The following is a 65,277-nucleotide window of genomic DNA, read 5'->3' as shown; positions in this document are numbered from 1 at the left end:
CTGACCAATCAGTTGGTCTCCCTAAAACATGGTGCATTCCTTTGAGCTATAACAAGTGTGTTTTTGTATGTTTGTGTGCATGTGTGTGGCGGGAGAAAAAGATCACTTGTCAGTTGATTTATGGGCTTCTGGGAAGCTGCACAGCGCAGCTGCTGTCATACCACAGATCAAAGGGGATTCCTAGGCAGGCTGGAAGGAGGAGGGGAAGGTAGAAAAGAGGATATGTAGGTTGCAGGATGAGGGGAGAGGCTGACACAGTGAGGAGAACTTAATGAAGCTGGCTGTAGTGGTGTCAACTGGTTTGAATCTCTAACTTCAGAAGATGCTTCTGCTCTGTGGGAGAGTGATGAGGCTACGCCCCTCAGACCTCAACGTCTTGAGCTGATCAGTTTGTGACTGTGACGTGCTCTTAGAGCCAGAAGTCAAAGAACCCACTGCAGCTCAGAATTAAACCAACGCTGAGAGGATTAGGGGGCTTCCAACAGGACCTCCCCTATAATCAACAAGACGTAAAAAACCATAATATTCTGGATTTGCACTTATGATTAATGAAAGTAAAGGAAAATTTGTATAATCATGAACAACATCCAGAGCAGCAACATCATAACGATGGTATCACGATACAGCGATTCAGTGATACTCGATACATTGCAAGACAATCATTTACGATACATCATGATATCTGTGTAAGTGAAGATGAAAAATACCCCTAAAAAGGTAAAAAGCAGGAATCCTCAATTCATTCACTGCATTGTGGTGTCAGTTTCACAAAATTTGACAACTGAGATGAAATAATTTACAACAAATGCCTCTTTAACACACACACACACACACACACACACACACACAGACTGCAACTTGTCTATGTCTATGTGTGCCATCACTGCAATGTAAAATAGCCACAAACTGCCAGTTACAACGGCCAGAAAGCAGAACAGTCCTGAAGTTAAAGCGTTTAATGAATGCAAAAATACTTATTTCTCTCTGGATACATGTCTATCACATATCAGCATTCAGACTTGCAGACTGCAGTCTCTGTCTCAGTCACCTTCCAGCTATAATTCAGATGACAGAGCAATGCCCAGTGTCTAGGTTTTTGTGTGTGTATGTGTGTGTGCGTCTCATTATCAGCAGACCACTGCTCCTCGTCATGAAGCCTGTCAGTGTGTTTGTGTGTGTGTGTGTGTGTGTGTGTGTGTCTGTGTGTGTGTCCGTGTGTGTGTCCGTGTGTGTGTGTGTATTGTCTTTATCGATTTCATTTGTGCCATGAGCATTGTAAAAGCTGAAGTGGGCCCAGACTTTCGACTTGATAGAATAGGGGACGTCTGTGATGTGTTTTCTCCTCTTGTCTGCCCTGACTGCCATATTCCCCCTGTGAGTTTCTTCTAATTCACCGCAACTTTATCCCCATTCATTTGACAGGCGCCACCACGATGAGTCATGAAGACGACTCCGGTAAGACAAATAAGCAGGAGAATCCATTTCGAGCGCCTGCATGTTTTAGTAAAAATATCGATATTTGGCGCCAGTGTATCGATAACGTCTTGATATTTTGTCCCACGCCTACTATCTAATGGTATTTCATTTTCAAAAACAAATTGATCATTATAAAATTTTAAAAACAGAACAAAGCTACAGATTTATTTATTTATCTATTAGGGCATGGAGAGAAAAACAGCAAATGAAGTAGGTGAATGATTTTTGACAGCAGAGGGTACTAAAACACCATGACCATTGTACCTAAACGGGCAAACATGAACGATGCAAAACCATTTACAAGAAATTCAATTGAAGTCAATTGACCTGCTGTAGCCCTTCCTGAACTGGGACCTTCCTCTAGGGAGTTAAACCGGGTGCTCACTTGAGCGTAATCAAACACATTGGGAGACAGCTGCAGAGGAGATTGTCATTTGATTTGGCATCTTTGCCTCAGACAGACGACTCATCGTGACCGGAATTTTGCTCTGAAGGCTGAAACTGCGCTCTGCTGCTACACCGAAGACTTGTATTGCCAGTGCAACTTCAGCCGGATTTTTGAAGTCGGGGAACATTTCTTCCAGGGAAGCGATCAGAAGTCAGTAAGACTCTCTGAATGTGGGATTTCCTGATCCTGCAAGCACTCACTTCAGCGGCAGGAAATCCCGCAGCATGTGTTCCTTCTCCACCAGGGTCGCGGCTACACCCCTCTGTAACCTGTAGTCGTCACAGATGTGCTCCAAGTACTTCAGTCCATTGCTCTTTAATGCACTGTCAGCACCTGCATAGCGAGACACTTTGCACAGAGGGGAATTTAAGTAAGGTCTGCTCCCCTGCCTGAGTGAGTGTGATGGGCCTGCCATCTGTCCTAATTTGTCAAAATGGCGGACGGCTTTCAGATTTTTGCGTCATTGTTTTTCAGTCAATGACGGAAAATATTCAGTTAACACAAACACAGTTGTTATCTGTGATTTAGAAAGTGTCACCGTGGCCAGCAGCTGTTTCTGGATTGCACTGGTATTGCTGTGGGAGTTGATAGTTTAACTTCACTGAACTTCATCGTAATTGGATGCTGTAGCTTGTGTAGCTGTTGAATTGTGTTGTGTTACACTAAAAAGATTTTTCTAATACTGTATTAATTTTTGCCAGGTGTAACTAATGAACTCAAAACTGAGTGTATATTCTATTTGTGTATCTATATTCCATTGTTATTTTCCTCCTAGAGCTGTATTATGTTTTCTGCCCCATCCGATTATTCTCATGATGACCATTAATCATCTAATCTAATTGACAGAGTGATGCTGCTCTACCCTGCTGCTGCTTCTGTAGCCCTTGTAATCCAATTGGTGCGTCAGCCGCTAATTCTGTGAAACAGCAGACGTCAATCCAGATGGCATTAAAAATCACCCGAGGACACCGGAGTTTACACATACACAGTAAATTATTTCAGCTGGGGCATTTAACAGAATAGAAATTATTTCTCTACACAGCTGAAATGCCGTTGATAGGGAGATAAAAAATAACCAGGTCTCTATTTTTTTTATACTAAAATGGCTGCAGAGAGAGTTTGTTTAAGCAAACATTAAAATCTGTTTTATTTCCCGCCTGTGCTGAGAGTTATAGAACAAAACAGTCAACTCAGACCCCAGTTTGATTCACTCCTGCGTCATGACTGACTCAAAGCGTTTGGAGCAAAATGCCAATAATGTCCTATTAAACACTAAACGTTTGTTTACAAGCAAATCCTGAGCTCTGTGAAAATCATTAAACGCTAAAATAAAAATGTCTTCATTAATCTATAAAAAACTCGTTTTCAAAGTGAATGTGGTGAATGTTGCGGTTCAGTTGCATTGTGCAATGTTAAGTGTAGAGATGGAATGAAAACAAATAAAGTTTATGGTAAATGTAAGGAGAGCCAACCTGAAGCAGATTTGCAGTGAAGCAATTTCAGTTTGACAAGTTAATTCAAGTTGTATGAATTTAGAGAGACAAGCAGGCAAAAGCAAAAAAAAAAAAAAAAGATAAAAAATGAGACAATCTGGAGGAAAATGGGAACCTGGAGTTCCCTGTAAATCAGTCAGTCTGAGCTGTCACACACACAGACGCTGCTTGTGGTCATAGCTAACATAAATCAGTGGACTGGTGTGTTGAGTGCTCGTAGCCAAAGACTGAAAAACCAGTACAGTGATCAATCGAGCTGAAGATTCATGTCGCTCTGCATCTAAATACATTTTGCTCATGAGGCACAATGCTGTCAGTTAATAGCATTTAGATGACATACAGAAGTGATTCATCCTTTAACAAAGGGGTTTAAGGATTCACGGATACTTACTAACAACACGAAAAACTTTTCACCATGTAGCGTGTGCACTGAAGTGATTATGACTAACAAAATAGTCAGTATAACATATTTCAGGCAAATATACCAACCAGCCACAGCTGCTGAGTAAATCGCTAAGATTATGATAAAGAACATTGTGTTCATTCATTGGCAGACTTTTTCCACAGTGATAATTAAAATTTAAAAAGCTGCTGGCCTGAGCTATGTATTTACTTACAGACTTGAAGAATTCCGCATTTTAGGTTGTTACAGCTTTGTTCATAGTGCACTGTTCTTAATGGTGTCGTTCAAGAACCACAGTTATCTTTGACTAAACCAAATTTAGTCACTTTATTTACTAATTAATTTGTAAATGGCGGCGTTCATAACAGGAGGACACTCCATGTTAAACAGAATAGCTTGTCCTAAAGATACATTTTAACCTGATGTTAGTGTATATTATTTTAAACAATAAATGAATATTTCTATTGCAATATATTGCAATAGCCATATATTTTTATCCTAACAAATCATCTGATGCTCTTTTAATCTTAAAACTAATCTTTGGAGCATAACCCATTCCTGCTACAAACAGGAGTAAATGGTGTGTCTAATCCTGGAAGACCATGACTCGTCACCGTGTTTTACAGGATTCGTATGAACAGTTTGACCACAAACTTTGGAAAGATGTGTCGATGTCAAACAGAGAGGAACAAGAGGTAGAACAAGTCAGAGGAAGTGATGATGTGGAGAAGATCAAAGATAGGGGTGAAATACCAAAGCCAGAAAAGTTTGAACAGAAAATGTGAGTGCATGACATGACAACTGATGATCCAGGAAAGAGGGATAAGCAAGAGAGGGATGAAGAGGAAGGGAGGAGGAGACGAAGGAGAGACAGGCGGGTACGAAGTGTCAGGAGGATTGTCGAGACAGAAGTGGGACTGTGGGATAACATGCGGTCAGCGAAAAGAGGATGAGTCAGAGGAGGAGGGGTTTGAGCAGAAGAGTGTTGGGGGGGTTAAGGAAAGGGTAACATACAAGTCAGTGTAAAATACTGAGAGGAGGTCGTTCCTGGCATTCATTCAGCCAGACGGGTGGGGTTTACTGCACGATACAGTAGATTACACACTTATTATGCAAACGATCACAGAGTATGTGAAGTATGTAAACTCTGTGACACTAACGTCTCAAATATTTCACTTTGATTGTCTGATTTTCTGATCTAGTCCACCCACTTGGACCTTTGAGGAAAGAAGAACAGATGCCATGTGACTCACATCTCTTTAAATTCCCTCCTTAACAAAACAAACAATTCGAGCAGTAAGAACAAGACATTGAAGGCAAATTTCTTATTAGATGGCATCGATTTAATTTAATAACCAGAGCAACATCAAATGAGTCTCAGTCATACAACGTGTGAGACAGCAGACAAATGTGGGAAACAGAAACTGTGCAGCTACAGAGACAGAGGCAGGACTGCAGGACAACTGTCGGTCAGGTCCAATTACCAGGAAAAAAAACTCCTTCAGGCAAATTACGCTGTGGGTAGACACTGCTCCTGACAGGTGTAGGTGTGTGTGTGTGTGTGTGTGTGTGTGTGTGTGTGTTGGGGGTGGGGGGGGGGGGTGGGGGGGGCATTTACAGGAGGAGAAACTGGGCTTTCATATATTGCTTGTGGTTTTAATTTATTGCCCATGTTCTTTCTGTCTGGCACCAAACTGCTAGCACAATTTCCTGCAACATATAAATGTACTCTGTTAAATTGTTAAATAAAGTGATTGTGATTCAGAGCACAGCACAGTGTGTATTTGTCCAACAGAGCAGAGGAGTTTATCAGTGCTGGAAACACAAAGCCCCGACCCAGTCCCTGACAAATTATGTTCATTTCCTTTTATGCTCACGTGAACCACCGAGTTTCACCTCCCTCTACATGACAGCACTCGATGTAAAAATGTAATCTGGTATGTTATTATGATATTTGTCTTATTGCTACTTTTGTCTGGCTAATTGCTAACCCTGGGGGCTTTACTAAATGGAGAAATGTTTTATAATTGCACGCGGCTATCAGTCCTGTATACAGTATACTTGAAGCAATGTTAAGATCTTACCACGGTGTCAACAACAAAGAGGTGTAGACAAGCTGTGGAAAAACAGAGACATACAGTAGACTCTAAGGGCAGAGATCAGGAGACTGATATAGGGGAAAATTGAGCAGTGAGGTTCCTTTAATTTGGGATTTTAAAGGAATACTTTTATATTTTGCGAAATATTTAATGGCTTTCTTTAGATGATGACTGCTATTACTTTTATTTATTTTATTTATCTGTGACCACTGGAATAGCTTAGTTTAGCTTAGCATCTCACCAAGACAGGAAGCAAGAGGAGCAACTACAACTAGTCTGGTTCTACCAGGGCCTTTAAAGCTCACTGATTAATGTTTAATCAGTTCAAAAACCAAAGTGTACGAATGACACATTGTGGTTTACAGGGTTTAACTCCTGAAGTCTTGTTGTCTTGCGAGTTTGCCAGACAACGAGAAGTGTTAACTAGTGAGCTAGGTGGATTTTGTTATGTTTTGACTCAGCGAAGCTAGTTGTTTGCCCCTGTTTCATTCTTTGTGCTAAACTAAGATAAGCTAAGCTAACCAGCTGGCGGGAAACATAAAGAAATAAGAGCAATAGCAATTTTCTCATCTAATTCTCTAACTTGCATCTGGCTCCAGCTATGAATTGACTGTACAGACATGAGAGCGGTATCAATCCTCTCATTTAAGTCTTGACAAGCCAGCAAAAATATCAAACTACTGTATTCCTTTAATTGAGAATACCACATGTTGTAAAAGTTGTAAATATGTTCAATAAATCCAAGAAAAATATTAAGGGCTTTTAATTTCCCTCCTAAATGAATTGTGTCCACACTTGACATGACTGTCCTCGGTGTCCTCTACAGTACTTACAGCCCTGATGAGAGTGTGTGGAGTGCAGCCACTTTACTATATTATAAGCACAGTGATAACTTACAACAACTTATGACAAGAAGGACATTCAACAGGACACGATATTCACACTAATAATTCACACCATCTCCCTCAGGCCCCTGTGCCCCACCACTCCACTGAACAGACATGCTAACCAACCAGTAGAAATCACCGGTGCAGCAACAGGGAAACGATCGCGTGCCTGCTTCAGACCATTTATACAGCAGCTGAGTTCACTGGAGGCCCTATCCAGGCCTGAGGCACTGCTGCTGGGAGCTTTATATCTTCTCCTGCTGTGAATGGAAAGCCTTTATAGCCCTATATTCAACTCAGTAACTCAGTGATTACTAAATAGACCATTAGAATGAAGCAGAACAACGACTGACAGTACTGGACGCCCCTGAAGATGCTTAATGAATATGAGTGAGGAGGTGAGTCGAGCTCCAAGCTGTGCGAGACAAAGAGTGGCAGCATTAACAGCAGCTTTAGTTTCAGCAAGGTTTATCTTTCTCAGCCTGGAGTAGCCCTCAGTCTGCTTTGACACACACACACTCACACACACACACACACACACACACACAATACAATGCACAATCACGTGTAAACACTACTCATGCACACGTAAATCCCCTGCCCCAGCGTGTTTTCCCCCTTTATCCCCCGTGTGTTTGTGTGTGTTGTTATTCACTCAAAAATGTATTTACTGTGAGTGCCCATCCTGTGACAATGGGCGAGAAAGATCAGCCGCAGCAACACGTCACCGCACAGGGCCACAATGGAAAACAAATCTGTGCCATTCAAAGATCCCACTCCTGTGACACTATCAGCCTTTCTGATGTGATAAGCTCCACTGAGCACAACTCAGGAAAAGTGTAGCGTGGCTGCTGCATGCTGGCCGCTGGTCCTGTGGACTCCATTGTAAACTGTCTAGAGGAAAAAAAACACGTGCACTGATTTCAGCATGTTGTCACTGGTAAAGCTGTTACAACATTTTGTTCTGACCCTCTAACCTGTTGTGCGATGGACAATCCCTCAGAACATTTAATCAACTGCTTAGTACAGATTTAGGTACTTATTCTCTTTCAATGAGCAAATTTAAGATTATTTTTGGAGCATTTTTGCCTTTACTAGACAATATGGTGTCACAGCTGGACTGGCAGCTGAATTTGAAGCGGGCATTTTGTGATTACATGGCCCACGTCTTAGACCTGTGATCCTTTTTTATACTTCTTAAGTGAAGTTTTAACCGCCGGTCTTTCCCTTGTCATGCAGCAGTTTTATAATGTGGTATTGTTACATTTTTTTCATGTAAAGGATTTGACTATTTCCATCCCCGCAGGCTCCTCACAACCCAGTCTGTTAGAAATTATGTTCATATACAACTAAACTGTAGGGAACATATTCACTGGTTGGATTTCGTTCAGAGGGAATGTTTTTTTTTTTTTTTCAAATGAACGAAGCCGCACATTCATTAATGGCTGCGAAGTTGCCAGGAGGTGGTTGGAGTGGATGACGGGCGTACAAAGTGCACAACTGTCATATCAGAGACTGAGGTTCACGTCCAGAGTCCCATCTGCAGTCAGGTTTAGAAAAAAAGGTCGTGGTTTTTGTTAAATGAAAATGAAACCAGACCACGACCTTTTACTTATCTTTACCAACCAAGTGTTGTGAGTGTCTCAACATAACCATAAAAAAGTGTAATAGTCCTGTAAACATTTTACTGACACATTGAGTTCTTGCCAAATACGTAAATTAACCGCATTTCCTCATTTCGTTAATAGAAAACGTAATGCGGTAGCAATGCAAAACATATTTGCTCTCGCACTTTAGTTGGATATAAAAGTGATTTTTTTAGGAGACAGGGTTGTCTCTCTCAAATTACAACTGACAGGGTTTTTGAAACAGAGACCAAGCAAATAAATTTAAATCATTCACCTATACAGATCATTCATAACCCGTCTTTCCTCTTAATCTATCTTCGTCTCTAACTGGCATCTAATTATATGATGGTGGTGTCATGGTTACTTGGATTTGTGATGCAAAGCTCTGTACACCAAATCTGAGCTTACAGTCCCTTGTGCTGAGGACTCCCACAGAAACCTGGTTCAGACATAAAAATTTTTTTAAAAAAGCAAGCGTTGGTGAAGGTACTGTATGTTACCAAGTAGGCACATCTCTCACAGACTTTTCATTGAATTAGCACCATGACACCGCTGGGTGACTTGGCAGTAAATTGAAGCTTAAAAGTTGTGCATTGTGAGTCAGGATTTAAGGGATTTAAAGAGTGACGGCGAAGTCACCAGAGTTAGGGGTTGTTAATAGTTCTGACAGCTATCCCTGCTCTCACTGACAGGCCTCCCTGCCTACAGGCTTTTTATTTATGTTTCTTACACAGTGTCAAATAAAATCAATCACTCACTTATCCGCTCTCCCTTCCTCCTCCCGCTCTCTCTCCTATATGAGCACACATACACAAATGCAAAGAAACCTGCAGGCCTGACTGCAAACACACACACACACACACACACACACACACACACACACACACACACACACAGGAAACAGAGGTGGGTGATGTCATTGGGTTTCTAGGCGACCTGTCATTGAACCCTGAGGCCTTGTTACAGTAGAGTTGGAAAGATGTGGTCACTCGGCTGTCAATAATAAATGAACTGTAACTAATGGTGTGTGTTGGTGTGTAAACAGGTTACATACAGTTAAGTGCACAACAAGAAGGGGTTGTGCATGCTGCAGGTGTGATTGCAAGTGTGTGTGTGTGTGTGTCTGTGTGTATGTGTGCGTTTTAAATGCTCGAGGTAATTAAAGCGAGAGGTTTATTGTGTAAAACAGTCCTCAGCACAGTGGGACAGTAAAATCTCTCAGAAAACGCTCACCTTACGTCGACACATCACTCCCTAGATTACTTAAATCTCTCTAATGGAAGTGTGTGTGTGCATGCAGCGGGAATTGATAACGTATGTGAGTTTCCATCACTCTGGTGGTGACTGTTCCACGCACTATGCTATGATGCTAAAGAAGCAGTCAATGGTCCGACTCAGTAAGAACGCTTTTGCTCTTAAAGAACCAATAAATAAAGTTTTTACTATCAAAAAGTATTAAAAAAAAATCGTAAAATACTTAATGGTTGCTGGGGTTATTGATCAATACCATTGACTCAATAACTATGATTACAGGGATGATGATATTCAAGTATTAACCTGATTAAAACAATACTCTGGCTAACTTCAATGTGCTCATAGATGCAGTAAATATTATAAAAGGGTATTTCAAACATTGTAATTCCAAATTTTTATTGTATCGTAAAAATTCAACTCATTTACAGTTAAGTGAGAAAACTGATACCACTCTCATGTCTGTAGCAGCTAGCTTGGCCCTGACTGTAGTTAACAGGAACTAAAGCTCACTAGGTAACATATGTCTCTTTTGTTTATTCTGCACAAAAATCAAAGCATACAACCATCAAATTGTGTTGTTTCCACTCGTTGCCTGACTACCTCATGGTGATGGCAAGTAAATTACTGCACTTGGCTGAGAAATACTGTAGCACATAACCTGCCTTACGAATCGCTGTATTGACACGTCAGTTTTTGTACGGCTAAACAAACGTTGCATATGTTATGTGCGGTGCTGGTAAGCAGATTTTCTTTCCTTTTGACAGAATCAGAGACAGAAGAAGAAGAAGGCTTCCAGTATTTGTGCTAAGCTAAGCTGAGCAGCTGCTGGCTTTAGCCTCATATTAACAGTGCAGACACATTTGATCCTCTCCTCTAACTCTCAGCAATAAAGTAAATAAGCAAATTTCCCAGAATGTTGAAATGCTCTCTTAAGACACATGGACATCCCACTGCTATACACACTCTGTCTCAGGATTTTTGTCAGACTTTTCACCACTAAGTACAAACACATTTTCTGTGTTTCCATTTGTGGAGTGCAGCCTCCAGGGGAACTATCTCCACACACACTCTGCTACCTGAATCTACTCTCATATTTGTCTTTACACAGAACAAAGAACAAAGATAAACTACAGATGCAACAAGAGTACTGGAGGTAAACTATGGCGGTGTGATGTCCTCTGATAGTGTCATTACTCGTTGAACATGTTCTCCACTGTGGCACATAGAAGTCTGAATGCTTTAGTTTAACATTCAACCCACAGAATTGATCGAAAGACTTTTATTCAAAATAAGGCCAAGAGTCAGATTGTTGTAGTCCATAGTGATAACTTCATCAGATGCTGTGCCATTAAAAACCTACTTCTGCTCTGACCTATTCATATTCTCAGCTGTCACACTGCCGTTTCAAACTTTAACTCTGTCATTGTGCCTTGTTGTGCATGTGCACATGCTGGGGTCACGAGGAGAGGTCAGGCCTGGGTATAGATTATTGATGAAGTGATCAGTCCCCTGCATGGAGGAGGGGTCTCTCTACCTTTACAATGCACTAAACCTTATTGGTGCATGACCACATGATAACCTGACGGACCAGAAGATTTGTTGCACAGAACCATCTGGGAAGGCTTCGTTGGAAACTGTCTGGAAAGGTGGAGGTGCTTTTCAAAAATACGTTGGAGGTGATGGATGAATATTAATATGGCGTAGAAGGAGAGCACTGAAGAGGACACAACATAATCATAAACCGCAGTCTGAGGAGCTTTGAAAGCTAGTTAGCATGTTGCCAGACAATTCTTGCCGTCTTTGTAAGGAGAATTTGTGCAAAAGAAACTCTTACGAATACCAAAACAGTCACTTCCCCACAGCTGCCAGCAGTTCCTCCCTCATCTTACACTGATTGGTCTGAATTACCATGGTTCGGTCACAAGCGAATAGCTTGGAGCCTGGCAAGATGGATTCTCGCTTGCAGAAAAACCAAGCTGCTTCGCATGGTTAACCACGCGTTTGAAGTAAAGCCGCTTCCTTCAACTTCTCAAATTTCTTGTCTACTAGTGTAGGGATGTCTGCCATGCATTTCATGTCTGTGCTCAACATACAGCACTGTATTTAGCAAAGACTACAACATGAACTCACACGAGGTTCATCCGGATGAAGGTCAGGATCCAACAGGATCCATCCTATTGTTAGAACGTCTGTGGCAATTGTGTCTGATTTTTATGTTTTTAATCTTTGCAAGCTATGTGTTATAGCTGTTGACCTGTCATTACTTGTATACATAGGCTGTTTTATGACATTACTCTTCTATATTTAACCACCAGGAGCCAGATTAGGACCAAACACAGGAGACCAGGAAATCTGGTCTTTGTTCTTCCTGCCGTCTCTGACAGTGATTACATAACGCTGCCCTCCCTTACATAAGTGTCATTAGTCAGCGGTAAATTTCAAACTGTTAAAATGCATTATAAAGCATTCAGCCTGTACTTCTGGTGGCCTAGATTTACTGTGGTAACATAAATACTTCTGTTTCTGGTGATACATGGCGATCTTGCACAGCAGGGTAGCATTAAGTCAGACACAGCCTTCATATATTTATAGACAGAATGTCTCATAAAGTGTAAAATGTGCTTTCATATGACCGGGAAGCAAACTTGCAAAGAACAATAAAAGCACAGGTCTGTAAAGAAAACTGTATCAGTTTGGAAAGACATGATTTTTGTACATGCTATAAGATAATATGAAGATTTAATAATCAAACAATAATGCCTAGACTTGAATTAAACTTATCAAACATACAAAAGGACAATACATTTATTAGACACTAAAATGATCATATTTCCAAGACAACAAATATCAAGCTTCTCCTTTTCCCTAAAAAGTCTCCTACAGATCTACTCTTCACCACGTGACTTCACACTGTGCTCTAAAGCACTATATTGTTGGTCACCGACAGTGTCGACTACATCGTCTTTCTGAAGACTGAGGAAACCAAATAACACCTCATGTCAGTAGCCACATATCAGCAACACTGCCGAGGCTTACAAACGACCAGCTGGTGCAGAGAACATTATGGCCAAAGCTGTGTGGCCGAGCCAATTTGCATTTGCATGTCAAATTATTTAATTCTGCTCCCTGAAGTGCAATAACTCTCTAAACTGGTAACAATTACACTGAAAGCCACGGCACTGTCAACCTGGCAGGACTGCAGGTATACAGACGACTCAAACTGATGGAATGTAAAGTGATTTGTGGAAAAGGCTTTTTTGTACTGCACCATCTTTCTTTTTTTTTTTTTTTTTATAAAAATCAAATATTAATGTTCAGATTTCTTTCCACAGCACACAAACTGAGCACTTAGGAGGATTTACCCAGTGAACAGGATGAACTCCGGGCATTTTTTATCAATTCAAAACAAAACAAATGTATATGTTAATGTGCACTATGCAAATCATTCATCTTCAAACTGAGCCATCTATAAAAAATGTCAAAAAAAAAAAAACAAACCATTTAGCACACATGCATTTAATGAATTCCCATCAGTATTATAAGTTGTAACAGCGTGTTCTAATTTTCAGAGGGGAAAAAAAAAGGAAAAGATTCAGTCACTGCAGCCCCAATAATCTGCTTTCTGCTCTCATTTTGCTCAGGTTTGGAAGTTCTTACACTCAATTCTCTGGCAAATAATCCCTTCCAGGGGGCTGTCGCTTTGTGAATTTGTGAATCTTTCTCACGCTGTCAGTCTCTTCCTCTGTATATCTTACTGAAATAAAAACTTTTATACTTGTACCGCTCCTCTCCTGCGCGGATCATGGATCATGCTCATATCATCAGTCCACTCGGTCAGTCTAGGAAATGATATGTTTTTCTGCTGCACTTCATGTGGTCTGCTCTGGAAAATCTTGACAACTGAGAGGAGACATTTTAAAATGTAAAACATGTTTATGTCTTTACTGGAGAATCAAGGCCCCATCTGATGGGACACAGTGCCGGGTGGGGAACAGAGCAGCCTGGATTCAGGCCTCTCGTGACTTGGAGTCCAGAAGACGCAGAGGGAAACAATATCAGAGGTTGAAAGTACGTCTGAGCATGCAAGTGAGAGACAGTGCTGTACCAGTAGCTTAAGACTCTCTCTTTATCCTTCACTAGAGCTTTACAGGGAGTTCATGCCTTAAGCGGAAATGGTACAAATAAAAAAAGAACATCTGCTTCCTCACTTCTCCCTTCAGTTTATGTCATTTTTCTTTTCTTCTTTCAAGCTGACCTCTTCTGATCCCTCGCTCAGCTGAACACACTGTCCTAAAAAAAATTCCCCTCAGAAAAAGGGAATAAAGTGCGAACGAAACCTTGCTGATTTTGTTTGAAGGAGGTTTAAGGATTTCTTAAAGTCTGTCTCAGTACAATACATCACCAAAGATGAAGGACAAAATCCACAGTACTTGCTCTGTGAAAAAAAACAACAACAGATTTTTAAAGTTCGGGCCATAATGTAAGGCCTCAGCAAAATGAAAAATGAAAATATTCCGATCAGAACAGATCAGAATAAAGTGGGGAAATATGTTTGTGTGGATAGTGCCGAACTCTGCTGCCATTCTCAATTTATCAGTCAAAAACAAGATGGACAATTTATTGTTTCCCACATTCAATTTAAATGGTGAGTGTGTTGAAATCTCTCTTTTGTTTCATTTCACGCATAATATAAATGTTTTGCAGTTTGAGGGAGAAGGAGGGAGAGGGAGAGAGACATAGACAGAGAGAGCGAGAGAGAGAGAGAGAGAGAGAGAGAGAGAGAGCGCACAGGTGATGAAAAAAAAACCAACGATGGAGAACAGATAAGCAGACACACACTCAAATAACAGATTAACACCTGATGCAGGAACAGTGGGGGGGGGGGGGGGGGGGGGGTGGACCAGTGACAGCATACAAAATTACATCTAACTGAATTACGACTCCTTATTTGTGTTAATCATCATAATTTATACGTATTTATTGTGCTATTGGCAATGACGAATACAAAAGCAATATATGCTGATATGTACTTAGAGCTAACAAAGCTCATTGAATGGAGCTAAATCGAACAGAGCTGAGTGATGGGGTGAACGAAAGGAAGGATGGAGGGGACATGGGGGAAAGGTAATGACAGAGATGGTGGAGGGGGGGTGATACAGGGGGGGGGCGCAGAAAGATGGACTGATGGTGGAAATGATGGAGAGGGAGGAGAAAACATCCGTGTTGGTGTAAAGCACAGGAAAAGAACAAAACATTCTCTTTGGTTGGAAATGACAGCGTATAAAGTCAAGATAACAAGTGTGTGTGTGTGTGTGAGTGCAAGAGAGACTACCTGCTCAGTCCTGCCACCATGCACCAATCCCTTGTTATATAGGTCAGCATATCCCTCCTTACAATGAATGTGTTGAGCGAGCCATTTTATAGAACTTAAGATCACTACATTTACATATGGTGGTACTAGAATTTTATCATTACTCGTCACGTGAAAAATATACTAGAGTAGATATACACACATTTCTTGAGGAAAATGATCCTTTAATACATCTCTGTTTACCACCGAGCTAGCTATCCATTAACTCCTGTCATACGTCCCGGCTTTTATAATCTGTAAATCCCACACTTTCGCTGACATGTTTGCTGAAAGAGCGAGGATGATGTTTCACAAGCAAATAACCAGCTGCTATATGAAATTTATACTGCATGCAATAATCATTTACAGGTTGGGAGGGGGGAATAAACAGGGAATGACAAAGGCAAAGAAAAATCTAATCATGGGGTGGGTGTGTTGACGGTGAAAACATGTCTGTGTGATTCATCATTTCTGCAGCTCTGTTGCTCACGTGTTGGATGGAACATGGTGGTGAAGAGACCTGATGCTATAAGACAAACATGCATATGCAGACTTCTGTTATTGCAGGACTAAGTCCTGATCCCAGATCTAATATTAACCCTTAAACCAATCCTCACCCGAAACCTGATAAAATGTCCTCACAGAAAGTATCTGTAACATAACCTAGAATGCATATAAATACACACACACTTGTATCACAGGAGATGGGCAGTATTGTGGTGCTTTATACCAATTCACCGCCAACATCCATCCCTCTGTCCTTCAACCAGACCTGGATTCTTTCATGTAACACACACACACACACACACACACACACACACACACACACACACACACACACACACACACACACACACACACACACACACACACACACACACACACACACACACAATGCATAGGCTATCTGACAGACACATATAGTCACATTACAACCCCACCAGGATTGAGATGTCAGCTGTTCCAACTCCAGAAGCAGATTTATGCAAATAAGTGGCAAAGACAGTGTGTTAATTCACTATCTATTGCAGACTGAGGTAACGCTATGGTGATTGAGCCTATGGCCCTATGATGAAAGCATTGCAATATTTATATATTGGCAGTCTTATGAACTGGGTGTCTGTGGAGACATTTACAGAAGAGCTGCTGCAAATGCAAACTGAACTTTTTTTTTTTACTGCTGCAGCTTCACATTAAAAGCATTTAGCTTTAAAGCTGACTTGTATTATGAGTTAGTCACAGGAAATGCAATGTGTTTGTCCGTGAGATTATCATTCATCATATATGGTCATTTTCAGCATTTTCTGACAGCGGATCAGTTTGAAATATCGCATGGAGTAATGGAACAAGAAGGAGCCGCCACTGTGAGCTTTTTAGATGAAAAGCTGTAGGTGACAGGCTGCACACCCCCAACTTCTTAGCCAGTTAACCAACTGCTTTCACTCCGTGCACTGCTGTCCGCAGACTCATGCTGTAAAATCAGATCACCAAGAGCATTTGCTGTTATGTCTGAAAGCATCTGTACATTTATTGGCACATAATAATGAGAAAACATGCACATTTTCACATTTACAATAGTAGCACCATCAACGCTGTCAACGCAGACACTGACTCTCACTCTCCAGCTGACGAGTGAGAAAGGAACAATTACTTGTATGACAACGCACATCTGTAGGTAAAGATGAGCCAAATATCGTTAAGATAAATAGTGCAGCCTCCACCTCCTTGTATCATTCAAATTCCCATTAATATCACTGACAAGAGTTGCATTGCTTAGCTGAAAGTAGTTAATGTGCTAACACACTGGCTTAGCTGTCTTGTAACACTTAGGTGTTTTGAACGACCCCCACTTTCGTTATGCTTAATTCATGAGGCACCATCACTGTGTCTGGATTAGACAGTAGCTGATGAATATGCATCAAGGCACATTTTACACTCTCTGTCTTTCTCTCTCTCTCTCACACACACACACACACACACACACACACACACACACACACACACACACAAACCAAGCACTACTCAATAACTCCAGGTATTAGAAACTCTGCTGACACTAACTGCCCTTTAAAGCGACTTTTCAAGACAGCATTTACCTGCCTTTTTTCGATTGGTGTCAGGTTGGTGTGCCTGTGAAAAACTATCATCACAGGAAATGAGACAGTTTGCATTTCTGGCAGCAACAGCCAGAGCAATTTATGTCTTTATTTTTGTGCAGTGGGTCAGACACCAATGGTGCACTCAGAATTCTTATTACCCGTCATCAAATTCTGTCATCAACACCAACTCCAACTCTCCTCTTTCGCTTCACTGTATCCCTGACGGCTTTTTATCTTTGCACTATCGACTAACTTGTATTCAATTTTTTGTAATGTCAGCTCAGCATCACATCTGCCTTCCCATAGCCTTAAACTGGATTCAGATATGATTCACCCGCAGGGAATGGGGGAGGTGAGCTGATGTAATGGGCACAAAACAATGCTTCATCATGTGGCAAAAAAAAGTTAGATCTGGTTTAGCTGTAACTGCAAAACAAAGTGATGTAATCCGGCAAGGCGCTGCGATGGCCAATCCCACACATGCGTGCATTCCTGGTGGATTACTGGTAATGTGAATGCTGTATTTCTGCCGTTTAGCTCAACATTCTCGCAATGAAAGGAAAAACAGTTGCCAGTTGTAAAATCAGTAATAAAGTTGTAAAATTCTACATGCACATTAATCCGTTCCATCAACTGGACTTCCTTGATCGTATTTCATTGTCTCACCAGTCCTACATAAACTACCACAATGCACAGTCCCCTGTTCTGTGTGTACAGCCTCACTCGAGACTGCAACTTGGGTGCAATCAACTGAAAAGGGCCCCCCCCTTGTGGCTGAAATGGTCACTTAACCGCTATATATTGTAGGTGTTCAGGCTGCCCTTTGGCTTTGCTTCTCAAATTTTTCCAACGATAACTCGTGAACATGCCGTTACAAATTCATACAGCTGCCACCGTCACATGAATTTGAGCAACTTTCCAAGGAGTGTAATCACAGCTTTAGTGTCCAACAGGCGTGATCAGAAAATATCATCAATAACAACATGGATCTGTTGTGCAAGGGCTGGTTATGTGTTAAGCACAGCTGGACAGACAACAAAAAAAGTGCTGCCCTCAGATTCAAGTCATAATGTAGGACAGTGTTTGACAAAAGACCTCTTGAAAGTGCAGAGCAGAAACACTGCAGCCCCAAAACTGTCTTGTAGGTTGCAGTGCAGGTTGCTCGCAAAGTGTGGCTCCAGTGACAACGTGAGTGGTTACGGTCAGAGAGAGGACACAGAAAGAGAGAGAGACGATCCTGTCAGCCGGGCCAAGAACGTTTAAGAGAGGCTTAGACAGCGGAGTGACCCTTTCTCCTCCTCCTCTTGTTACATCATGCTCACTTCACTCCCTTTCTTTCCTCTTTCCCCCTTTCCCAGACCTTCCCTCCTTCACCCACACCTGCCTCAGAGAGGGGACGCTGTTTTTTTTTATTTATTTTTTTTTATGTAGGAGTCACTGAAAGTCACTCTCCCTGAAGAGGATGATACCCTGGTCATATAAAGTGTGCAATGCATGTAGCATGAGGCTTTTACAGTCATCTAAAACCCCTTCAGATTTGCAGCTATGATGAGGAAGAAGAGACTGAGACCAAATGTGGTGTTTATGCTAATGGTGGTTGAATCCTGGCTACATGAGCCATATAACATCAGATTTGAGCAAGCATGCTGAAATCACTTCAGACAGGTCTGCTTCACCCCATAAAGATACAGGGTTGTGTAGAGCATCATTAAACTGGCCAGGACGGCCCCGGTAGTAAAGGTACAGGTAATACCTTCTCACCTTCCTCTTCTAATCAAACTGTGATGCAGTTTGTTAACTGTGAGTGCGAGATCTGATCTTCCTTCTGGAAACAACCTCTGTGTCGAAATGTGATAAAGTCAACTTTTCAGTGGATTTCCACAGAAAATGAACAATAGCTACTGTAAAGTGCATTAAACCTACATCAATTGATTTTTTTTTTTTTTTTAATTTTCTTAAATCAATTTGAGGTGAGAGCAACACCACTGAGATATAATCACCTCATTAAACTGTCATGGAGAGTGACAGCATGTGTTAGCAAACAATTGCTAATTTACAGATCCAGTGACTCCAAATGAATGAATTACCATTTATTTACCCATTTATATGAGTCGTGTTTGTGGCCACCTGACAAATACAGAGCGGGTCGAATATTCCCTCCCTTTAGCACATTTTTTGATTTCCACCCCTTTCCTGAAGAGCGTATCTCGCCTTTTAGGAGCTAAATATTTCACTAGGTTCACCGACTGGTTGCTAACTTTGTCCGCCTTACTGTTTAGCACTACTCAGGTATGAATTTATCAGAGCTTTCTCTTTGAAAACAGCTGCCTGCTGTGGCTAGAAGCAAGCTTGAGGAGAGTGGTGAACGTTAACCGAAAGAGTAAAGGTGAGAGAAACTGAAAGAAGTGTCTCACACCCAGTCATGTGAGAAAGTTGCCCTTTGACTATTTGGATGTAAAATGTCATCACTTCATCATTTCACCCTTTTAGACATTTGTGTTAAATTGTGTCACATGATTCACTGAATTATGGCCAAAAATGCCTTTTGCCCTTTGACCACCAAAATCTAGTCAGTTTGTCGTTATGTCTAATTGAATGTTTTTTCCAGATGTAATGAAATTCCCTCTGGAGGATCCTCATTGTCGAATTCAAAAGAACATGAGGTCACCGTGAACTATGACCTTTGCCCACAAAAATCTAAGAAGTTAAAATTTGAATCCAAGTGAATGCTTGTGCCAAATCTGAAGAAATTCCTTAAAAGTTAGTCATGAGATATCACATTCAAAGGCTAAAAACATGTTTTGTTAGGTCATAGTGACCTTGACCTTTGGCCTTTGACCACCAAAATCTAATCAGTTCATCCTTGAGGCCAAATGGACATGTGTACCAAATTTGAAGAAATTCTCTCCAGGTGTTACCGAGATATCGCTTTCAAGAGAATGGGACTGACGGACAGCGATGATGCCTCTGTCGCCGCACAGAGGCATAAAACATTTGCTGCTCACAGGTTCTTAAAATTCAAACATTTGCTTGTTTCACTGCATTTAATATAATCTTTAATTCAATCTGTCTTTGGGAGTGTTTGACAGACGAAATCAGCACAATGGAGACAGTGGGTTGGGCATTTGTCATCATGTTATTATGTCATTATGTTTCTCATGATAAGAAAGTCTGGATGTCATAAACAAAACCAAATTTAATCACTGAGACCAAATGTAATGCACCAACGGGAAATATGGTGAGTCATTAAACCAACAACAGTCATTATTAATGTTATGAATTGCCTTTTACCTGGAAAGCTGAGCAACGTGCCTGACAGTATTAGCATTTTTCCAGTTCTGCTTTGTTTTGCCTTCCTCTGGCAGGATTTAACTTTTCATTAATGTTTGGATTACTGGGTCATAACAACCCTCTGCTGGCTGCACAGCGAGACACCACATTACAATCGTGCTTATCCAAATCCAATCTTCTCATATTGTTGAATGCATAAAACTGCACACATACTGCCACAGCCAACACTGGGCAGTCCCTCACTTTAGCACTCCTTGCACACATTAAACACACCGAGCGGACGCATGCAAGTATCAGTGTAAGCACACAATTACAGCGCAGATAAAAGCCTAATCTGAAGCTGTAGTTGTGTGGGGTTGCTGTTTCTAACTGTGTCCATGATTATATTCCGTGTCATGATTACTGTTCAATATGGAGATGATGCCTCTAGGCTGCACACGTCAATACATCAGAGCGGCATCTTATCCGGTGACAGCGGCAATAGCGCAGCATCAGGGGGGTATCACAGCAGTCAAGTGGATGATAAAACTCAGCTTTGCAGCATCTGTTAGTACAGTGAATTATCTAGTGTACTACTCTAGCTGCAGGGGTAAATGAAGAAGTTATGCATATTTCTCTAACTAGGCCACAGGGGAGGTGGGGAGGGAACGAGTGGTAGAGGGGGGAGGGATGGGGGGCAATGTGATTGCCAAGACAGACAGAATTCCCACTTTGCCATGTGAGCTGAGGCTGAGTATGTGAAAGGGAGAAAGGGGGGGGCGGAGAGAAGAGAGGATGAAGGTAGAGAAAGAAAGCGGGAGATGAAAAAAACGAGCCACTGTGTAAGAGCAGGGCAGACCTAAAAGTCCTCACTGATATTTAGAGTAAAAACATCAATATTCACCCACAGTATAAAGCTGAACTGCAGGGTTGATTTGATTTCCCTGTCTCTCTCTGTCGGTGATACTGCAGGACTGGGAGGAGGACTTCTTCCTCTTTCATGTGTTCAGCTCTGTGGAATCCACAGATAACAGGCATACACAACGCACGTAAACACACACACTGAGAGACAAAAATACACACACATGCTGTGGTTGTTGTTTAAGCATGGCGGCGCACTCAGAGGTGAGTGTGTGAAAGTGTTACGAATGTTTTCAGGTTACTCTGTAGTTCAAACGCTCACGCAGAAGAGAAGAAGAAGAAGAGGAGGAGGAGGAGGAGGAGGGGATGGAGAGGAGTGGGGTGATTCTGTTGCTATGCAACCAGACTGTGCTGTTTGAGAGCATAACCATCCACTCTGCAATGAGTTAATGCATGAGTGCGCACACACTCACGCACACATGCATGCACCCACGCACATGCAGGAACTGTGGGAATCTGCACAGACAGACAAACACTCCCATGGCTGATTCCCACCAGATGCATTAAAATATTTGACATGTGTATCATCACATCATGTCAGAATCTTTCTCTCTCTCTAATCCATGTGCATGATCATGCATTCAGTGGCTGGTCTGCTGATTGAGAAGAGTCTGGCTCTCTAATGACCAAAGTGGTCAGAATAGTGCCCATTTCCTCAGTGTGATAGAACTCCCCTCCAGGGATAACAAAAAAATGATGTAAAGCATATTGTAAATTCAGGGAGTGTCACTCTGCTCTCAAGTGACCCAGCAGGACAAATCACACAAATGCATGAATAGTTCTTATTATTTCTTTCTATATTATCCTCACGTCCCAGGGTGTTTTTCAGACATAGCAATTCTTTGCATTTGCATGTTTCAAAGAGTGTCATTGTCAGTGGGGAGCTCATTTGAACATCCTTCACACACCAGCTCATAGATCCACACTGGCCCTGTGTGCTAAACATGACCATAGCAAACCTGCTTCCATAGCGACCAGCCACTATTTCTGCCCGTTTTACCATCAGGAAGTCAATAATTAATACGGTGTTATGAAATTATTTCATATCAGAGATCTAAATAACAATCGAATAATGTTAGTAGTAGGTCACTCACAGAGACACCCACGTCGCTACATGCCACAATTTCATACTTTTACTGGTACTTTACTTTAAAGGAAGATATTGAGACAAAAATCACGTTAATGTGTAAATTAACATCCAACATTTGTATCAGTTCAATAACGCCTGTTACTCAGAGCTAAAGCTGTTTCAGTGTGTTGTGAAAACTTTCTTTAAAAAGTAATATGTCATAAAAAAAGATATTCAAAAGCATAAGAATAATGAAGAGCAGAGTAAAAAAATATTTATTGGTCTTTTTAATTCTGGCAGGCAGGGCAGGTCCTTATGTGAATGGCAATGGAATTTTAAAACAATAGGTTCTGAACTGACAGCTGAGGCACGTTTTTCATTGTTAGTAATAATAAAAGCTCGGACTTACAGCTGCAGATGAAGAAACAAACTGTCTTACTCTACACTGTAGGTCATTTAATTTAATGACTAACGCACAAGGCATTAGGCTAACCATAAAAGGAAGGAATTAGCTATCACAACACCACTTCAAAGCGTACAAAAATCCTAATATTTTGTTTATTCTCATAACTCCATAAGCTCTTGTTTGATTATTTGTGCTGCTTGGAATGAGTCACATGGGAGACATCTGAAAGTCTAGTCGCCCCCCCCCCTCCCCTTTCTATTCTTCTTATCACAGCACTTTGTTAAACAACAACATTATGGACAGAGTTATGGATATATGTAGGACATTATCTATTGTAAACCCTGCCTGTCATCTGTGTCCTCAGAAATGCTCAAAGTGTGTCTAGGGGGTATTTGTGGACAATGGCAATGTAGGGACAGCAGATAAGTGAGTCATGATTTACATTTAATCTCTTCTCTAATTTGCTGAGCAGCATAGTCTGATGCCAGCTATCATGTGCAGCGTTATTGTTCCAGCGTAGGATCTGGCATTGTATTTCTTCACCAGCACTTGTTCTTGCTGTGTGCATCTGGTGATTATGATCAGTTCATATTTTTCCCTTCTTTCTTTCCCATCCTTCTCTGTTCATTAAATGTGCCATACACCCCAGTCCATCTTTTTCCCTCCAGCGCTTGGCCTGTACTTCCACCCCACCCCCCCCTTCAACCACCACAACCACCCTCACTCTCCTCAATCCCACCAACAACCCCTCCCCTCCAGTGTTGGTCTTCAAAGCAGCAGGCAGAAGTCTACAGCAGCTCCGCAGCTCTTGAAATATAGATTTTATTGCCTGTGGGACCCTGCCTGCTGCTCTGTACATTTCTAACACCAAAACACACATTGATACAGCTGTATGTGTTGCTGCGCACATGGATTCATTCACACACACACACACACACACACACACACAAAATTTCAGTTTCTCACAATATTACATACACAGACACTGAACATTTTTCATTCCTCCATATGTCCTTTTGTAATAAAGTTTGTACTCTTGCGCTAGTTTGATATTATGACCTGATCAGAGCGGAGTGCACTGCAGCCTTTACTAATAACTTTCTCACCTCCTCCACTTTTATCTATATGGTCTCTTACACTATCACAAGAACTGATAACTATATTTGCTCTCTATATGCTACATAAACAAGACTAAGAGTTTACAACCATGCTAGCAGCTTTGAGCTAAAGGCTAACATCAGCATGCTAACATGCTGGTGTTAGGCAGTGTAATGTTCCCACTCTCTTAGTTTAGCATGTTAGCATTCTAACATTTAAACAGCTATGATCGATGGGAATGTCATAAGCTTTGCAGGTATTTGGTCATTAGCTATTACTAGACAAATTAAAATTTTGACTTGATGACAGTTGATTGATCCAATATTTGTTGAGAAAATTCAATCTGGACCAATGTGGTGGACGGACTGACACATCAACATTCCCATCCCTCGAGCTAGAGTGGCTAAAACATTTTCAGGGTACTCTAAACTTACTTACAGCTTATCTTTTCTTACTATTTATAGTCCACTCACGGCAAAAAAAGTAAAATAGGCCAAAGTCAATATGTCTTGACTTGTCAACAAAATTGACCTTTTTTTGTTAATTAGTGGAGGATATTAATGCCTGTATAAGGACTGAACACAAAAATAAATCAATGGACAGCACAAAATCAAGCAAGCAAGATGGATGCGACTTCTCTAAGCAGTGGGAATTTTCCTCTGATTAACTGAAAAAAAATGCAGTGAATGGTTTTCAGCAGAAAGGATTTGGAGAATATCCTTACACTAAGTCCTAGTTTTTTGTTTTGTTTTGTTTTGTTTTGTTTTAGGGAGGGGAGTATATTCAAGTTCTCCACCTAGATTGTGGTCCGGGACATCTACTCACGTACACGCTAAAAACATTGTGTCAGCTCTCTAGAATTCTTCCCTCGCTTCAGTACATTACTTTTTTTTCTTCCTTCATCTGTTTGTCCCCCCCCCCCCGCGTCTTGTTCCTGTTACTCTAGAATCCATTTGACCCGAATTACAGTAAATACGAGCTAGATCGCGAAAACATCTTGAGCACTTCTCAGTCCATTGGTTCATAATGGAACAGATAATCTTACCACAGAGATGCTTTTTGGGAAAGTGGGCCTGCATAACTCCATTGTAACTGCGCTGTATTGGAAACAACTCCCGTGGGAGGTCTCTCCATCACTCTCCGTCTCTCGCATTTTCAGCCACTCACCCTTTCCCTCCAGTCTTTCTCGTTCACTCTCTCATTCCATCTCTCTCTTTCATTTCCCATCATCCTGTCTTTCATTATTGATTAGTTCAAAAACCTCTCAAATCCCAAAGAGTTGCCCTACCCATGCTGAGAGTGTGTGTGCATTTGTGTATGAGCGTTTGCTCTAGCCAAGTGGGACTTTGGGACCCACTTTGCTACATCGACATCAGCAGTTGCCGGGTGTGTTCATAACTACGGTGACCCTGTTGTCTGGGCGACGGCCATTATGTTGTCACGGAAGCACTCAGGCTGATGGAGAAGCCATATTAATGATGATGCTGTCCCCCCGCCCTCTTTCTCTCTCTTCTTCTCCTCACACACGCATACAGATATGCATACATTACTAATGGGCTTCCAGAATAAATGGCTTCTTCATTCCTCAGACGCCAGTCATAAATCGATGACACTTTTACCTGACCTCCTTTCTTTTACCCGTTTGCAGATGCGCGCTCAAAACACAATTGCACAGACGGAGACACGGCAGCTGTGTTTACCTGAGTCATTTCATCTATTGATTGAAAATTTTATTGAGGTCAGTTATTCTCTGTAAGCAAAAAGATGCAGACATCCGCCAGTTTAATAGACATGATCTGTGACAAACACACACACACACACACACACACACACACACACACACACACACACAGGAAGACATACTGTACACAAACAAGATGGAAATCATTATCAATCATATCATGATTTTCTCCCAGTCTGGGAAATGCTGCCAGTGTTGCATGCTAAAAAGCTAACCACCGCCAGTAAAGAGCAACAGTGTTTATATATTTAGGGTCAGCATACGTGTGTGTGTGTGTGTGTGTGTGTATGTGTGTATGTGTGTGTATTTGAGTGCGTGTGTATTTCCTTAGACAGCACTGGTCAGCTGGTCTTGGTAATGGATAATGAAAGTCAGACATGTCAGTGAAAGGAAATATTGCTGAGAGGTGGAGGAAGAATGATGGATGAATGATGGATGAATGGAGTCAGCTAGTCAGCAAGTAAAAAAAAAATCAAACTTCATTACTTTATTCGCCCAGAGCTGTCTCCAGATGTGGAAAGCAACCCTTTTGTAGCATCCAGTCTGCCCTGAAGAATCAGCACTGTTCAAAGGGTGTACTACTGTATAACCTCTTGTCCTGTAAAAGCAACAATGGCTGAAGCTCTTTGCAAGACCGGTAACACTGGCTTTGTAGCAATAGCAAAACTTACAAGTAGCTTCTTTACAGTTGGGTTAATTACCTTAAATGCACAGTATGTAACTTCTGCTGCTAGGTATCTCTAGTCTCAAAACAATAACAAAAGACAGCGTTTCGTGGTGTCATGAATTAGCATGGGATGATGAGAGTTGCCGTCTGAACCAACACTGCCGGCAGCTTCTCCTGGTTTGGATTTCTTCAGTGTCAGTCCTTCAGAAGGTTTTTACTGGGAGCTGAATTATCCACAGAGGTGTCCTCCTCACCTCCATAGAATAAAGTAGTTTCATGTTATAAATCAGTGATTCAACAATGCTGCTCGGCAGACACAGGACATCTCCGAGATATTTGCTTGTTTTTTCCAACCAAGGTGCAAAAAGTGTATCTTAAAGACTTAAGGCTTAAAACTGGATTAAAAGTCAATTTTGAGCTTTTGGTAGGCAACTACAGCGCCGACACATGCGCATAGGGGATATGACACCATTGACAGGCGACTAAAGGTAACACACCATTACCTTGCCACATTGGAACTTCAGAAAAATAGTTGTAATTATGACTTTGATTGACAATAATGACTGTAACTCTCCACCAGACACTGGTAGTTACGGTCAGTTCAACACGACACAAAAGTAGTCCAAACCAACTGTAAAACTTTTACCAGACATAAGAACATATGAGAACAAACCAGCATGAAAATCCTGCATGAAAATCCTGTCTTGAACTGAGAGCCAAGTAATACGCTGCCTTTCGCTCAGCAAAATCTCCTCCATTATCGATCAAGCATTTCTCCAGACCTCGGTCATTTGAGAAGAAAATGTGCCAAAACCCTGAGTGTGAAACTGCAGCAGCACTTCAAGTGACAAGAGTTTGAATTTGTGTAACCCGGCCCCTATCTACAACTACTCCCCCCAGGCTGTTACTGTAAATAAGAATGGGTCCTTAAACAACTTGCCTTGTTAAATCAAAGTTAAAAATCGTACACAGGCCTCTCAGGTCCCAGAGCGGAGGTAGAGGGGAATAAAGAAATTATATAACAAAGGCACTCTAGGCTCCATCATTCCCCATTAAGTCTCAATGATATTTGGTGACTGGGGAAGAACTTGAAGTCATCTGAAACCATTTTAGCAGTGTACCTGGGAAGGATTATTGGACTCTAGGACCATCAGGTGGTCATCTGTCTTCACACTGTTTGATGCACCTGCTACTGTGAAATGTCCTTGTAGTCCTTGGCTATTCAAACTGTCTAAACAAAGCAATAATCTATAACAGCCTTATCATACATACCATTATTGTGAAGTCAGCAGCATTCAGTGGTAATTTTGAGATCTGTTACATACAGTATATTTGGCAATTATCTTGTTAGATTGTCTTCTGTCTTCTTCCAGTGAAATTATCAGGCTCTTAGAGAGAGAGCATGGTTTCTCTGACTGATGCAGTATAAATAACATCAGTTATTGTGGGCTTCCACACCGTTTCCCTCATCACATTAAAATGTGCATGTGAGGATACTCAGATGCTCTTGGCGTTTACTGTGAAATGAACCTCATGCGATTAGGCCAGGTAATTTTAATCTAAAGAATAACTTAATACCAGGCTGAAAAACACTGCCCTCTCTGATTGTCTTGGCTGTGGTCAGAAGTGTGCTCTATTACACCTGCAGCCACACACAACAGTGATGTCTCAGAGTACTGAAGTACAATTCTACATCATTGCACACGTTAAACCACAGGAGACCACAAAAGCAAGACTTTTTTGAGCTGGTGGTAAATTGCTCTTCAATTAGTTTCAGGTTAATGCTCTTTTCTTTTTTTTTTTCATTTAGTGTTCTTCATTATGGCCACGCTACCAGGTGTACCTCTGATCAACCAGCCCATTCAGGCGTGTTCCAGAAATGCCAGGTGTGCGAACAGATGTAGGAGAGTAGCAGGTGGAAATGTAGAACCTCCCAGGCCTGCTCCCACTCTGACGGAAAATAATTAACTGAAATTACAGTAAAACGCTGAGGCTAAGGTGTGTGCTTCTTTACAAAACTGTTGTGGTCTGCTGAGCTGCTGACAAAACAGCACATCTTTATATACGTGAAATACTGTACGTGTAGTCAAGGACGCTGAATTGCACATAACAATACTGTCATTTGTTTCTATTTGAAAATGGAACGTTTACAGATTGAAGATTGTTTGCCAGTGCCTGTTTATAACAATACAAAACTATTCCATTAGACACACTGTATCGTAACCCAGGATGGGACACCGGCCCGCATTCATTCGAGTCAGAACAGCTTCAAAATAAATGACCTTAGAATTAACAGAGAATCTTAACATAGGACACGAGGGTAGAGAGACAAGCAGCTAATTAATACGAGTTCCTATGAATGTAGCTAATGTTATATAGCAGCCAAAAAACCCACTGTTAACATAAGCCTTTCTTGGGGAGATGTTCACTAGGGCTAACCCCTTTCATTTTTCCAGCAGTTGGGGAAACAACATACGTCTTGGTCTTGAGAAGCTGCAGCATTTATTAAATGACACACTGCAGCCCATACTGTATTCTACTGCCATACTGACACCTTACTGCTAACCTTTTCCTCTGCTCCGTTCGCATTTACCGCTTCACCGTCACTTTTCTGCCACTCAGACCACAAACCGACCTTTGAAAAATGCACCAGTCAATGACTCTAAACAACTCCAAGATAACGCCAGGGTGTTGTCGTAACTTGTTGGCAATGATTGTGTGAAATTTTACCGGTGGCGTTCATAATCGAGCAGCAGCCGCTTAAACTACTACAAATAAAAAAGGGATATTTAATTGTGTACATTAAACAAATTCGATGAACCGAAACTGCGTCTATCCGACATGCTGGTATACATGAAACGCTGTCCCTAGTAGCTTCTGTATTTTTCCATCCAGAGCCAACGGCATCATGACTTATTACTCCACCACTGGGGAGCTCAGTAGACCAGGCTGACCTTAAAGACTCACTCCAGTGATGAATATCTAAATAACCTCCCCTCTGAGTTCTTCAGATCTATCTCTTCTTTCCCTCTGTTCACCCTCCACAGCTGCTTGATTTTCTCCTCTCCCCCACCGCTCCCTTCTTACCAGTCCCTTAAAACAGCTGTCTTTTTCATGCAATAGCTTCCTCATTTTTTGTCCCTGTAACTTTCCCCTTGTACCACCTTGTTCCCTCCCCCTCCTCTCGCTCCCCTCGCCTCCTCCTCAGTGAAGGACGGTGGAGGTTACAGAGCTGGGTGGCAGCCTGCGGCAGAACAGGCTCTCACAGAAGAGAAGATGAGGTTGATGCTTGCCTGAAAATTTAGGTGCGTCTCTCACCAGTCATGTGGTAGCTGAGCCTTAAATAGCTTTTACAGTTACCTAAATGCATATTGAGTTTTTGTAGGAGAGCAGGGCAGATTTGTGTTATAGAATTGCAAATTATAGTTAGGTTTCCCATTTACAATCAAGGACACACACACAGAAGAGAGGTAGAAAACACATTGCCACAATTTCCGGATAGCTTTTATGTGGACTTTCAGAAATCTATTTAAATCTAAAGCAAGTTGATGAAACTTGAGAATACATTCATTTCTATGTAGCACCTTACCTTCACGCAACACTTCGATAAACATCTGTAGACTCTGGCAAGCTAACCTGACATATTCTATATTGCAGCTAGCAGGAGTTAAAAATAAGCCCACGTAAAACCGCACTGTTTCATTTTTAAACTTCAATTTTTTGTATGGATTAAACCAACAAAATGCAACTTGGTAATCAGTGAGGTTTGAATGTGCTAGTTTGTAGATTTTGTTATCTATCTTCTCATCTTACTCTCGGCAAGAGAGCAAATAAGCTTATTTTCTAAAATGTCGAACGATTCCTTTGAAGCAAAAATTGTTGATCTGAGTGTGAATGAAGTGTGTTCTTTACTGAAAAACCTGCTCTAATGCTCTAAAGCCTTTGGCCTAAACTGGCCAACCTGATTCTGGACAGATGGGCCCTTGGGAGCCAAGACGACTCTGAGTCTGAGGCAGAGGCATTTGGGGTGAGGCAGGGAGAGGGGTTATAGCGTGGGCTAGGAGGAGGGGAGTAGTTTAAAAATATGATGAGGAGTTTTGGTGCCTCTCCCAGAGGGAATAAAAGATTCAAACTGGGACAAAGAAGGACCACACACATACACACACACACACCTACATGTATGCACCACACAGATGCATGCACACACATACACACACAATTTTTGCACACACGCAGACCAAACTGTAGAATTTAGCCACAGCAGAAAGCAACCAAAGTTAGCTAGACAAGAAGACAACTTAGACAAGAAACTTCTGCAGTCAGTTTAGCTAGAAACAGAGGCAGAATAAGAGACAGAGGCTCGACCGAGGAAGAGACAGCCAGAAGAACAGCTCATTAAACTGAAAGTGAAGGGTGGCAGAAGACAGTTTGGGGGTTTTTTGTTAGACAGGCTGAATGTATCGACTGTCGCAGGTATCATAACACAGGTAGATCTCTTCATAAAGCCACTGAAAACGCCTGCCATGGAAATGCCCTGGCAGCTTTAATAAAGGAACAGTGCAACACGATCGACACAATAGTTAGTTAGGCAGGTAGGTACATTAGATTAATTGAGTTCGGGTTGGTTTCTGTTGGTTTCTGTTGGTTTCTGGTTTCCGAAAATATTTCTACAAATCCTCTCAAACCATACCTACAGTATCTCCTCCCTTTCTTTCCCTCATTCATTCTAGTGTTGCAACTCATTTAGCAATTATTTTTACTATCAATTAATCAGTCCATTATATTTTCAATTTGTTGTTGGCGAGATAAAATGTCAGTAAATTGAGAAATATACCCAGAAGTCCAAAACCAACAGAAATCCCTATCCATCCTCTCCGTCCCAACACACATTTGTATTTTCTCCTCCTATGCATCTTGCTTGGACAGCAGGTCAAGTGCCCGGGCTTTCTCTTAGGAGCAAAGTCACTGAACCGGTGGTCATGGACCATTAGTCACACACAGTTAGAGACATTAACCTCCATCAGCGCCTCTTACTTTGCTGTTCTGTGTGCACCAGTTTGAAAATTAGGGAAATACGACTCACTGAATTATGCTTGTCGTACACAATATTTTGTGACAATCTGTTACTGAGCAGAAACTATCTTATATGGTGTGTGCATGTGTGTTTAAGCAAAAATAGGAAAGCGGTGTTTCTCTACTATACCTCTCTCCACCCCTGTTCTGGATGAATCACACTCCCCCAGTAGCCACCTGTGAAGGGCACTTCAGCGAGGCATTTTCTCCAAGATGCTGCAGCCTCCAGGCATGAGATCATTGTGTGCTCTGTGACATAAAGATATATCCATTAAGAATACATATAAGAAACATGCTGTTTCACTTTCAATCATGTAGGGACCTGTGAAAGGCACTTGGCACTATGTGTTCCCATGTTCAGTGAGATTATAAACAGTCCTATTATGTGTTACTACCTCCCATAGCCATTTCCAGGCCAATTCTGTGGGCTTATATTTGGAAATGCACACACAAAAAATGTGGAAATTGAAGAAAAACACTCCACATTTTACAAGTGTACATGTTTTAGGTAAAAAGTCCATAGAAGATCTGTTAGGGGCCACAGGATGCCTTTGGACTGGCCACTCCACAGCGGCTTTAAATGGGCCGCCAGTCGTGAGGCTGTCTTACTCTAAATCGGGCATTTGGCAAGAAGGAGGAAGTAGAGAGATGGAGCCCAAAAAAGGGTCAGAGAGATGAGAGGGTGAGGAGAGAAAGGGACAGGAGGGCGGAGAGCAGAGGAAACTGAGGGACAGAGCCATGACAGGTGAATAAGGAAAGGAGACTAAAGAAGGGAGGAGAAGAGGGAGGAATGTTACATGTTCAGAGGAGGAGAAAGAGACAAGGAGGTTGTTGTGGGGAGGGGGATGAAGAAGAGAAATGGGCAGGATATTGGAGAGGAAGAAGAGAGAGATGCTGGCAAGAGGAGAAAAAGCAATAGGGAGATGATGAGAGATGAAAACAGGCCAGAAGGAGTGCAGGAGGTGGAGAAACACAAAGAGATACAAATTTGGCAGGTGGAGAAGAAGGAGGATCAATGAAGTGGTGAGATGAAGAGAAGGAGGGATAGAGGGATGCTGGGAATGACATGAAAAGTGATATGGTGTTAGTGGGGGACTAAGGGACGCTAGAAAAAAAGTGGGACAGAAAAAGGATGGATTGGAGATGGAGAAGAAGAGGTACAGCAGAGGAGAGATATAAGAGGGAGGAAGAAGACTTAAAGAGGTCAAAAGGAGGATGATAAGAGTTGGATGAAGGGAGTAAGGAATCGATGAGTGAAGGAGAGGGAGGGAGGAAGGAAGTGCAAGTGGAGAGAGGATACACGTAGAAGAGAATTACTTACTGCATTTATCGGACAAGGCTACAGTGCAATCTTATTGGTATTTACATGAAAGTCTGAGACTTTGGGGATGGCTGATGTCTGTCGGCTGAATATGTAATGATGGCCTGTTTACTTCTGCCAGGTTATTGCTTTCTTGACTTCATAATGAGCAGGTTATGATGGGAGACAGGGCAAAAAAAACGACAGAAGCTCTGGGGATGGTGGATGAACAGAGTGGTGAAAGGATGGAGGATGGAAAGAGAGCTGCTGTTTGGGCACTAATAAAGGTCAGAGACTCAGGGGGCCCGCTGCTGTCTGACAGCACAAACACACCAACCTATAACACAGACAGAAAGAAAGAGTGGTGTGGGAGTGGGCAGAAGGACAGAGGGGGAAATTATTGGTGTGTGTGACAGAGCTGATAGAAACAATTGATTTCCCAACCTAAAACTAAAACATAGCTAATTATCGGAACAAAGGCAGCTAATGGATACGTAGCCTAATAATTACCCTGAAGTATAGGCTATTTTGAGTGCAATGTCCTTTAAAACAGGCCACGCTCCTCACAGCAATATGGTGTTGTGGGAGACATCATATGTGGCCCACTGTAATTATTGTTTGCTTCAGCACAGCATGTCATTCAGGCATGTGTTAATGTTGTCAGACAGTTTTTTAAGTGAATCCTAGGCTTTGGTTACACAGGAACAGAGACACAGTCAGGGTGGATTTTAGGATTAATGAGAATACAAGTCTAAATTCTCAGAGTATAACTCCATCTACCAAAACACAATTTCCACAATTAATATAATTTAACTGTTAGATTATGGTTTCTGTTAATGTGATAGCCAAAAGCTGTGTCAAATGCTCTACAATGCAAGATCACTTATACAGATGATTCTGTTGTATAATTATAAAATATGTTTCATCTAATTTATTCTCAAATGCAAGAATATTGAGAGAAATCTCCCTCTCTGAGAACATGTCCTTGTTATTCTCAGTGGCACACAGCACTGCACAAAGTTATCAACTGGAAAATTAATATTTTGTTTGTGTTTAAAGCAAATGTTTAATTCAAGTTTAATAGTTGAATAATAGTTGACTTTGGACTTTCTGGGAATTGATGAAATTCATATATTGACTGTACTGGGTTAACCTTGGAGCTGGGGATAAATAAGGTAAATGTAACCTAGTTTTTTTTTCAGGTTGCTATCTGGAATCAATTGCCTATAAAAAATAAAATAAAATAAAAAACATTTCCCATTTTCCCCTTTCCACAACAGCTAAAAACTTCATGGAATTTTCACAAAACTGCTCCACTCAAAGTCCACTTACTGCGTTTCCGAAGCATGCCCCACATTTCGTGGTCTTCTTCAGCAGACGGAGTTCCTCAGTTGTAGTGCAATTTGATTAATTAAAAGGCAGCCACGGCCTTTCTAACTGGGGCCATGTTGTGTTCGACTTAAAGTAGCCCTGCGCCAACATTGTACATGGTGTAAAAGTTATTTTCCGGTGCAGGAGAGGGCATCTTTTGTGTCAGAAGAACTTCAATCGAACGCACGCGTGTTTGAAACACCGCCGCCATCTTGTGGACATCAGTTATAGTTCAGCAGCTCTACTGCGCTTCCGTTCAGTTTGGACCTAGTTGGTTGCCGTGAGGAGGAGCAAGCGTCGTCCTAGCAACGGACGGGGCTTGTTTCAATGAGTAGCAGTAGGATTTTTCTGAACTGACTTTATGATAATAGTTAGTTGTGAAACAAAGACTCATTTAATTTTTATGTTTACTAACCGAAGCTGTTATGGCCACGAGCAACCCGTCAGTGTTTCTCCTCACAGTGAACGGTCAAATTGAGGGAGCTAATGTGAGTGGTTTCTCTTAGTTAGCCTAGCCTAGCAACAACATTTTTTTAGCATCAGCAGTACTGGTAGCATGTGTTTTTTTATCCGAATTTGTGTTTCGTTACACACAGGTAGGGAGTTAACGTCTTGTACTTTCGTGTTGTATTTCAGTTTCCAGAGTATGACAACCTGTATTGTAAATACTGTTTTGTCTACGGACACGACTGGGCTCCCACCTCGGTGAGTAGCAGGCGGATGACATGAAGGCTATGTCTTTTACGACTGTCTTATATTATTAATGCACCAAACTTCATACTCACCTATTTGAATGCAAGATATGCATTATATTCTGTCTAAATTTTGGTGACCTGAAAATCAAGCCGTGCGTACTTGTTTTCATGTACAAGCTCTTCTACAAAGCAAGCCTTAAAAGAAATGTATTCATAATATAAACCTTTATACAAATGTGTAGTTTAGTGCTGGAACAATTAGACAATTATAACTCCAGTTGGTAATCAAATAATTGATTCAAAGTCATCTCTCAAACATTTCTTCTCAAATGTGCACATTTGCTGTTTTAATCTGCTTTATGTCACTATAAATTGAATATATTAGTGTTTTGTCTGTTGGCTGGGTACTTGGTATTTGTGATGGACATTATTAAATTTTTTCTGACATTTAATTGACTAAACAACATATACATTTATCAAAATAATCAACGGATCAATTAATAATGAAAATAACTGATGGTTACAGACAGCCACTGTATATTTCTGTGCCAGCATTCTTCTAAAATACAAGTTACTCTTTAATGTAAAATTTGAAAAGCTTTTCGGCTAATTGCATTAAATCTCATTATGAGCATGGTGACCAGGGAGTAAGGTGTTATCTTTGTTAACAGGGCGGTCAACTTTAGATAAATTTATACAGAACTCTTAATTCAGGTTTTACAAGGGTCTCCTTAGAATAGAAATTCTTGTCTACAAATGTGATGGGCTAATTCACCTATTTTATTATAAAATTGTTGAGAGTGTTTTCCGGATGCGACAACAGCGCTGCAGTAAGGTATGATGGTGTAGTGCTATTGTTCTGTTCTTTAAGGAAGACCATGCTCATTAACTCTGATGTTAGGAACCATTAATTATTCCCAAAGGTTTGAAAAGTACTAATATTTCATAATATACATAAAAGAAGACATAGAAGAGGTAAACTCATGTCTGGTTATCATCATATTTGTAAATCTTTGTGTCTGTCTTGTTTCTCCCTAGGGGTTGGAGGAAGGCATCACTCAAATAACCTGTAAAGGCAGTCAGTCTTCACACAGATTAATATGGAACTTCCCACTGGAAACAACATTTAAGAGCACAAACCCATCTGGATGTAAGCATTACTCACACATATACAAACCATGCACTGTTGGTTGGCAGCTGTCACTGTTGTTTATCCATGGATTGATAAATATCACTGACATTCCTATACAAATCATATTCTATAAAAAGTATGAATAATACTGAGATTTCAGTTTGGATTTCCTCTTCATTTTACAGGGCCTCAGCTTGTGGTAAGTGTGTATGGTCCAGATGTGTTTGGCAACGATGTGGTCCGGGGCTATGGAGCAACACACATCCCCTTCAATCCTGGACAGTCAGTACACCCTCCATAAACTTCTTCTGTTTTTTTTTTTTTTTAAATATACTAAAAGAAGGCATCAATTTTAGTAGTACTAGTGCTTGCATTTTAAGTGACTAGTTAGAAAAATTTCACATTCCTTCCTAAAGCATTCGCATATGACTTTTTTCCTTCACAAGAATAAAGTGTAACCACAGTAAGGTGGGGTGTGATTTTTGCTTGATGTGATTGAATTGTACTTGTTTATTTTCTGTTATGTGTTTTATTTCCCAGACATACAAGAACCATCCCCATGTTTGTTCCTGAGCCCACATGGAGACTTCAGAAATTCACAAGGTGAGATATGTGAAGAGTTTTGTGTTTAGTTTTCTCTCTCTCAGCAGCTGTGACTGATGAGTTGTGCCAGCTGGGTGAAACAGCCGATCTCCGAGTGTTATCAAATATTTACTGCTCCTCCGTGTGAGTCCCACTGAGGCTAAAGTCTTTGGCCTCTAATGTGAGATTACTCCACATCAATGTGTGTTGTTTCCCAGCTGCTGTTATCAGTGCATGGAAAGACATTGGTATTCACAAGGTATTCACTGTTTTTTTGAATTCCCAACAACACAGTAGGCTGTTAACGATGCACAGATGCACATCTGGACCTTTGAATTCACAATTTAAACAGCAACAATGGTTACCAGATTTTGTTTTCCCACTTGATCTGGGAAAATGTGACAGGTATAAGTAGGTGGTTCTCTTTTTTGCTAATGCACTCTACCTAGTTATACTTTACACGTACATTAACGTCACTTGCTGTGTGTCGGAGAAGGGGATAATATAGGATAGGAAGTGCATAATATTTTCTGATTGGTTGAATCAATTTGTAGCACAAGATTTCTCTTCATGAAAAGTTTGAAAATTGCTTAAACAAATTGCCAGAAAGAGAATGATACTGGAAAAAAAAATGTACGTCTTGAAGTAAAAGCCCAAAATTAACCTCATGTATCGGTGGCTAATCCATCAGTCTATAAAATATATACAGTATATTGTCAGTTGACTTGGAGGTGTCATGCCTGTGTCTCTTTAGTTTTTTTTTTGCTGTCTGTACTTCTTAACCTGGTTTTCTCCTTGTTTAGCTGGCTGTTGGGACGGCGGCCCGAGTACACAGACCCTAAAGTAGTGGCCCAGGGTGAAGGCAGAGAAGGTTTGTTTCTGCTCTCTCTAATAAATAGATGTGGACATGTGGAACTCGGGAGTTTAATGCATTTTACCCAATGTAATGTAAATTTCTTCTATATAGATAGAAAATATTTGAAGTTACTAAATTACCAAATAATTTTAAGTGAGGTACACACTTCAATTCCCATTTAATTGATTAAGTACGTTTTATGTTAAAATTCTGTTTAAGTCTTTTAACATTGTTATTTCTACAATATGTATCCTGTACGATATCTGTTTGCAGTGACGCGGGTTCGTTCCCAGGGCTTTGTCACAGTTTCCTTTCACATCATGACTAAAGACATGAAGAAGCTGGGCTATGACACAGGGCCATCAAGCCCTGCAAACACACCATCTGTCACATCTGGCTGGTCAACAGAGGAACAACCATACAATATGTAATAACATATGAGACTTTTTTTTCTTGAGATACAACTTGCAGCTATTCTTTTTTTGCCATCAAGGATGCTTGGTCCCCACCAAAACGAAAGCACAACACGTTAAATAGAAAATGTCTCTAACTTTCCCCAGTTGTCCAGTTGATTGTTGCCACAGCCACTTCACTTCAGAAACAAAGTGAACACCAGAACACACACACAATTTTTCATAGTAAAATGTATAGAAATAAAAAAAATTTAATTTTACTAGATACATTCAAAGCTGTTTTAAGCCGTTTGTATGTATGTATTTGCTTCACAATTTTTTTTTTACTTTCTTAAATAAATGTACTTTTTCACATTTGAATGTTTTGACTATATTTATATTGTTAAAAGCATATGTCACTGAATTTGGACTCATTCTTGACCTAGTGTTATGTGAAATTTCAGTTTTCTGATCATGTTTGGACATTTGGTTAAAAAGAATACAAGGACACAGACACTGGAGTTACAGAGCTGAAGTGATACACATTTTATTTTCAACCAATGCAGCTACAGTTGTCCTCATCCAACAGGGTGCGGCCTGCTGCGTTCGTTTGTTTAGATGCCGTTAAAATACCACGGTGACTTTTCCTACAAAACCCATTACACAGAATAATAAGGTATACAGAAGAACAGTATGTTACAATAGTACAAATGATAAATTATATTATACAGTTATAATGCCAACGGGTTGAGCACATATCCAATAAAAAAAAAAGCAGCCTGCTCCCAGTACTATGAGAAGGGTAAATAGACAGACATGGAAAAGAATAAAGGAGGCTGTTTATGCATATAAAGACAGACGGTCCATAAGGTCAGTTAGTCCTCTTGATAAAAGCATAGTGAATACATAGTAACACACAGAGGAGCTCGCTACACACAGGCCACATTTTCACTGCACCATAGCCACGACTGTGAAACTGCTGCAGGGATCAAGAAAAAGTGGTCAACTGCAGTGTCACCCGACAGTTTAGGAGAGCTGAATTTCTTCCAAGACAGTAAAGGTTTTTTGTTTTTTCCAAATGCATCAATAACACAGCCTTTTCCACAATCGCTGGAGTAAAGTTAAAGGTCAGGCCGCAGTGAAATCATACCATAGTAGCATAGAGTATCATAGTAGCATTCAATAAACAAGACTTCATTAGCAAATCTAACTTTGCAAAACACATCAAGCGTTAAGTCTTCTTATTTTTTCACTTTTCCAGCTCCAATTTTTGCATATATTTAGTTAAGATTAAAAATGTTTGCTGGTCTGCAAGTTAATCGTCACATCCATTCATTCAGGACCCCAAACATAAAAATCACCATGAACGCCCTCAGTATCGTCATCAAAAATCATACACACAGTTGGAGCTGCCCCTCCTTTTGCCTGAGAGAAATGGTCTGCCTTTTGTGGAAATTTGAAGGGTCCTGCGATGTAGCTATCATACCACAGCAGACCAGGAGAGGGCGCCAACTCACTAAGAGGAAAAAAACACCCCATCCACAGTAACAACATTGGCAGTGATATTAACAGAACTGAAGTAAAGAGAGAACAGTGATCTAAAGAGAAGAAGGGTCTATACACCCGGCGCATTTCATCATCTTTAGCTGTATTTCATCAACCAACTTTTCTCGACCAATAGAGGAGACAGAGACGCTTAGTTTGCTGTCAGTAAATGTGCCGATATTCAGCAAACAGTAACACTTTCTTACACAAACTCCTGAACAAACGGTAAAATAGCTCTGAAATATAAAAAAAAAAAAATTATTACAATGGAGTCTCTGATATCATAAGCTTCCATAAACAGAAAAAAATGTCAGTGAAGTGTGACCCTACTGTTCAAACTACTCAAAGTACAACAACCTCAGAAATCACAGTCGCTATGACTTTGGTAACAGTTGTGCTTCTAAGAGAAGAGAATTACATAGCCTACCCATAGGGTGAAAAAACTAAGAATGACAGAACATAGACAAAAGAGAGAATGAAGATGATACATGGCTTAGCTAGTACACAGCTCCAAAACTCAGAAAGGCTTGGCTATGGACTTACAACTAATGAGTAAATAACAACAAAAAGTAACCGACAAAATTAACAACTGCTTGTTTTCAAGATGTCTTGCTGTTGTTTGCTGTGGGATCTCCTGCGCTATCAATAGACCAATCCTCGAGCAACCTCGTGCAAGTGTGTGTGAGTGAGTCCACCAGATAATGTTCTTGTAGATAGATTAGCGACGGTAAATCCACTCGCAGGTAAACTCTCTTCACGATGCTGACTGGCTGACGTGCCCTTTAAACCCAGAGCTCTCTTCACAACCTCTTTGATAGATGGTTGCATACACACACACATAACACATGCAACCACAGACACACACAGTCATACACACATACACACACTTAAGGCTGCAGATGCCTACATTACCCCTTGTTTTGACTTGCACTAACTTCAGCAAATTCTAATTCAGTTTCCACTTTACTAAGTGACAAATGAAAAAGTTGCTCATTAAAGTACACTTGGAAGCTAAACATATCATTCATGCAAACTGCGCACGCAAACACAACCCATCTCTTCCCTTTGACCCTTGAAACAAACTAAAACGGAAAAAAACTGTCCCACGATGCCCCTATGCATCCACCGCATATTCAGATAGCAAAATACTGATGCCATCACAGTTCATGTCTTTTTCTCTAAACACACACTGGGGGAGTGACACATACATCACCATGTGGCTGTTAGTATCTGAGCATTAACGCGGCGCATGAGCACACACATACAAACACAAATTGCATTTACGCATCTTTTCAACCCCTTGGACAAGGGGTTCATTGATAGGTGACCATGTTAATCCCGAGACCCCCGGAGGTCAAAGTTCATGTGGAGGGTCAGGAAAAGGTCCAAGGTGACAGGAAGTGACCAGACGAGAGTTGTGACTGAGTGGTACCGAGAGCCGAGGCATGTGTGTCATCTCGGCTGTTTTAGCGGCTAGCCTCCCTCCCTAAGCTAAGGTGTAACGGTGAGCCCAACAGTTGCGGAAAAAAAAAAAAAAGAAAGAAAGAAAAAAATTGTGCAAAATCCCTGCTTAGTAACACACACATACACACACGGAGTATAACAGAGTATAAACACATCTGACCATCTCTCATCCTTACTCCAGTGTGTTGAAGTAAAACCCACTGGAATATACACAGTGTAAAAGTACTGAGATGTGCGCTCTCACACACACACGTGCAAACCCACACACACACACACACACCCACACCCACACACAACAGACACCAGCTGACAGGGCTTATAAAAGATTAGCTCTAGTGAAAAGATAAGATCCTGGCGTTAGTACAGTCATACTCTCCTGTCACTCCACCACAGAAGAAGAAAGGAGCAGTCCTAAGGGAAGAAGTTAGGGAGAGAGGAGGCGAGTGAATGAGAGGAGGACAGGGACGAGAGACTGGGTCCTGTCCTGCCTCTGTGGAAAAAACTGTAAACACCATTGCTACTCTGTAAGTCTGAAGACAGATGCAAACTCTTTGTGGTCACCAACATCATTGTCAGATCAGTATGGAACACACAGGACTAGGCAGCTTGTAGCATAGAGAGAAAGAAACAGAGGAGAAGGAGTGTGGTAAGGTAGGAGGAGGGCAGGCTGGGACTACGACCTGGGTAGGAGTTGGTTATAAAAGGGATAAGACATCTCCTTGTTCATTTTCAAGCTTCTTAAGGAGCCAAAGTGGAAGAGAGAGAAAGAGAGAGAAGAGGGGTAACTCTGGAGCAAGTCGTCACCCCAGTCACCCCCTCACAAAAGGAAGGGGTTGGTGGTTCCCGCAGGCTGCGTCCCAGCCTGGGGGGGCATGCTCATCAGGGGCTGAGGCATGGACATGGAGGCCGGGATCCCCGGGCTCATCCCCACACTTCCGACGGGGCCGACCCCCATTCCTGGCATCACGCGGCCCATGGGGGCCATCCCTGCCACGGGCACCATGGTGATGGGCTGAGCAGGAATGGAGGGGAGGGCCATTGGCTCGGCGATGTTGCCGAAGCCGGCTGGCATGGGGCTGACCCGCATCTGGTTGAGGGTGGGGGGAGCTGGCTGGCTCACTTGGAAGGGGTTGGCGTGGGCTGCTGCAGCTGGAGCGGAGGCACCTATATAAAGACAGGTAGGGGACAAAGGAAGAGAGGAAATATTACTGAGCTCGGTGAACCAGTGGGCTCTACCATACTAAATGCAATCCAAAACATAACAAAACAAGAACTTACGTATAACATGAAAATAATCAGCATAAAAAAACTCTACAATAGTGTACTACTGTTTTATGAAATAAATTAAATATGATTCATCCCTCTTTCCACCACAGCTAGGACAGGACAGGGTCAATGATTCAGCATTAAACTGTGCAGATGGGTGTGTCTGCTTGTGTGTGTTCAGGCCTGCACGTGTATATCCATGTCTCTTGGCTTACTGACTACACTACCAAGCGCGCCAACTGTTATCTAATCAGTACATGTTAACTAGTGTGTTAACCTGTTTGAAAGATCCTGTGTGTACATCTATAGAAAAACCTAATTTCTTTGAACTTTTCCTATGCACAAATTTGAACAATTTTTCATTTTATTTTAACATCTATAAAATATAGTTGAAATATAGTCTATAAAAGCATTAAAAAGTTGAAAGAGTAAGAACATTTCAAATTTCGATAATAATGACTTGATATTTTCTACCCACCTGTTGAAGCCAAGAATGGGTTGACGACTGGCGCAGGCTGGGCTGGTTTGGACACCAGGGAGTCCAGATTGACCAGGGCAGCATTGGGACCCAAGAAGGACTCGGGAGTCTTTCTGGTTGGGTTTGTAATGATAGAGGCGGAGGTGGGAAGGGGGTCGAAGAGGTCCAGGCTGCTGCTGCTGGCAAGACTGGCTTGGGAGGGAACAGAGGATGCTACGCCCCCATCACCTGGGGAACAGAGAGCAAAGGTAGTGGTTGTATTTCACTGATGACACACTGTTACATGCTCCTCTTTGAGTGGACAAAACATCATGAAATCATCAATAACATTTCTTGTCTAGTCTTTCACTGCAAAGGCAGCAGAAAAGACTGTACATTTGCAATATTGAACAGACAGCTGACGTACTTTTTATATTTAATGTATACCTTTTCTTGTGGTTAACTCTTCAGGTTCTGATACAAAAAACTCACACTTGTTACCAACCCTGTGTAAACACAAACATGTGCGCCCACCTGCACGTGAGCACCCACATTCACATTTAAGTTGATACAATAAAATGATCAGAAGATTCTATTACGTGAGGACTTCAGAGGCAGACAGCCTGGCTGTTTTTGCAGCAGCAGTCAGACGGCAGCAGAGACATTCATTAATGCACTCACACACACGGACACGCATAAACCCAGCATGCCAGCTGACACACACACGCACACACACGCACGCACACAGGAGGAAATGTCAGAGATGGAAAGTGTCTCCTCAGAACAAGAACTAAGATGCAGCAGAGCCAAAAAAAACTCCTGATAAAATCAGACACGCCCCATAAATCCTGTAGATTTCAGCCAGAGCTGATTCAAACAGTAACATTTCTACAACTCATTCTGCAGAGGGCTGCTTCCTCCAAATCACTGAAGTACTTGTCCTCCACACACCATATGGTGACAAGGTGGCTCAAAGTTTAAAGTTGCCCCCCCCCCCCTTCTGGAAAAAGTAGCTTTGTACGTCTGTGATTGTGTTCATTCTCACCTTGTCCTTGAGTGTATCAGAAGTGTTTGTGTTCAGCTACAGCAAAAGTCTGACATCAATGTGACCCTCCCACACCCAGAGACTGCCAAACCACATGAGAAGAACACCCAGACCTGTGCCGAGCTATTGACGGGAACCCTCTCATAAACCAACCTGAATGGAGTGGTGAATGAGTTCAATTCAAAAATTTTTGAACATCTTGTCGGTTCAGATGCACCAGACTAAATCAGAAAAGTGTGGATCTGAAAGGGATTCCATAAACTAGATGGCACAAGTCTAATGCATTTAGCAATAAACACATAAAAGCTGCATAGATTAGACCACAGTGATATGGCACTAGACCAGAGCAAAGAGCTATTTTACCACCACTCAAAATGATTAAAGCAGCATTAGATTGCATTTTGCTGTGGAGAATCATCAAACATTAAAAAAGTGGTCTGAACACAGTCTTTGCTCAGGTCTGGTGATATTTACATACAAAGACAAGACATGAGTGTCTGTGCCCCGCAGAAACTTTGTATCTGCAGACAGGCATCACTTCAGACACAGAGGAAGAACAACACAGACTCCGTGTCATTAGAGAGACGAAGACAAGGGTGAGTACCAGTGGGGACAGAGGAGGAGGAGCGCAGGCTGTCAAACTCTGAGAAGTCCTCTTTGGACGTACCGTTGGATGCACTGAACAGGTCAAAGCTACCTGAAAGGGGAAAACGCATACACACACACAGAAGATCACATAAAAAGACAGTAGACACACACACGTAGACAGATGGAAACAGACAACACAAGTATGAATGAGTTTGAATATTATGGTAAACTAAAAGACAACTGAACACAATAAGCACATAGACATTACTGTATGTGCTCCTTTTGACACAGCTGTTGAGGCTTCGAGACACTAACCAGCCACTGTTAAGACGGGTTTTTCATTTTTTAAAATGCAGAGAACGCAAAGAGTGCAAACTTCGTCAAATGCTAAACAATTCTCCAAATCTGTTTTAGACTCAAATACATCATTCCATAACAAATTTTCTAGTGAAATGTTAAACTCTTTGGTGGAGGTACAGTTGTGGTACTGCAACTGATGCCAGGGACAAAGCTACTTTTTCCCCTGATGGTCACCTGGGTTGGATGTTTTGGGGCGAGCAGCTGCAGAGCTCCAGGGATCAGAGGCAGGAGTGGAGTTTGGTGCCCAGGGATCATTGCTCTTCATGGGTGGGACAGAAGGGGGAGCACCCCATGGATCCACTGGGGCTGCTGGCTTAGGGGCAGACCCTGAGGAGAGAGGGAGAGGTTCAGAAGTGTGGGAGTGGATGGGAGTTAGATGAAGCATGCAAAATGTGAGGCAAAAATTGGAAAGACGGGCAGGAGGGACAGAGGAGACAGCAGGAGCAAGATGTGAAAGGAAAAATAAAAGACACAGGCAAAAATAGTGTCATGCATGCTCTAATAACAGCTATCAACAGATATCTGAATCAACATCATGTAAAACTACTGCTCAAACAACCCCCTCCCCTTGTGCAGTAATGCTACTTTGCCAGTGGAGCAGCATTCCTATTTAACAAAGAGTCACAGTGCTGAGAGCAGGTGGACAGCGCAGACGACACACACAGAGACACACACACAGAAATAGAGACTGTTTACAAAAATACTTCTGTATGACGATAGTGCGTGGATATCATGTGATGTGACCATTTCCAGTGAGATTGTGTATACCATAAGGCTGCCAGGGGTCTGCTGATGCAGCAGCAGCCCCAGCTCCAGCTCCAGCTCCAGCTCCAGCTCCGGCTCCAGCTCCGGCTCCGGCTCCGGCCCCGGCTCCGGCTCCAGCTCCAGCTCCAGCTCCAGCTCCGGCCCCTGCGCCCCAGGGGTCAGCACTGGCGCCAGGCTCTGGGACATCCATCAGATCCATCAAAGACGACTGTGGCTAGAAAGAGACAGGGAAAATGGGTTAGAGAGACAAGGGGACAGCAGACATGAAAAAGGGGAAGAAGAAAGGATGCAGACAAAAGAGGAAAAAGAAGAATGGGATAAATAAAGATGGTTAGGAAAAAGATGAGGAGAACACACTGACATTGGTCATGTCATTATGTACTGGGATAAAACATGAGCATAGTCATGCAGCCCTACTTCTTCATCACTTCAGCTGTGTGTGCCCTCAAACTCCAGTCAGCCGGCTATTCAGGCAGAACAATGACGAGTAAATGAAGCCACTAACTGGCAGTCTGCCGCCAGTTAGTGGCTTCATTACTGCCACTGAAGGCAGAGGCAGAATAAGGGGATTGGGAGAGAAAAAAAACATTTCAGGAGTATGGAGATGATAATGGAATCACTGAGTCACTATTGTCTCCATGTTTGTGTGTATTTTACCTCCTTCTTCTTCTTGGGCAGTTTTGCCGAGCCTGGACCTTCTTTCTTGCTCTCCTCCAAGGCCATCTGTAATCTCAGGTCGTCCCCTCTCCGTATGCGCTCCTCCTAAACAGCCACAGTATAAGCAGCATGTGTACAACTTCTCCCTTTTTTAGTCTTGCTCTTGTGGAAGGCATGACATCTTCAGAACAATGTAACTAATCTAATCATATTTTATTTCCCTATCTATCCAAATAATCTCTGGAACTTGGATAAGTAAAGAGGTAAAAAGGTTAAAAAAAAAAAAATCATACCTCTTGGTTTCAGTTGCTGATCATATTATTTTCAATGTTTGCTCTTATTTGCAAACACCAACCCAAGATAATTGCCTGGGCAAAAGCATTTGACTAATAGATGTACAATATTGGTGGTATATTAAAATCGAGCAGTAGTAAAGTATTTACCTGTGTAATAAGTAAGTCTTTTTTATCATGTCCTGCCTCTCTTACAATTACAATTTTCCAGGTTGAGGGATTTTGAGAAACAGATGCATCCAGTCCATAAAAAAAACTGATTAACTGGCAATGGAAAAAGTTTACAGGGTTTCCATAAGATGATTACTCATATACTGTATCAAAGATTATCAAATTCAGTCTGTCAAAAAAAACTGCATCGATAATCCTAATATTGAAATATAAAAATAAACTGGTTTCCACAAATGCAATGTAAATGGTCTGCAACTTCAATCACAGCTACACAGTGAGAGAACATAATGACAAGCATGGACTCATGCTCTGCCATGTTAGCACACGTGTTCTTGTGGATTTGTGTTTCTGTGTTTACCTGCTCTGCAGCCTCTCTGCTCATGGCCAGAGCCAGTTGCAGCTGTAGCTCCTCCTCTCCACTGGTCTGAGGTCTGGCCTGCTCCAGCTCTGAGCCCGCATTGGGAGACGTGGCTAACAAACACAATCAGGATGTATGTTAGCATCACTGCCACATGGGACTCCATCATACACTGAATATGCACTAGAATTACACTGAAAAGTTGCGTCATTGGCTTTTGAAATTCTTTGCATCAACTCTCCAAAGCCAACCACTGTTACAATAGATACAATCACACGTCTTCACACGGTGCTGTCTAGTGAAGAAAGTCACCTTTGGGTTGCATTTGTAGTGGGTAGAAAATACTGTGCGTTAGTGTGTAAATATATGCCTTAAATTAGCCTGTAAGGGACGACAGGTCCATTCAGCTTATTGGATTAGATCAGGCCATGTGGCAGCACAAAAAATACACTGACACTGCACGTGGCAAATACACACACACACAGGCCATTATCTGGCCAGGACTACAGAATTACAATGCCAAAAGACACCCATTAAGGAAGCTTAGAGTGGATTATTTAATTCAAAATGTGGCTGTGTATGTTTTTCTTAGGAAGCAGTAACTTTGTTGTTTCTGTGAGAACCATGGTGTGGGTGGCGATGACAAAACACTGACATCGTCCATCACAATTCTTGACTTTTCCTCTATATAATGTCACTCTGTGGCAGTTCAGCTTGGTGTGGTCTTGGCTGTGTGTGAATGTTGTGGGTGTGCAAAGTTGTTTGTACACTGAACCTGTTCCTTCTATGGCTTAATGTAAGATTTTTCTGTGCAATGATTCATGCATTGAAAAAGTAATAAAGTTACGCGGGTGGGATTTTTGATCTACCATAGACCATTCCCCTCAGACTTGAACTTTAATTTCAATAACAAACATTGTCTCTCTCTTTCTATATGCCTCTTTTTTTTTTTTTTTATCTGTCTCTGCTCCAAATAACACAGACCAGTCATGACATGCTCTGCTGCTGATGTAGACACTCCCAAAGACACACACACACTTACTGAGTACTCACTTCATGATGATCTTGTATATAATGTAACATTATTTTGATACCTATTCTGAATGCAGATGGTTAGAGAAGGATACGTAAAGGCCTTAGCACAGAGGCAAAACAACAACAGTGACACAAACATGGCGTGGGGAAACACTGGTGGTTAGTTTCACTATTTGACACATTTAATTTTGAAACCTCACACTTTGACTAACATCCTCTTGCCTTGACAAGACTTCTTTAGGCAGTAGATGTCACATCAGCAGGTTTTGTTTTTTTTTTATTAACATTGCAGAATAAATTTGCCACATCAATGTTTCCATGATGAAGTAAATGAGGAAACAGTACCTTTCCTTTAACAGTTAAAACACTTGGCCTTCCCTGAAATTGTCAAAGAAAAAATGTCAACTTAATACTTACAATCAGGGGATATGCCTAGCCTTACAAGAGCCTATTTTGTGTTGATTATATAGCAGCATAACAGCCTGATTTCTCCATGATTCAAAAAAATGATTTGTCTAGCAACTTCATCCTCTGACCCCAGTCCTCGTCTCGTCTCTCCTTGTCTTGACCTATGTCTCCCTTGCTCCGTGTCCAGGCTGTATGTCTCCAGGGAAAGAGACCACAAGTACCAGGGCTAAAGGTGTGTTTGGTTAGCTGGTGGGATTTCAGCCATGTCCTCAACATCAGCTCCATTTCTCCCTTAAATAGACAGTGAACAAGGATGTACCACAGCCTACACCCAGACAGTATATAACCCTGCAGAATATGATGGACTGATATGGTTATATGTGAAACTCTGGACAATATCCAACCAGTCAAAAAAGCAGACAGAAGCCTCAGTGCTTAACAAGGCACAAAATGTGTACTGTGCAACAGGTGGTAAGTTTCCTCACTGTGGGATGCATTACCATCTTCAATCAAAAGGAATATTTTCCAGGAGTTCTTTAAATCTTTCCAAAAAAAAACTGCCAAGCAGAAGAGAGTTTTAACAACAGTTTTCAGTCACTAGGCCTAAAGAGAGACTAAACTGGCATACAATAACAAACAGTGCAACACTTAATAGTAGCGAGTCAGAAAGACAAATAAACAAAACTCAAAGCCAAGTAAAACACACCAGTTTCTTGCCCACCACTGTGGGAATGGACCATATATGGAAAATCACAATTTCTTGGCATACCTCACAGGCAGCTCTGCCTGCTAGCAGAAAAATGCATTTCTAAAAGCCAAATCTTCTGAATCACTCTTCTATCATATCCCTCTACTGTTTAATCCAGTTGTTTCTTATCTCACCACCTTAATTTTCTGTGGTGCTATGTTTACTGACTCAACAAATAAACAACAAAACTGAAATTAAACAAATACTTAAGCTTAAAAAAAGCCATCAAACAAAGTTAAGACTTTATAAACATGCAAATCAAGCTCTGAACAGAGAGAAGTGAGTTTGTAGAGGAGTGAAATGGGCTTATGGCCACTAGTGTCATCATCAGCAGATTTATGTGGTGATAATAGCAAGCAGGATTTCTTTTTTAAATCCCAGGGTGTCGACCACTAACTACCCCCACATTTGTCTTTTGTCTCTCCCTCTCTTAGAAATCTGGTGAGAGAGGCAGTTCCTCAGAGGAGATTGACTCATATGCAATTTACAACATTATTTCTTTGTACATTTTCAAACTGTGAAAATGCATTTTTTTCTGACCTTTGTGGGAGGCCTACATGTTGTAGGCAAAGGCAGGAGCTTGACTGAGCACTGGTCAGGAGGATGGGAGACAATCAAAGAGGATGAATGATAATAAAACTATATAAAAGTCATGTTTTTACTCTGTGGTGTTCCACTGAGAAAAGACTGGGAGCCACATGCACACGTATTGCATTAAAGTTGCTGATTTGGAGTTACTGAACTCCATTCATTGTTTTATAATTTGTGTTTTGTGCGCCATCTGCATTGCAGAAACAATGGTTTAGGTCAACTGAACTAGAATACATTTAGGGTTAATTAATGAACATACACATGCAGGTTTTAATACCTAAGATAAAGCAAATTAAAGCAAAGATTTTGAGACACTTCAAGGATGTTGGATATGCCAAGCTAACACCAACAGTCACACTTGCATGGCCATTCATTCATCGCCTTTCTGGACAACAATACTCGGAAAGTTCGACTGGAATCTCAAAAATCCCCCCTGGCAACACCCACAGCTCCCACCCAGCCTCGCTTCTATTGGCCAATATCACCTTCAGTTTTCTCAACTGATGACTCAGCTGCTGAAGCTTCCGCCTCTGAGCCACACACTCAAACATAACGTACATACAGGAACGTAGGCCACTAAGTAAAAGATGTACACAGCTCTGTGTCACACGTAAGATCAGAGCAGGCTGAAACCACATGCATTGCAGCAGACAGACACTCACGTAGTCATCCTGCTGTGTATAAAGGAGTGGGGGTCAGAAGGTGAAAGGAAAAGAGGCCACGGTTCATTCTTTCATTTCAACTTCTTCATTCTTCCCCTCTGTCCTGACGGTGATTTCTGTTTCTTTTCAACTCTCTCACTCCTTCTTTCTTTCAATCCATTTGAACTCTGCTTTTATGTCAAGCTTCCAAGAGCTCATTCTCTGTTGGAGAAAGTAGAAGAACTGGCTGGTCGAGGAATGATAAAATAAAACTACTTATCACAGTTGTTAAAGAGGGTTAGAGGGGCAGGTGTAATGTGCATTTGTGGGAGCTGTTACTACATCCTTTACACATGAAAAAGTGTACATACGTAAAAGGGAAACAAATATTACATGCCTAGCCCCTCTTATCATTGGGTACAAATTGTCCAAACCTTTATACTGGTAATTTGTATCTCCTGGTGCTCTCCATCTACCCTGCTACACTGTGTGGCTGTCTCCATCTCTGTCTCTAGAGGACTGAGTATATCATTGAAGACAGGAGAAGATTAATTTTGCCCCTGAGGATTTTTTCAGCAATGGCACTGTGCACATCAGGCAAAATAAAAAATTTGTGCTTGCACCAATTTAGAAAAATTAAACATTACATTTTTAAGCACAGGCCTCAGCACCCCATTAACATCCAAATGACTCCAAAGTGGTGACTCATTCGCTTGTGCATCAATTGTGCGAGCAAAACAAACATTATTGCTTCATTAATTCTCCAGTTATCAGCATTACACATGAGATGAATAAATTATGATAACTTGAGACACAGTGAAGCACCGATGTTTGTTTTCCAAATGATGTACAAACCGTGAGACCTCTTTTGAGTCATTTGGGTCTTAAGGGGCTGCTGATGTAATATGCCTATTCTTAAAACTTTACTACCTGATTTCTCAAAAATGTTTCGAGCACAAATTTTTACAAACAACTTGAAATAGTTGTATTCACATCCTCATCACATGGGGTGCCAACCTCACAGCAGTGCAATGTTTGGACATGGTTTGGTAGTATTCCCTACAGATATTACCTATTTTGTACACCGTCTGTTTGATTACATGTCTAATCTGAGTAATGAATGCAAAATGTGCAGCAGTGTACAGAATATCAACAAGTAACCATTTAGTTTGGCTTGTAACAGTTACTCCGCCATGGACTTTCAGAAGCGGTGACTTTATTAAACTCAACTTAGGGTACTTGTGTTATATTTCTACTGTCTTTGGCAAAGAAGTTAGATAAATACAAGACTTTCCGTTAGGAGAGACAGGCACGTCTACTTTGTCGCCATATACTGCTTCTCCTGAGTGAATTAGCCACCTGTTGCACACATACTCGCAAAACAGCATATCTGTGTGCGTGTATTTGTTTTTGGGTGTGTGATAGGGTCCCCTTCATGTCATACTAGCTCAAGTCTGCTGTGCGCAAGTGCAAGTTGCAGTAGTTATGTTTCATTGTGAATATTCATGAATCATGTGAAATTTCAGCAGTGACACTCATAATTCAGCAGCGAAACACTGAGACTCCTCTGTCATGTGGATGACAGAGGTTGGGGGGTGAACTCTGCTTCCTCTTCTGTGTGTGTGAGAGAGAGCTGAGGAATGCAGCCCTACTGCGGGACTGCAAGCCAGAGACAGAACAGGGGGAGGGGCAGGTTTCAGGATGTAGGCCAAAGTTGCACCAAGTGGGACACAATAATAATGGAGTATACTGTTATTACATGTGTTGCCAAGATATATGAGCCCTGTGTGTGTCTGTGTGTTTACAGCCAATGAGGAGACTATAAGCTAATACTCACAGCCATGGTAAGAGGCAGGTGAGCCCTCTGACCTGCCGTACTCTTCACTGTAGGAAGTAGAGAGGTTGGGCTGAGATGAACCTCGGCCAAAACCCATCTGACTGCTCCCTGTGGACACCTGGGCCATGCGCTCTTTGGTCTTCAAAGCCTGAGACCTAGCAGGATAAAAAAAAACATAATAGGATATGATCAGTCACCATTGCTCAAATCAAGATTCTTATAATCGCTGCTGTGACGTCCAAAAGGACTTTGAGATAATGAGATCAAGCCCATTACCAAAACCACCTTGAGAATCTGGGTTTAAAATGCTTTCAATTCTAAAATACCACGGCAAAATCATTATGGAGAATTAAACACGCTGTCAAACAAATAATGAATTATCCGCCCTGGGCCAGTTAGTCTAATTCTGGAAATGTGCAGTGCCCTAAATTTGGTCAAAATCTCATCTGTGTCTGAGATATTGTGTGTTATAAAAAGACAAATGGATGAACAAATCAAGGAGAGCAGAGTATGAGACGAGCACAGGTCAACTTATTTAATTTAATTATTCACCAATATCTATAATATAATATCTAGAATGGATGAAGTAGACAACTCATGTCCAGAGTGGTGTTTGCTTAAAACTGTTATTCTGGGAAAGACTGTCGACTCTGTGGCCATTTTTCAAGGATCCATCTTTGTTTAGAACCAACAGGTGTTGAAACACAATAAACAAAGTCCTAAAGTACCCCAGCTCCCTGGGGGACAACCACAGTGTGATACTCTTAAGGGAAAAACCCATAGTAAAATCCCCATTCCTGATGCTGTGATTGTTATTAGAATTTGTTTACAGCGAGTGTTGACAATCATCAGCCAGATAATTATTGGAGTTCTTTGTAAAGGGTTTAGATAAATAAGCAGGAAATACCATTTAAAACCGTCTACACATGTCCGAGCTGAGCTTGCCACTGTGAAGGACGTATAATTTCAAGTCTGTAAACACAAACTGCACTATTAACTACAGTTCAGTATAATAATTGAAATTATTAGTCTAACTTAGAAATTCAATGTAATAGCGTTTCTTAAGATTAATTTATTTTTGTTAACTTCTTTAGTTATAAAGCTTCTAGGTCAGCAGTAATAAAATCGGACCCACTGAAAGAACTAGTTATTGTTTTATATTTTACATTTTACATTTTAGAGGAGAAGGACAAACGCAAAGTCAAAGTCTGGGGAGGACCATCTGTCATTCGTCTATTATTGTCACACCCCCGTCCCCTTCCATCGGGTATGACTTGGTGAATTCAGATTTCTGCACAGCCTAATATAAAACCAATCAAATCACTCCATCTATTCATAAACACAAGCCGATTTCAACTGCTGATTGTGTGTTACAATTTTATTTTAAAACATCTTACCTTTCTCCTTTTAGGCGGTCCTCATCTTTGAGCAGGACCACTAGCTGCTTGCTCTTCTCCCTGACATTGATGCCCTGGTCTTTGCCATCTCTGTCGATGTACTGGAAGTCCTTCAGAGTCTGGATGGCGAAGATGTTCTCTTTGCATTGCAACGCCACCCGCTCTGAGCCCGTCTTGATCAGGTAGTCGAGCAGGGTGAGCGCCTTGTAGACATGACGCCAGTTCTTGCCGTGGTCGTTGAGCCGTTTCCAGATCATGCTCATGATTTCACTGAAGGCCACCACGTTGTAGGTAAGGTCTGCGATCTCAGACATGAGGGAAGACGATGGGCCCCAAGGGTCATTGGAAGTGGCCTCTCTCACTTTCTTCTCAGCATCAGAGTAGTTGTTCACCATGTTCTTCATCTGCCGGCGGATGGTGGAGCTCGGCATGGTGGCGGTGGAGATGGGACAGACAGGAAGAAATACAATGTACACTCTCACACAAGAGAGGAGCTGGGACACAAAAAGCTGTCTAAAGAAGAGCAGCTAACACTCACAGAGAATGTGAATGTGTGTGTGTGTGCTTCAGGTGAAGCTTGTGTTACGTGTCCGTGTGTCTGCGTCCTTTCTCACGGCGCAGAAGTGGAGTGTGTAAGTGGAAGTCTTTTTTGTATACAGGTGTGTGTGTGTGTTGTGTGCGTGTGTTTGTGTTTGTCTATGAGGCTTCTCCAGGCCAGTGTAGCGTTCCTGAGTCCACCAGAACAGCGTCTGTTAAAACCATCTCCACACAAACGGCGCTGGCTGCACACATGACCACGCCATCACCTACGGCAAACAGACAAATAACAGGTTAGTGTGCAGAAGAAGAAAAAAAGACATTAAGGGTATGGGAAAGGAGAAAAAGTATTACACTATACCCAAACAAAAATAGCATACAACTCAAAACCAGCGACACTCATTCTAATCAGTTTCTGAGTAAGCACGCAAATCTGAACAGGCTCAGTATTTGTTTTATACAATTTCCCCTTTTCTATCAAAGTAAAACAATTTGAATGAAATAATCCGTATTTTTCAACCTACCTTGAAAAAACTGCAATTAAAAAGCAAAAAGAATATCTTTTTTTCCAAGAATATTTCAAACAATAAAAATAAACAATAAAACCCACAACAAAACATCTGGTAGAGTCATAGTTTTAACCTGAGTCAAGTACCGACTGTCAGTGTAATCTCCACGGTTAAACAGAGATTTGTGAAGATAATTTGTATTTATAGGAACAGCTGTAGTGCCTTCCTTTTTGAAACTAGACAAAAACAATACATTTAGTACTTTCACACTTATAAACAATTTCCATGCAGGCGTAGAGAGCCTATCGTCTTTGTATCATACAAGGCTAGGGTGGTGTAACCAAGAGCTGCGTTTGCACTTTTGTGATGTCATTTGAGTTTACAGTAATTTGACTCAATTACAAATTACAAGTCAGGGTGTTGAAAATGAATAGTGTCAGGGGCAGTAAGGTCTGTGTGGTCATGCTATTCCCAGGCTGTTTAGAAAGACTTAGGTGGTAAAGCAGCTCACTGGGTGGGCTTGGAGGACAAGAAATGGCAGCAAAAACAAGAACACAAAACATTCAAAAGCAAACACAAGATTACTTGGGACCAATCAGAGGATCTTTGCAATTAAAAAAACATAAAATAAAAATAATGCACAAACTATTTAAGAAAACCTACACAGGTTAAGGATAAGAGTGTCTTACTTAAAGACTTTTACGGTATCAAAAAAGGTCTACAGTAATCTGCCTTAGAGTGTATATGAACAAATCGTCTCTATACTCGGAGTCACCAGTTTATTAGCACTGTACATATTCAGTTTTTGATGACACGGTTGCTGGAGATGGGTCTAATAAGTCATTTTCCTAAAATAATGGCTAATTTTCCATAGATGTGTGTAGTATTGCTCTAAGATTTAAAATAATGTAAAGATGATTGTTTTTGACACCAGTTTAGCACAAGGGAAGGTCAGGGCAATTTATACAAAGAACGCACAAAAGCATAAGCTTCTTTTAGCATAGCTGGGTTCAAAACTTTGCTAATTTAATTTTGTAAAGATTGAAGACCAATTTAGACCATTAATGGGCCTTTATCCATCCTTTTTCTGGAGGATCGGTGTTTTAACATTCAGTATACTCCTCAGAGACGCCGGAGCAATGAGTGAGTAAAAATGTGTTTCCACCCTTTGGTGGGTGGCAGGGGAGATAAACCATTTCCAGTCTCTGATGATGACGAGAGGAGTGACTGATGACTCCTCTGTCCTGTTTCTAACAGATCAGCAGCCCAGCTACTAATCACTTCCTGACTGACACAAACACAAGTATGGAAAGTGTGTGGAGCCTTACACATCTATGTTCCACACGTAAACACTTATTTTTGTAACATTAAGTTATGAAACACAAATTTACCATACATGCATTTTCTATTTACCAAGCGGTGTCCTTATATATGGGCTGCTTAGAAATAAAAACTGATTTCACGGATATACGATATTGTAAATAATACAGTTTGAGCTCAACTGCAAACAACACAGTAGGAGCTCATTGGTTTGAGTCAGATAGTACACAGGCTGGTCTGCTTTTAACTAGAGAAAATTAGTTGAGCACACACACTTATCACCCACTACTGTCACGTACCACATTAACAGGGTTATTACCAAATCTCGCTTAAACTGGTGTCAGTAATTAATAGCAGCTTAGGTTTTCTGAGATCTTTCTGTGCACACTATTCCTCAGCTTACCATCAATGGAGACTCATGATGACTTATCCTATTCAGTTGTCTGATCCCTGCACCAGGCATGCACCAACATGCCTCTAAACAAAGTACTTTCAAGAACAGACGAAGAGTGGTAAAAGTGATTGGCCGCCTGTGCAGTATCTGTGTTAAATACAGCCAGATGTACATTTTTTTAACTCCCAAAATTGCATGTTTCTATGTATATTTGTGCATATGTATGCATCTGTTTCATGGAGCTTCCTGCCTAGCAATGCCATGGAAAGACAGCTGAGGGGACAAGGATGAGGAAATGAGGAGGAGTGTGAGTGTATGTGTTTCGGAGGGGGTAAGAAAACAACTTGGCACATCCCGTAAATTCACTTAACGCCAGTGAAATGTGATTCCTGTGGAGCACCCCCCCACCTCCTCCAAACGTTCCCTCGTCACCTTCCTCCTCACCCTGCATCCGCATGAATACAGCTCAGACCTAATGACACATCTGCTGCTATAATCACCTATTCACCCAAGGCAGACAGGAGGAAGAGAGGATAGTCTGTCTTGTCCATGCCACCCCCCCTGTACCCCCTCCCCACCCCGGAACAACCCCCACCACAAGACACCGCCGGCCCGCCTTCTTTCAGTCCCTCTTTGCTTAGATCACTCAAGCCCCAAGGCCCAGAAGAGATAGCACACAGGACTTATGTTTGTGTGTGTGTAGAAACACATATTCATGTGTCAGTGCAAGTTCATTATGTCCGAATGACTGAGCCCATCATCATTCCTTTCAAACTGCCAGTATGCCATGTAGAATAGAAAGTAACCAGAAAAAGAGTCCTGGGTCTGCTCCTTTCACATGAACTCACACACCTATAATCTGCTGCCACCCTTTCAGTCTCTTCTTTTCTGCTTGTCTGTCCATCTGTATCTCACTAACACACATGGAGTAAAGGAAATTGGAAGACAAATTAACAAAATTAGGTAAGTTTTGTTTGTGAATTGTCAGTGAATTAAATCTTAAATTGAGGTTGGGAAATATGGTGGTGACATGTGCTCAGAGACAACAGAGAAGTCCCTACTTGTATATATTTTATTGCACAGGCTTCCTCGTGGCAATATTGGATTTAAACTGAATTACATTTAACATATCCTCTACAAGTACCTATATTTTGTGCTTTTGTTTCCTGATATTAGCCACAGTAACTCACTGACATATTTGGTTGCTTTTCCTGTCATCCAGCTGTCAAAGTCACAGAAAGTCATGATTATATGAATGATATCAGTAGTAATACCAGTATAACTATCAAAAGTGCCTTCTCACACTTGAGCCTCACAGCATACTGAGTGTGTGAATAGCCTACGAGTGAAACGCAGAGCACACATACAGTAGTTTTACTTGATGATATGACATTTTAAATACACTACAATTGATTGTATCAGGATATATATTACCTCACAGTCAGCATCAAAGGACTGTAGACAGAAAAATGTGAGAGACACTGATGTCTTCATGAACCTCATCAATGGAGAGAGAAGCATAAACCTGGGTTGACAGTTATTGCTGTGCAAGTGTGGACATGGTGTAGTAGGGACTGAGAAAAGAAAAATGTATTTCTCATTAGACCAATTCAACTGGTGGGCAGTTTCGAAACAATGCAATGACTGAGAGGACTTTACTACAGAGTTCAACATTCCTGTAGATCCCAGACAGTAATGGTCCATCAAGAAGAAAGTGAACACTGGACACAAGTGAACTGCCTAACGCAACAACACAAATCAATACTATCCTGTGTGTGTGTGTGTGTGTGTGTGTGTGTGTGTGTGTGTTTGTTTGCCAGTGTCTGTGAGTGTCTTGGCAAAACCTAGGTAGACTGTGATTAGCATTAGGGGTTGAGAAGCAATACACTGAGAACAGGTCTACCTTGCCAGGCCCACACAGTAAGAGTAAAGCTGATCTGGAGATATAAGGCTTGCACAATCAGGTGCCTGTGCTGTGAGTTTGTGTGTGACGGAGCATTTTTATGGGTTGTGAAAGACAAAGTGGAGTGTTCAACAAAGTGACATCAAGTAGCCCAGCCAGTTCTTTAACGATGAATTTACTTCTTTTCAGGTAAATTCAAATGTAACCACCAGCAACATGTACTAGTATTTAATCCTCAACTACTCCGGGATTAAGTTCCTACAAGCCAAACTAAGAGTCAAATCATGTCTAACCCAGAGACAATCAAACCACTAAAACATGTTCAAAAAGCCCTTAAGTGATCCTAAGTCTATGGATATGATGAGCATTACGCCTGAAGCAGTGAGGAAAATACAGGAGGGGAAGCCACCTTCTGATCGACATCACCCCGCCTTTTGTCCTCCTAGGCCGGCCAAGAGAGACAAAGCCAAGTCAGGGACGGGAGGAGGACGGTGATGATGCATCTGTCACCCACTGTGACTGACTGATCATCCTGACAATAGACAAAGCCCTACCCCTCTCTCAAGCCACGTTTATATGGGCTCAATGCTGCCCTGACAAAAAAAAGCTCGCGTCTAAACACCAGCATACCCATTTAAATAAATAAACCCTTCCACTGTTCGTTACCTTTCAGCAAATAATTTATGCCTGCCTGCCTACCTACCAGCAGGTTAGGCGATTGGAAACGGAGCGTGTAAACAGACAGCGCCCACACCGTTAAGAATGTCCCTAAAAACATAAAGAAGTATATAGACGTGAAGTTTTACCTTGATCACTCACAGCAGCAGATGCCAGATGCTGATTTAACTTAACAGTCCTCTCTATCACAGTATAGGTAGAGGAAATAAAAACAATCAAGCAGCTCTATAAAACACAAAAAAAAAAAATCACAGCGTTTCCTCGAACTGATTGTGACTGATAGCACATAAGCTAAAGTAGCTATAGCTACAATTCATTTCTGTGTTTAACAAACTAACATATTTCCGACTAATTGGGTCAAAGTACCCGTTTGAATTGTGAAATAATGATGGGTGTAACGTTATCAGGGATGCAGCTTTGTGCGCAGTCACTTGAATAATTACATCGGGTGGAATAACTAGCCCATATGCTACTTACGGTAACCGCTAACGCTAGCAAGTTGAGTGCAAACTTGCGGCAAGTATTTTGGTTAGCTAGCAAAATACGCTAGCGAACAATGTTAACTTGCTTACGTTGATGTGGTTAGTTAACACAGGTCCCAAAGTATAAAGCCCGACTTAAGTTTGTTTTGTGACTAATTTTATACCGCAGGGTTTAGCCACTGATTTTGATATTAGCGCTCGGAGGACCAACCACTTACTAAGTCTAATTTCTAATACGTTCTCAAAAACTTGGCTTTGAAAAAAGTTGGATCAAAGCTAGCAGAGCTTGTGTTTGTATCTGCTGCTAACCAAGCCAGCCACTATACCGTAGTTCGGGCTGAAAGCTCAACTGTTGATCTTTCAGTTTCTAAGTGTAACACACGGCGTAACATTTATTGGATTTAGAGCCAGCCCCACACCTGGATACACAACCATTCCGGTCAGCTCCCAAACGTATTTTCAGGGCTAAGATAGCCAAGTAGCATGCTAAGCTAGTTAGCGATCCTTCGAGCTAACAGCCAAGACGGGTGCTCGGTGGAGACATCACCAGAGCAAACTGGATTACAGGACACTCTGGAAAAACAAAACAACTCGACTGTCTTGAAAGCCGGCCGTAACTTACCATATCTTTTGTGCTGCGTCGGGTTCTACTTTTAGTCCTGGAATATAGACCCATACACGAGTTACACCAATTCCAAAGAAAAAATCAAGATAGAGTACTTATTGCGGCGTTCAAGGAGCTTGTTGCGCCTCCGCCTAGCTATTGCTAATGCTAAGCCAGCTAAAGCCAGGCTACACGTATCTCCTCCTACAGAACATGGCGGGCAGAGTGGGAGGGGGGGAAGCTGGGAAGGGTGTGACCAGGGCGCCTTGACTTGCCTGGGGGACTGAGAGACCCTTTACTCCCCGCTGAAAATTACAGCCATGTCACCCCCCAAGTCCTACATGATGCGTTACAGTACTAGGGCAGGCCCGTTTCACAGTGCCATAGAGAGTCACTTTCGTCATCATTAATGTGTTTCAAGTTTTCACAGCTACACATGCTACAAGGTGGGTATTGCTGCTGGCAGAACAGGACTACAAAATATGTGTCAATGCTGGTTAACAATGCCTGCTTCAGGATTTCAAATTACAAGGACAATCCACCCAATCTATATTTAAAACATGGTTCTTGTCTCTTTTGTTTTAGCTGTTTAGTGACTGTCTGAACAGACCCATCAGGTAGATCAGGTTCTTCTCAGGAAACTTCTTTTGCAATTTTTATTTCCTTTTTAACAGGAAGTTGTACCAGCCACAGGCAATAAAATGCATGAGCTTATACTACACAAGTAAGTGCATGTCATGATTTGTTGATGCCAAGGATAGCCTGTTTTGTGTGTGTGTGTGTGTGTGTGTGTGTGTGTGTGTGTGTTACAGGTGTGTCAGTAAAAGCCACAAACATTGCAGGACAGCATTCCATCACTCAGACTTTTCCACTGTGTCTGTGCAACCGTCTCATCAGCAGCGTTTTAAATAGAGGGAGGGACACAGTCATCACAAGTTTTAACAAGACAAACATGCAAAACACACTGCTGGTTATTGAGATCAGGTGCTATGAATAGACATGAAAGGTTCCCCGAAAAGTGTACAGTGAGCTATGATTAGAAGACTACATGTGTAGATGTTGTAGATGGAGAGTGCGTTGCTTAAAAATAGAAGCAGGGATCAAAAACGTCACAGTTTTACATCTCTGCCAGCGCACACAGAGAAGTTGCCAAGACCTGAATTGCAGTAAGTGGACAGCCAAGGTAAGATAGTTTTCAGCTTTCCATTAATGTGCCGTACATCCTGGCCAACAGTGACATTTTATTCTGGCTGTACAAAGAATCTCCCTGCTATGTTAGGACAGCAGGATAAGCCATAGGAAGCCTAAGCCAAGCTAATTGAGAGAGAGGGAGAAAGAGAAAGAGAAAGAAAGATAAGCTTGGAGATTCTGATGCGAACAGGCACAGTTTAAACAATACCTTATCAGCTACACTAGCTTTAATGCTTGAAATAGGACAGAGATGACATTTGAAAATCAGGATGCAAGAAAAACAATTAAATGATATAACACTCACAAATAAGTAAAAAGTTGATGGGGTTTTGACAGGATGTCACTAACATTCCAGGAAATAGATGATTACTTAATTGTTACTGTTTATTAACTCACGCACTTCACAAAAAATGATTCCCCAGCAATGTTTTTTAATACTGACAGAAGCTAAATAACATCTGCCAAATGAGAAAATGTAAATGTAATGTAACTCAAACCTTTCTGAGTTCACTTGACTGTGTGTCTAGGAATCTGAGTAGATGACTCATCACACTAGACTTCAAAACAACCACATTAAAAGCATAACCCCTGAAACACACTGGAACAGTCAAGATTTAGCTCAGATATGATCCTACTTAAAATAGGATTATGCACCAAAGTGTGTTTGTCCAACAACACTAGAGGTGACAAGAAGAGGGCATTATGTGTTTGTGTTATTATATATGTAAACATATGGTCTATTTATCTAGAATACAGCAGGAAAATACAAAACAAGTACAAATGGAATTCCTCAAACAAGTGAGAGGAAGTGAGACTGTGAGGTTCAAGGGTGGGTCAGGCCTCTCACTCCAGAAATTAATTTGCAAACAACACGTCAAACAAAGCACAAATACATCAACTTTCAAAAAATGTGACCTTGGCATATTAAACTTTACTGACTCCAGGTCATGCTTTCTTATCCTGTCTGCTAGAGTGTTATCACACTTGCTTCAGTGCTTTATCAAGCACATTCAAGCCTGTGCAAACATGGACTTTGCAAATCGACTGAATGTAAAATACTTAAATGGCCAATGAATGCATTACGGGGGAGGCATGACATTGGCTAAAATGTTTGGATGCCTCCTGCAGATCAGCGCACATCATCCTTCTGCAGGTTCAGTTTCAGCCAGTAGAGGTCAGGAGTGTTTTACTTTTCACGATCAGGGGGTTTCATTGCAATGTGTAGGTAACTTAGTGAGGTCTCTCTAACAGAGCCCCTGCAGCCATGTGTGTCCTTTAATATGTGATTAGCACTGGTGACCCTTGATTTAAAAAGTCATTAGAGCTAATTAACATTAAACTTCACAGCCTCTCTGCTTTCATGTAATTCCCCCCATTTACAACACTCATATTCTGTTAGAGACTCATTGAACCCTTAGCTTCTCCTCAACCTTTAGATGTAACGCACTGACCCGGACTGTTCATAGTCACACAAAACAAAGCCACCAGCACAGGTTTAATTGAACAGCAAAACACAAAATAGTCTTTGAACAAGTGGGTGTGCCCAGGTTTTCTACAGCTGAACACAGAAGAAACTGAAATTATTGTTTTTGGCCCCCGAAGAAGAAGAAAGATTAAAAGTCTGTGCTCACCTTGAATCCATGACAATGCAATCTACAAATCAAGCCGGAAATCTTGGTGTAGTTATGGACTCTCACCATACCCCATACAGTCAATTAAAAATTCCATGTACTACCACCTTAAAAACAGCAAGAATTAAAGGATTTCTGTCTAACCAGGATACAGAAAAACTTTATTAAAAAATCAACCAGACAGCTGCAGCTCATCTAGAATGCTGCTCCTCATTAACACCAAGAAAGTGGAGCTCATCACACTGGTCCTTAAATCACTGCACTGGCCTCCTGTGTGTCAAAGGATAGATGTTAAAATCCTACGACTTGTCTATAAAACACTAAATTGTCTTGGGCCTAAATACAGCTCCGATCTACTTATACAGTATGAAGCATCCAGACCCCTCAGCTCATCTGGGACAGATTTAGTCAGTGTTTCTAAGGATCGAAGTCATTAGTGTGAAGCATCTTTTAGTTTCTCTCCTCCCCACCAGTGGAACAGATTTCCTGAATACCTGAGGTCTGCTGAAACTGTCAGCTCATTTAAATCGGGGCTTAAAACATTACTATTTGCTGCGGCTTACTAATAAATTACACACCTAACGTCTTTTTAATCTTGATCCATCTCATCAGATACTTATTGTTTTAGCTTCAGCTTGTTTTTTTGTTTTTTTAAAGTATATTTTTTTGGGCTTTTGTGCCTTTATTGGACAGGATAGTGGAGAGAGACAGGAAATGGGGAGGCAGAGAGAGGGGGAATGACATGCAGTAAAGGCCGTCCGATGCGGGACTCGAACCGGGGCCAGCTTCAGCTTGTTTTTATTGTCTTTTATCACTGCAGCACTTCTTTTAAAATGTTGTTATATGTATTGATGTCATTGTGGGGTAGCTGAAAGAGGCTGACCCCGGTGTAATCAAAAGCTGTGGTGCATTTGCGTCCATCGGGAAAGAGGTTCTGAGAGCCAAGGTGCCATTTAACAGAAGAGTGTACAAAATAAGTTTTCATCTTAAAGAGAAAGTTTCTTGGTTGATTTTATCAAATCTCAACGAGTTATGTATATACACATATATACAGTATTTATATATATATATATTATATATATATATATATATATGGCAATAATCACTGAGCACTGAGCAATGCAAGGAAATGTTTTATACAATATATTCTCCGACACAAGTCTGACAGAAGTTCCAATCTTTCCATGCAGCGGTCCCCACAACTAGTGTTACTGGTCATCATAATGTCTCATGATGTCCACACATACTGGCTACTGCAGGTGTTCCACTGTTGTCGTCCTTTATACATTGTCCTTTCTGCTTCTTAAACAGTTATTTGCGTCAGTCTGTGCAAGCATTTGCCCTTCATCATTTACTCATGAATTAGTGGCACTGTCACAGACTGTTCTACATCTGCATTTCTTAAACTATTGGTTAAAAAGTTACAAAGGCAGTGACACATGAGAGTCATATTAATTTGAATATCTTCAGCAGTATGTGAACAAAGAGGGTCACATAAGGAACTTGACAGATGTACAAAGAGGCCTGATAGTTGCCGCACAAACAACTGGTGCATCAGTTTCAAAACATAAAAAGTTAGGTAATGTGGAAAGGGGAAAAGACCTGCAGGATTCAGTCCTTGGCCTGCACGTGGTTCCAGATGGAGCTGAAATCAGCAGAAAAGCAAGAGACGAAAGAAAGCATGAAACAGGATCGTGTATAATACCTGCCACTCCTGCCAGCTTATTAGCTAAATCTTTTCATACATGCAAATGGTATTATGCTCGCTGGGGGCTGGTGTGGCGTCTACCTGGAGAAGGTGAGCAAGAAGAAAAAGAGCTTAACAGCTTACACATTTTTTAGAACAGACACCTGAGGGGAGTTCACTTCTGTGACTTTAACTTTTAATTACCAACAGCCTTCAGCGACAATATTTAGATTTTTTTCCAGTTTACAACTCTTATTAAAATAGTAATTGAAATCCGACAAAATCAACATAATCAACATAAATCTACAGTTAATTTACGCTCTAGGAATCAGTTCATTAGTGCTCACTAGTTAAGCTGTGGTTGTCATCCTTTCACTGTGGGTTCCCGTACACCACAAAACTAACTGATGTGACCTGAACCAACAGTTATAGAGAGGAAACATTAATAATAAACTCTTACTCTTACTCCACTACAAAGAGCTATATTAATTCAAATAGACACCTTTCTGCATGACTTAATACCAAATTCAAGTTTTTATATTTAATTTAGAAATCATAAAAGTAAAAACACAGTGATATTTAATTTACAAATTTGAAACTATAAATATATATATATAAATATATATATATATATATATATATATAATATATATATATATATATATATGTGTGTGTGTGTGTTTACCAGTTTACCTTTTACCAGTGTTGAAACAAAATTTCCCACAGTTTTGCACACACCATGGTTTCAGTATCACTACTGATACTTTCATCCTTGTAGTAAAACTGCAACTGCAGATGCAGAAAGAGGTCAAACAACACTTTAATTACACACAGCCGGTGAATCACTAATTTTTCACATGAATTATCATTTGAAAGGGTGGGCACAAGACTGGGCCATTTACACATTTAACATGATCACGTAATATTCCATCTCCAATACACTGCGCTTCAGGTTTTGATTTTTCAAATGAACAATCCCTGCTGCTCTTTTATTCCTTATTATGT

General features: G+C 41.3%; 2 protein-coding genes across 4 annotated transcripts; one reads left to right on the top strand and one right to left on the bottom strand.

Annotated features, from left to right (window-relative positions):
* The first annotated feature begins 34,330 nt into the window (after positions 1-34,330).
* Positions 34,331-38,091, top strand: b9d1 (B9 protein domain 1). Its single transcript, XM_056401662.1, has 7 exons — positions 34,331-34,541; positions 34,690-34,758; positions 35,787-35,898; positions 36,066-36,162; positions 36,421-36,483; positions 37,266-37,333; positions 37,592-38,091. Exons 1-7 carry the CDS (start codon positions 34,479-34,481, stop codon positions 37,747-37,749), a joined length of 630 nt encoding a protein of 209 aa, XP_056257637.1. The 5' UTR covers positions 34,331-34,478; the 3' UTR covers positions 37,750-38,091.
* A 141-nt stretch (positions 38,092-38,232) lies between these two features.
* On the bottom strand, positions 38,233-60,093 carry epn2 (epsin 2). 3 transcript variants are annotated; one of them, XM_056401447.1, is made up of 10 exons: positions 59,782-60,093; positions 53,337-54,142; positions 51,940-52,094; positions 46,680-46,792; positions 45,858-45,962; positions 45,204-45,414; positions 44,610-44,762; positions 44,155-44,184; positions 42,464-42,691; positions 38,233-41,883 (listed from the first exon to the last, which is right to left on the bottom strand). In XM_056401447.1, the coding sequence occupies exons 2-10, from the start codon at positions 53,765-53,767 to the stop codon at positions 41,537-41,539; spliced, it is 1,773 nt and encodes a 590-aa protein (XP_056257422.1). In that variant the 5' UTR covers positions 53,768-54,142; positions 59,782-60,093; the 3' UTR covers positions 38,233-41,536. The 3 variants fall into 3 exon arrangements, with proteins under 3 accessions (XP_056257422.1, XP_056257421.1, XP_056257423.1); XM_056401446.1 differs by having other exon boundaries at positions 44,092-44,184; positions 59,782-60,092; XM_056401448.1 differs by lacking the exon at positions 44,155-44,184 and having other exon boundaries at positions 59,782-60,092.
* Positions 60,094-65,277: the final 5,184 nt, after the last annotated feature.

The sequence above is a fragment of the Seriola aureovittata genome, chromosome 17 (genome assembly GCF_021018895.1).
Source record: "Seriola aureovittata isolate HTS-2021-v1 ecotype China chromosome 17, ASM2101889v1, whole genome shotgun sequence".
NCBI classification, from domain to species: Eukaryota; Metazoa; Chordata; class Actinopteri; order Carangiformes; family Carangidae; genus Seriola; species Seriola aureovittata.
The sequence above is the reverse complement of the archived record's forward strand: the minus strand, read 5'-3'. Positions and strand labels throughout refer to the sequence as shown.

Excerpts from the sequence above, each read along its gene's own strand:
- epn2 (XM_056401446.1), bottom strand. The coding sequence starts at position 53,767 with ATGCCGAGCTCCACCATCCGCCGGCAGATGAAGAACATGGTGAACAAC. Across the intron at positions 46,793-51,939 it reads ACCTGCCTCTTACCATGGCT|CCACGTCTCCCAATGCGGGC; the intron begins GTGAGTATTAGC and ends TGTGTTTGTTAG. Across the intron at positions 42,692-44,091 it reads CTCCTCCTCTGTCCCCACTG|GTGATGGGGGCGTAGCATCC; the intron begins GTACTCACCCTT and ends TCTGTTCCCCAG.
- b9d1 (XM_056401662.1), top strand. The coding sequence starts at position 34,479 with ATGGCCACGAGCAACCCGTCAGTGTTTCTCCTCACAGTGAACGGTCAA. Across the intron at positions 35,899-36,065 it reads GAGCACAAACCCATCTGGAT|GGCCTCAGCTTGTGGTAAGT; the intron begins GTAAGCATTACT and ends TTCATTTTACAG. Across the intron at positions 36,484-37,265 it reads AGACTTCAGAAATTCACAAG|CTGGCTGTTGGGACGGCGGC; the intron begins GTGAGATATGTG and ends CTCCTTGTTTAG.